Source organism: Castor canadensis, chromosome 5 (genome assembly GCF_047511655.1).
Source record: "Castor canadensis chromosome 5, mCasCan1.hap1v2, whole genome shotgun sequence".
NCBI lineage: Eukaryota > Metazoa > Chordata > Mammalia > Rodentia > Castoridae > Castor > Castor canadensis.
Genome location: NC_133390.1, coordinates 44,641,881 through 44,713,969, shown reverse-complemented (window position 1 = coordinate 44,713,969; position 72,089 = coordinate 44,641,881).

Here is a 72,089-nt window from a genome sequence, read left to right as displayed (position 1 = left end):
ATAAAATTAATAGAACAAATAAAACTCATTTACCTTAGAAAGAAAGAAGTGAAAATTTTATCAAATGTAGAAAATACTTAATAAAAATGTGAGTTCAAAAGTGTTGCAAAATGCAAGGTAAATGAAAAAATAAGTTGCATACCACTATCACCAACAAATATTTATAAATTAAGATTAAAGGAAATATTACTTGAAGTGTACAGAAACTGTTAGTGATATATTTTGACATAAAAATGCAGAATATGGATTCTACAAATGTCAAATTTTAAGAAAATTTAAAGAATATCTAAATTAATAAAGGTACAGTAGATTATAAAGCAGAAAATTGTAAAGAAGTGATTTTTCTTCAAATCAATCTAAAAATCCATTTCAATCCTTCTCAAAATTATGGTAGCTTTTTAAATACAAAGAGAGCAGATCCTTTTAATGTTTATATGGTAGAGCTGTGCATTTACAATATTCAAAATTATTTGGAAAAATCCCAAACAAGTTGTAGGATAAAAGCTAAAATGTTATAATTTTAGTGTAGCATTCAAGGAAAGTAGTTATAGCCCTATGAATAGATGAGATAATGTAGAAATAGGTTTATATAAATAAAATGATTTTTGAAAAAAACTCTGAAAAAAAGACAAACTTTTTAAAAAGTGTTACTAGTATAATTGGCTATTACACATAAAAAACATGAATTTCAATCTGTATTTCACACCACAAAAATTCTAACAGAAAAAAGAAGTCTAAATATAAGATCTAAAACTATAAAATTACTAGATGAAAATATAACAGAAACTCAATGCAACTGGGTTGTGATTTTATAAACAGGAGACAGAAAAAAATGCCTCTGTAAACCATTAGCTACTGCCAGATTGTACTTACAAAATCAACTTTAAGAAAACTTGCTTGAGACACTCTGATGCCATTGAAAAGTCAACTCAATGGCTGAGAGAAAATACTTGCTAAACATTTATCTAAAAAAGTCTTTTTATCCAGGATAAAAGTATAATGAGTTATGAATACACCGTTTCTATTATAGAAGCAATATTAGAAGACTATACTAACACTGTAAACATTTGATAATAGCAAGTACTGCAATTTGAAATAACTAAAACACTGACATACTACTAATACAGATGCAAAATGAAAACGCTTCTTTGGAAAACAGTTGTAAGTTTGAATTTGTACTTACTATTATGACATGGATCTTAAATGACCCTCAAAGACCAATATGCTAAAGGCTGTGGCATTGTTGAAATGTGGTGGAAACTTTAGGAGGTGGGTTCTAGTGGAAAGAAGTTAGGCCATTAGGGTGTGTACATGAAGGAGTTGTTGAGGCTTCAGCCTCTCTCCTCTCTCTCTCTCTCTCTCTCTCTCTCCTTGCCACCACGAGAAGAGCAGCTTCCTCTGCCACCATGGTGTAGTATGCTGCAACAGGCTCAATGGGGTTAAATGACCATGGACTGAAACCTCTGAATTTGAAGTTGTGAGCCAAAAAATGTCTTTCCTCTGTTAAGCTGGCTTTCGCAAGTATTTTGTCACAACAGAAATGTCACAAGCATACCATAAAAGCCAATGATTGTACTATCCAGTTTCATCCAAGAAAATGAAGCATATATGTGCAGATATGTTTGTACTTCTCTTTTCATAGAAGCTTGATTCATGGTTTTAAAAGCCAAAAAATAGTAAAATGCCAACAAATTTCTTTGAAATATGAAAGTATAAATAACCGGTAGTATACTCATATAAGGAAACAAAAATTATCAATTAAAAAAAACTACTCACATAGACAGCAAATTGGATGAATTTCAAACACATTATGCAGAATGCTGGAAGTTAGATACAAAAGACAATATAATCTGATTACATTTTATATGGTTCCAGAGAAAAATAACACTAGATTGATGGAAGATCAATTTTATCCAGAACTTAGTAATGGAGACATCAGACTGCAAGGAGGGAGGGAAGAACTTCAGTGGGTGATGATAAAGTTCTGTATATTCCTGTTTGTTGGACATACAATTAGTCAAGGCTTGTTCTACTGCAGATTTATAATAATGTGTAAATTACTCAATATAGTTGATTAAGTTTTTTGTTGTCTGGTAAGGGTTCTATAGCATAGAGATGGTCAAAGTTAATAGATGTTGAATTAGGAAAAGATATTTATAAAATAAGAAATGAGTAAGTGTGAAATAGCAAGAATATATTGTGTGAAATCTTATAAATCAAGATGATCTAATAGATAAATGCACAAAAGAAGTTAGCAAGTGACTGTGTCTTATGGAAAGAATAATCCAAAAGTAGCACAATTATATAAATGGCTGTCTATTATTTTATTGACATGTATAATATACATAGTAAAATAACAAGACATCATTTTATATCTATTACACCAGCAGACAACATTTTATATCTACTATACTGACAAAATTTAGAAAGCTGTGAATTTATAAGCATTGGTAAGGATGTACTTTAGTGGAGCCCTTTTGGGTATTATCTGGTAGGGCTCAGTCTAATTAAACATATGAAATTCTACCATTCCTGTGTCTTGGGTACCTACTGACTTTCAGGTTCTTTTGTCATTATGAATAGCACTTGCTTTCACTCTTCAAATATAAAATGATAACTAATTTCATTCACTTAATATATGCTAAAGAATTTCAAAAACAAAACAAAAGTTATTAACACATATTATGATTTTTATCATGTTTTGGTTGTTAGTAATTTGAAAACAAATTTATAATCTACAAACTGGATACAAAGAAAAATTTACTCTATACCCCATTTCTCTATTACATTTATAAAATTTTTTGAAGTACGATTAATATAATAAGGTAAACACACATAAAAAGAATTGATGAGTTTGGAAATACACACACAGTTGTGAAACCATCACCACAATTGTGGTAATAGAAATAAACCTTCTTGCACAAGTTTCTTGTGTCATTCTTTCTTTTCTTGGTAAGAACACTTCATATGTGATCTATACTCTTCACACTTTTGAAGTGCCTATTATGGCATCTGCTTCTAAGAGTTTGTCTGTGTGAAGCACTAATGTAAGTGAACTCATGTAATATTTTTGACTGGCTTATTTCATGCAGCATTATTTCCTCCATGATCATCATTATTGTTACAATGGTAGGATTTTATTATTTTTAAAGCATGTATAATATTGCATTGTACACATGAGCTACACATTAAATTCACTGATGGTGTGTTTGTGTTCTCCCAAAATTCATATATTGAAATTCTAACTCAAATTGATTTTATTTAGAGGGAGGGCTTTCGAGAGATGATTAGGTCATTAGGACTTGATAGTAACCTTATTACGGACCTTTGAAAGCACCCTTGTTCATTTTTCCAAGTGAGGAGACATGCATGAAACAGGAAGTAGGCCCTCACTAGGAACACCCCCACCTCCCATAAAAACACTGATCTGAATTTCTAGCCTCCAAAACTGTGGAAAATAAATCTATGGTATTGAGGCATTCATTGATCTGCAATTGAACATTTGGGTTATTTCTATAACTTGGCTATCATGAATAGTCTTGCAATGAACAGGGAGTGCAGATGTCTTTTTTTAATTTGTTTTGTGGTATTTTTTCATAGAATAATCATCTACATAATGACTACACAATACCAATTTTCTTCAATTGCTACCAATGTGAAGCATACATATCTATGATAACATGCATTATTATAACATCAGAATCTATAGACATATTTGAGTATATTTGTTCATAAATTCTTCAATAGAAAAGTTATATATTCTGCATCATAGGATATTCAGTATAATATTTTTGTATTATGAGAAACACATGAGTTATTTACTCTGGGTTTATTACATGGAGTTGAACACATCTATCCACTTCCTTTTCAGAACTATTTATTTTTATTTTTTAAATTCATTTTTTTCATTTATTCATATGTGCTTACAATGTTTGGGTCATTTCTCTCCCTTTCCCTCACCTCCTCCTCCCCCCCAGCCCCCCACACTTCTAGGCAGAACCTGTTCTGCCCTTATCTCTAATTTTGTTGAAGAGTATACATAAGCAATAATAAGAAATATGAAGCATTTTTGCTAGTTGAGATAAGGATAGCTACACAGAGAGATTCCTATCATTGCTTCCATGTACAAATGGGTTACATCCCATGTTTTGAAATTCCAAACTGCTTTCTTTTGGGTTGCAAACACAGAAGTGGGACTCTGTGTGAGATTTTTGTGTCAAAAATGTTTAATATTTCATTCCTGATCATATCATGTACTCCATATTGGGTTTTATTTTATTTTATTTCTTTTAATTTTAACTTTTTTAATTCTTGATTTTTATTGGTTTGAACTCAAATTTTCTACTTTTTTTATTCATTTATTCACATGTGCATACATTGTTTGGGTCATTTCTCCACCCTGCTCCCCTCCCCCACTCTCTCTCCCCTCCTCCTCTCAGTTCCAGGCAGGTCCTGTTCTGCCCTTATCACTAATTTTGTTGTAGAAAAGACACAAGCATAATAAGGAAGACAAAGAGTTTTTGCTAGTTGAGTTAAGGATAACTATACAGAGAGATTCTTAACATTGCTTTCATGTACCCACGTGTTATGCCCCATTCCATGTTGGTTTTTACAAAGGTGAGTACAACAGTTTATACTCTTGCACAAACATTAAGAATAACACAAATAAGTGGTGTAGCTCTCCAATGATGTGCAATTATTGTAAAGACTTCAATTATAAATCATGAAGGAGTTTGTTAAAATTAGTACATTTGTTTGCATCTTAATATTTAGATAGTGAGAAAATGGTTAGGAAATATCTATATTAAATATATTATATAGTAATAATATAACATGTTAAATAATGATATGAGTGACATCTAAATAACATCAGAATAGATATTTGGGAAATTTAAGATTGGAAAATCATTTCTAGATTATATACAGAGTTTCTTAGCTGATATCTGGCTCTTGAGAAGCCTTCATTTATATTGGCTACTCTAATTTTTCATATCATTATTTTGTTGACATTGTTGATATTGCATCTTTGAAACTTGTAAAGGTTATTCCTAAATTGTTGTAAAGATAGCCTTCCAGAAAAGATTACTTAAAGTTTATGTTGTACATATCCATGATTTGTAACAAAACATTAAACACTGGATATAAAAATAAGAAAGAGACAGAAACTTTACTGAATTAATTATTAATAAAAAAGTAGCACTCAGAAGCAAAGAAACAGATAATAAGATCTAAAAATATGGCATAACTTCTAGAAACCCAGGTGAACCCCTTCTACCTAAAATAGTAGTTAAATCAAATAAAAATATCCTATGCCATAGAAATTGACTTCAAGTTAAAATAATTAAAATAGAAAAGAATAATTTAAGAAAAGACCCAGTGAACATGTATGTCTTTCTTTACAAGTGAATCAAAAGATTTTCAGTGAATTTTCCTGATTCTGGGTACTTATCTGTGAATTTTAGTGCAGATCTTTAGACTTTTAGAAGACAATTTTGTTATTTGATGTTAAGTATTCTAAGATGACTTTTGACTGGCACTAGGCTTAGTAGAGATTAAATGCTTTATTACAGATTTTTACATTAATATGCGAGCTGAGATGTCCAACATGCATATTTTATTTAATAGACCAAGCCAGAATTTTGGATATGCTAATAGCACTGTATCATCCAATGATATTATCAGATGGATGATATATATGTGAGTTCGAGTTCAAACAATAGTTTAGAAAGCATAAGTAAGATATTTGACCATGTCAGAGCTTCTGCTTATATGCCAATACTAGGACTGTATGCTGGAGGAGTAACTCCAGAACTTAAACTAAGACTGAAATTCTCTTGTTCTTAAACATGGTGAGTTTGTGTATGTGTATGTGTTTTATTTTTCTCCAGTTTTTTTTTTTGTTGTTGTTTTCTTGCTTGTTTGTTATATTACTGTGGGTATTTTATTTTTCTTGTTATTCCTATTTTCTTTCTGTACTATCAATTTCACCATCACTGTCTTCTCATCCCTACTCTCACCCCTTCACTCTCCCTCCTTTTCCTGTGCTAAAATCCATTGCTCTCCTTCCCAACTACTCTTTCTGCCCCTTCTCATCCACTTTTTCCCCCTGCCCTCAACCCAATCTGTCACCACAATACCCTCCTTCCTACACACTCACCACCTACTGACCAAGCTACTGTACCAACTGACACAGCCCCAACCCCCCTGCAATCCCTGACACAAGTGCCCTACACTATAACAACAGAAATACACCAAAACACACACAAGGGCCATAAAACCCAGCAGCCCCAAAACTGCTTCTCCTACTCACCCACCCTACTTCCCACCTCCACTTATAGATCCATCTTAACCAATTATCCAAATTTCTATAGCTACTCTAACATTAATCCCCCAAGTCCCACAGCTTATAGATATTACCACCAGGGGGGTCTTCTATATAATATATAAATAGCTGGTCAGGTATTAAATGGGTGAACTAGTTTTTGCTAAATTACACCTCCAGACCTGGGACAGAAGTAGCACACCAACCTAGCTAACAACCAAGACAGCCACAATACAAAAATTAAATCAAGAGAAAGGAAACAGGAGTCTAAAACCACCAACTAGACTATCACAAATACAGTTACACAGTATCAAGTGGAGCAATGGGAAGAAGAAGGGATGGAAACCACTCCACTCAAAAAAATAATTTAATATATGATTCAGAGGAACTGGGTATCCATTTAACAGTTCCCGACCCCAATAAAACAATGACAAATGACACTACAGATCCCAGTGATGCCCACAAAAACACCCTCAAAGAGGAAATCTTGCAAGAAATCACTGAGAATTTCATGGAGAAGATACTGGACATGGCTAATCAAAATGTAGAAGATGCACTCAAGAAATTTCAAGACACCAAAAATAAAGAACATGAGAAGACATGTAAACAAATAAATGAACTCAGAGGTGCCCTAAATAAACACCAAAGTAAAACAGACAACACTATAAATAGAGAAATAAATGAATTAAAGATGAAAATTTAAAAAAAATTAAAGAAGAAGTGATCCAAGATATGGAAAACCTCTGCAAAAAGAATCAAACAGAAACACAAAACAGTGGAAGGCCACTCCAGTAGACTAGAACAAGTGGTTGACAGGATTTCAGAACTCGAGGATAAAATAGAAATTAAAGAAAAAAAACTGAAGAAATATTAGTCAAACAACTCAAGAACTGTGAAAGGAGTATGTAAGAACTCACTGACTCCATAAAAAGAACAAACCTGAGAATCATGGGTATTGAAAAATGAGAAGAGGTCCAAGCAAAAGGGATTTGCAATATATTCAATGAAATAATAACAGAAAATTTCCCTAATATTGAGAAAGTTTTGCACATTCAGGTATAGGAAGCCTCCAGGACAGCAAACAGACTTAACCAAAATAGACCTTCCATGGAAGATTACCATTAAAACAACAAGCACAGAGAATAGAGAAAGAATATTGAAGGCTGTAAGAGAGAAAAAAACAAATAGCATACAAAGGTAAACCAATAAAAATCACAGCAAGTTTCTCAATGGAAACCTCAAAAGAAAGAACAGCATGGAGTGACGTTTCTGAGCACTGAATGAAAATAACTTCAACCATTGTATACTCTATGCAGCAAAATTATCATTCAATAGATGGAGCAATAAAAATATTCCATGATAAGCAGAAACTAAAACAATATATGACCACCAAGCCACCACTACAAGATTCTCTAAGGAATTTGGCATACAGAAGATGAAAGCAAACAAAATCACAAGAGAATGGGCAGTATCAAACACAAGGAAGAAAAGATAAGAAATCAGAGAGTAGCATTGATTAGGCTACACACAACAAAGCCCTTACAGAACAAAAATAACTAAATGGCAGGAATCACCACATACCTCTCAATATTGACACTGAATGTCAACAGACTCAACTTCCCCATCAAAAGACACATGTGACAAACTAGTTAAAAAGGAAATTCAACAATCTGTTGTTTATGGGAGACCCATCTCATTGACAGAAACAAACACTGGCTTAGGGTGAAAGGCTGGAAGAAGACTGACTATGTGCACCCAATATCAGTGCACACAATTTCATCAAACATACTCTAAAGGACTTAAAAACACATATAGACTCCAACACAGTCATAGTGGGAGTCATTAATACCCCCCCATCACCAATAGATAGGTCATCCAAGCAAAAAATCAGTGAAGAAATTCTAGAATCAAATCACACCATAGATCAAATGGACCTAACTGATGTCTACAGAATATTTCATCCAACATCTGCACAATATACATTCTTCTCAGCAGCCCATGAAACCTTCTCCAAAATGGATCATATCTTAGGGCAAAAAGCAAGCCTCAGTAAATATAAGAAAATAGAAATAATCCCCTGAATTCCATCTGATTACAATGCATAAAAACTAGAACTGAAAAAGAAAATCAACAGCAGAAAATACACAACAAATTGGCAGCTGAATTAACACATTGCTCAATGATCAGTGTGCCATAGATGAAACAAAAGAGAAAATTAAATGGTTCCTGCAAATGTCCTTATTTGTAGAGAACATGATCCTATACCTCAAAGACCAAAAGAACTCTTCCCCAAAACTTCTAAACACTATATACAGCTTCAGCAATATAGCAGGATACAAAATAAACTTACAAAAATCAGTAGCCTTTCTATACACCAACAATGAACAAATTGAGAAAGAATACCAGAAAACAATTCAATTTACAATAACCTCAAAAGAAATTAAATACCTAGGAATAAACTTAACAAATGACATGAATGATCTCCATCAGGAGAACTATAAAACTCTAAAGAAAGAGATTGAGGAAGACTACAGAATATGTAAAGATGTCTCATGCTGATGGATTAGTACAATCAAGATAGTAAAAATACCTATACTACCTAAAGCAATCTATATGTTCAACACAATTCCCACCAAAATCCCAATGACATTCATCAGAGAGATTGAAAAATCTACCCTAAAGTTCATTTGGAAACACAAGAGACTGCGAATAGCCAAGGCAATACTCAGCAAAAAAGAACAATGATGGAGGTATCACAATACCCAACTTTAAACTATATTACAGAACTATTGCAATAAAAACAGCATGGTACTGGCACAAAAACAGATATGAAGAGCAGTGGTACAGAACAGAGGACCTGGATATGAATCCACACAGCTATGTACACCTCATTTTTGACAAAGATGCCAAAATCATACTATGGAGAATAGACAACCTCTTCAACAAATGTTGCTGGGAAAAGTGGTTATCTGCCTGCAGAAAACTGAAACTAGATCCATGCCAATCACCCACCCGGTACTACTATGAACTCAAAGTGGATTAAATACCTTAATATCATACCAGAAACTCTGAAGTTCAGGAAAGAGCAGGGAATACTCTGGAAGCAATATGTATAGGCAAGGACTTCCTCAGTAGAACCCTAGCAGCTCAGCAACTAAGAGAAAGGATGGACAAATAGGACTTCATAAAATTAAAAAGCTTCTGCACAACAAAAGAAATAGTCTCTAAACTGAAGAGACCACCCACAGAGTGGGAGAAAGTATTTGCTGGCTATACATCAGACAAAGGACTGTAACTGGAATATACAGGGAGCTCAAAAAACTAAACTCCCCCAAAATCAATGAATCAATAAAGAAGTGGGCAACTGAACTAAACAGAACATTTTCAAAGGAAGAAATCCAAATGGTAAAAAAACACATGAAAAATTGCTCACCATCACTGGCCGCAAAGGAAATGCAAATCAAAACCACACTAAGATTCCACTTCACTCCTGTTAGAAAAGCTAGCATCAAGAACACAATAATTTATCCACAATAAATGTTGGAGAGGATGTGGGGAAAAAGGAACCCTCATGCATTGCTAGTGGGACTATAAGCTAATACAACCACTTTTTTTTTTTCATTTTTCTTTTATTATTCATATGTGCATACAAGGCTTGGTTCATTTCTCCCCCCTGCCCCCACCCCCTCCCTTACCACTCACTCTGCCCCTCCCTCTCCCCCCCACCCCCTCAATACCCAGCAGGAACTATTTTGCCCTTATCTCTAATTTTGTTGTAGAGAGAGTATAAGCAATAATAGGAAGGAACAAGGGTTTTTGCTGGTTGAGATAAGGATAGCTATACAGGGCATTGACTCACATTGATTTCCTGTGCGTGGGTGTTACCTTCTAGGTTAATTCTTTTTGATCTAACCTTTTCTCTAGTACCTGTTCCCCTTTTCCTATTGGCCTCAGTTGCTTTAAGGTATCTGCTTTAGTTTCTCTGCGTTAAGGGCAACAAATGCTAGCTAGTTTTTTAGGTGTCTTACCTATCCTCACCCCTTCCTTGTGTGCTCTCGCTTTTATCATGTGCTCATAGTCCAATCCCCTTGTTGTGTTTGCCCTTGATCTAATGTCCACATATGAGGGAGAACATATGATTTTTGGTCTTTTGGGCCAGGCTAACCTCACTCAGAATGATGTTCTCCAATTCCATCCATTTGCCAGCGAATGATAACATTTCGTTCTTCTTCATGGCTGCATAAAATTCCATTGTGTAATACAACCACTTTGGAAAGCAATATGGAGGCTTCTTACAAAACTAAACACTGATCTGCCATATGATCCAGCAATACCACTCCTAGAGATATACCCAAAGGAATTTGACCCATGTTTACTGCGACACTATTTACAATAGCCAAGTTATGGAAACAACCAAGATGCCCCTCTACCAATGAATGGATTAAGAAAATGTGGTATTTATACACAATGTAATTTTACTCAGCCACAAAGAAGAATGAAATTGTGTCATTTGCAAGTAAATAGATGGAACTGGAGAACATCATCTTAAGCAAGGTCAGCCATGCTCAGAAGGCCAAAAATTTCCTGTTCTCCCTCATATGTGGATTATAGACCTAAAACAATTGCAGTAATATTATTGGACATGGGTCACATGCCCATCATTCATTTTCAATCAATGTAACATTCAGTTACTATTTTCCTATTACTGTGGTGCATTTGTCAAGACTAAGAAACTAACACTGATACATTGTTATTAACCAAAATTCAGACTTTATTTGGATTTTATCTGTTTTTCTATCAATGCATTTTTTAATTTCAGGATCCAATGTAGGAAACCACAGTGTAACCAATTCATATGTCTTAGCTAGTCTGTAACAGTTTCTCATTTTTTCCTTGAGTTTCATGAACTTGACAAACATTCATCAATTATTATTTTTAAATGTATAGAAGGTTTGTCTGATGTTGTCATGATTAGCCTGGACCTTTGGTTTCTGCAAAGATGTTACAGAAAGAAAGTACTCTTATTATTACATCATATAAGTGGGCATATGATATCCATATGACATCATTAGTGGTGCTGACATGACTCATTTAATGAGAATAGCATTTTAACCACTGTGAAGTTACTATTTTCACGTTTCCATAACTCAGCTTATGACAAGCTAACCATAAAGGAAGGGGTTAAGCAAGATTCACTTCTTAATGGAAAGAGTATATACTGACACTTGGGATTTTTCTGTAAGAAACAGTTATCTTCTCTTGTTGTTTAATCATTTATTTATTACATCATTTATTTATAACAGTAGGAAAACATGCACATTTACTTTATACTGTGGTTTATAATCCAGTACTGCATTTTCATTCTATTGTTCACATTATAACACTTCCGGCCACTGGAGGTTCTTTCATGTTGGCTCTTGGGTCCCTTTGACCTGCTCTGATCCTTTTGAATTTTGAGCACTTCCTTTCTTTTTGTACTTTCTTGAGAGTCTGGGTTCATAAACATCACTGAAAACATACCAACTATATTGATGTTCTTTGGGGAACAGAGTTACTTTGCTTTTCGCTGCGCTATAATACTGGGTAGTGTGGCTTCCCTTGTATTTTTATAAGCTAAGCACTTTTTAAAAAGAAGTATTTAGATACCACAGGAAATATAAACAGCCTGCATTTTTATTAGTAACTATATTATATGAATGAAGCAAGATGTAAAATTGTATATATAGGGAGAAATACTAAGTTTTTGCACAATTGTTGGAAAAATTATAAAATTAATCTATAAACATCTAATTAATATAGATGTAAAATATTAATTATGTTGTGAGCACAATAAATTATAACCCACTTATAGTATCATTTATTTTCCTCACTGTAGATTAAACTATAATGTTCTGAAGGAACAATGAGTGTATGCACAAGTTGTTGTATGGGTGTGTTTACATATGTGGGAGTGAAGTCGTTCCAATGAACAGATAATAACAAACCTATCTGCAGTTCAGCCTGGTTCAAGAAGTCCAAAGAAATACATCATGAAATTTCTCTTCCTCACAATCTAATAATCCTTATTGGATTATTGAGTGGTATCAGAATACCTTTCATTCTTTCTCATTATCACAGGAATTTCTGGAGAAAGACCACAGATGTTTTTACATCTGGAATATTTTGACCAGATTTTTAAAGAATATTCACTGTCCACCTTGGCTGATGGATTCCAGATCAAAATCAATTCTTGTGGATATCAAAACTCACTCTTAACCTAATAGAAAAACCTATGTCTTTAAATATTTCCAGATCTTAGCATTAGGTTCTAAGATTAGATTCCGTAGCATGGTTGTAAACAATAACTTTTGTAAGATATTTTAGTCTTTGATGTAATTTACTTTACACTATGAGGGTAGGAGTTTACACCTCATGTTTTCAACCAGTTACACCCTTTATTTTACACATAATGTTGTTTTTTTTTTTCTTCTTCAAGCTAAGTGATATTTTTAAAAAGTGAACATCAAAATAAGATTATGCATTCACGGAAGTTAGATAAGTATTCAAAAAAGGAGGTGAGGCCTGCTCTTAATTTTCTCTTCTCCAGAAAGAGAGGCTCTAGGTAACCTAGTGACATTAAGATAAATAGGTCTTTAGTTTCTGTATCTATGTTATGATAAACAACAAATTCACCATTAGAGTCTTGCAAAGGACAAACAAAATGAAAAACACCTGTCCAGGAGATGGCATACACATCCCTTTGCGATCTCTTCCTTTTCAAAATATATTAAGTGGACATGGCCTTTGATAGGCATTTAGGTTTCATATAGTTCACAGAAAAACAATAAAACCAAATCCAGCTAAACTATCTCTGAAAAAGTTCATGGTCGCAGATGATGATGATTTATTCATTGTGAACATAAGTATTTGAAATAAGAACTATAATAAATGTTATGGCTCAAAATATACAGGGAATTTTCATATGGTTTGTTAAGGGTGATTAAAGCAAAAAAGACAGGATTGTCATTCACAAAGTAGAGATAACACTGATTGTTTCCTATCAACAGCACACAACTGAGTAGACCAATTAGAAATTGACTTCATTTGGGGGAAAAGTTCTCAAAAAATTGATAGCTTCTTGGAGATGTCCCAAATGACCTTCACATCACTTTTTTACCTTCTGATACTATTGTTTTTCTCTTTTCTGGAAATTAGACATACTCTATGAAATCCTTGCTTAGAAAAATAATCATCTATTGAAATACTAAAGTTTTAAATTGACAAAGGAAGACATAAAATTGTTCTGCCTAAAAACTGTTAATTGTGTTAGAATAATTTACTTCTTCTACCAAATCAATCAACTCAGTTACAAAAACATCTAAAATGTTGATTATATGTTATGAGCATGAATTAAAAGAAAAAAATTGCATAAAGTTCCAAGGATATTTTTCATATTGTTTATGTCAAAATATTTCAGCTTTCAATAAACATATCTGTGATATATAATTTTTGGTAAAACTTTACAAATAACTGAAAATCAGGTATTCTTCATTTAAATAATGTTCACACCCTTTTTTCTACATGTCTATCACAAACAGAAAATACAACATATTATGATAGAATGTTAATGTCTACATGAAAAATCCTGACTCTTGACTCTCTTAAGAAAATGAAACACAAACTAGAAGTATAAGTCTGTTCAAAATTTTGAATTCACTATCAGTTTTTAGTGAAATAGAAATATATTTATTAAATCATAAATGAATGTATTACCTTTGGGGCATTTTATCATTCAATAAACAAGAGACAATCTGCATATTATTGATTTACTTTTAAAAGAAAGAAAATTTAATCATATACATCTTTGCACATAAGAATATACCCTTTGATGACTTCACATATATTTGCAATACAAATGTCATGAGTTTATTAGTGAGCTAAATTAATCTAATTTTAATTAGAATAAACATGAAATTTAGAGAGATTTGTCCACTTTTCTTTCATATGCATTTCCAATGTTCCTCAACTTCTATTTTTAAATTTCAAGTTTGATATGAATAAGCAGATTTCATTTCTGATTTCTATAATTACTTACTATTATCTGTACATTGTGTTTACAACAGAATAAAATAATGTTGAAAAAGTGCTTACTTTTTCCTTTCTACTCACTTCTGAGGATTCAAATTTTAATTGAAGTTTAAAGATTGCAAGATCACTTCCTTTGCCTTATTTTTTTGCACTTTCAGAATATTTTGAGACTGTTTTTAATGGAATTTCAGCATAAAGCTAACCTAGATATTTAAAAGGTAATTTAACCAAGAAGAACATTAAAAACTGTTCTGGTTGTTTACTTAAAGTTAAAAATATAAAATGATACCTCACTTACATAATTATTATGGTAATTAAAATGCACTGAATATTAAATAAATATGACATTATATTTTTCAAAATGTTTCATGTGCACATACACACACACATGCACACTCATGTTACTCATCTGTCCAAGGAGGAATATCTTCTATTCAAGCTGCCTCAGTCTTTAACTGATTGGACAATCTTTGTGCTTCATTTTGAATTTCCTTCCAGAAAAGGCAAAAATGAAAATTAAAAGTATTGTAACTTGGATCACATCCTTAAAAAAAGTAGAAGCCAACTACAGCCAATGCGTGATAAAATTAGTCAAATATTATCCATGTAAAGAATTCTGAAAATAATTAGCAGAGGAAGACTATTTTGTTATAAGGTACATAGAGAAACAATACCAAATATACAATTGTTAAAAAATAGCAAAAAATGCAAAGTATTTTAAATTACACTTGTTTTCTATATAGTTTCTTTGTGAAAATTATGCCAGTATATTAAAATAGAAAAAGAAAACCTGGGTGTCAGTGCTAGACCAGACTTAGTCTGACATTGTCCATTACTATCTGACAACATCAAAGTAATTAATTTCTCTATTCTTCCTTTGTTTTGATTTGTTATTTGCTTTCTCTTGTTTTTAACTAAAAACATAAAAAAGTTGAAATTTTCCTTATATCCCTCGCTTTCAATAAAATTTCATCCTCATGCCATATTATATGATTAATAATCTTTTTTATTTCCATAGCATGCTTTTTTAATGCTATGGTGGTAAATATTATTAGTATATGTAAATCAATATGCTATATCTTTGAGAATAATATGATTATAAAGAATATAATTCATACCTATATATTGTACAGTACATATTGATATAAAATAAATGTCAATATACAATATGGACTGCTACTTAAATATTATAATGTTAGTTTTTTAATTCTAGTTATATCTAACCTTATTGTTTTAGTTAAATATCTTAAAAATAGAAACCATTACTTGTATCAATAATATATTTGTTTAGAAAACTTTAACATATTACTTTGTTGCATGTAGAAGTTTTCTTTATAAATACCTCAATATTGAAATGCTAAAATTATATTTTTGTTTCACAATTAACAATGCATCTGTGAAAAATTAGCATAATCCTAGAATGAGATAGATTTTGTTAAAATTATATTCTTATAATAAAATTTTAAAATGTAAGTACTTGAAAACATTATTCAAATAAATAAGCAGATGGCAGAGCTATCATTTATCAACAGCATATCACTTTTTAATTCCTTCCAAGATTTTTGCCCAAATCACTTTATATTATCAGTGAATATCTTTAAAAGAAGTGTAAATTACAGATTGCAAATATTCACTGTTTTTAGTGTACAATACTGTGAGCTTTGCAAAATACACATTTTCATGTAACCACCACTAGCAGATATGGAAGAGTTCCTTCCATTTTGATTCCAAATTGTCCTATCCACTTTTGTTTATAAAACAACCCCCCCCAAGTTACAGTCTATGTTAAGCTCTAGAATATTGTCTTAAATTTTGCCTTTTCCTAAAATAGTAAATTAATCATACTGTCTACAACCATTCTTGGTGTGTCATTCACAAAATACTTCCAAGATTCAATTGTTTCACAGATCAGTAGTTTCTTGTTTCTTGTTGAGTAAGTCAACTTTATGACTAAGTATTTATTCATTAAGCAGTGGAATGGCACTTAGGATGTTTTTGGTTTTTTGACAGTTACTGCCAATGCTGGAATAAATATTCTCATACAGGCTTTTGAGTGATCATAAAGTTTCATCTCAATGGGTAATATCCAGACATAAAATTGTTGGATCACATGTTAAGTATGTGATTATTTTATATTTAAATGTCAAATTATTTTCCAAAAGATCTGTAATATTATTTCACTATTTCTCATAAAGATATGAGAATTTTCATTACTTTGTATTCATGCCAGAATTTGACAAAAATGTGAAAATTCAACATTGGTCTATTTCTAGATGCTTTATGCAGTTCTTGTGATATATGTCTATCCTTTGGACACTGTAGCTGTGCAGCATGAGGTTTACAGCTTTGTTCTTTTAAAATTTATTTGGCTGTTCTAGTTTCTTTTGAAGGAAGTTTTTGACCTCTACAAAAATAAATCCAGTCTGGATTTTAATTGGGAATGAAATGTATCATAGTTAAGATTGAAGAAGGTGATATCTTCACACTATTGAGAGTTTTATTTCGTGAACATGGTTAGCATTACTCTTTATTTTGTATATTACTTTGATTTCTTTCAACAGCATTTTGTAGTTTTCAGGACACAGATCTAGTCTCATATATTCATACCTTGTAACTCTGTTTTTCAAGATGTGAAAAATTTGAAATTTTCTAAATTTTACTTTAAAATTTAAATTTTTAATTTTTCTTTAAAATTGCTTAAAATTTTTAAGTTTAAATTATTCCTTGGCACTTTAAATTTTTAATTTTCAGCTATTCCTTATCAGTGTTGTTGAATTTGGCATGTCAATCTTTCATGCCGTCATGTTTCCACATTGTTAAATTAACATTTTAGTTCAAGTAGCTAATTTATTTTGTAGAGTATGTGTGGCAGTTTTTAACATAGACACAAATGCTGTCTGTGATTAGGAAATTTTATTTTTTGATAGATTGAACATATAATACAGTCTAGGTCTTTCAGTATTACAATATTTAAAAAACTAGATTTATTTAGTGGTGAGAGGGGATAACCTTAGCTTCTTGCAAGTTTTATGACAATCATTCTTTCAAAATTGTGATTTTTTTGTTGTTTGGGATGTTATTTACTAGGTCAAGGATATCTTCATCTATTCCTAATTTTCTTAGTCTTTTAATCTTTGATTAATGTCAGGTTTTTTGTTGTTTGTTTGTTACTTGTCATAATGAGGTTTGAACTCTGGGATTTCTGCTTGTTAAGAAGGTGCTGTACCACTTGAGCTAATTCCCAATACTGTTTTTCATGTACTGATTTTTCAAATTGAGTCTCAATTTTTCCTCTCAAGTCCTGTCTTGGATTGTGGTTATCCTATCTCTGTCTCACCCGTAGCAGCTGGGATTGCAGGTGTATACCATCACAACACATGCCTTGTTTATTGAGATGAGATCTCACAACTTTTGCCCAGGCTGACTTCAGAACATGGTTCTCTTGTTCTCTACTTGGGATTATAAGCGTGTGCTGCAATGTCTGGCTTAATGTTGAGTTTTGTTAGAGGACTTTGCTGACTTTACTAAAATATAGATTTTCATTTTTTTCTGTTATTATGGTGAAATATAATGTTAACTTTTTTTGGTCATAGTGGAGTTTGAACTTAGGGCCTTGTGCTTGCTAAGCAGGCACACTATCACTTGAGCCATGCCCCCAGCTCCTACATTGCTTGATTTTAAACTGGTTGCTATCTATTATATTGTCCTTTTTAAAGTGTTACTGAATTTAGTGTTTAATGTATTACTATGTTTTCTTGATGAATTTTATGTACGTATTTATGAAAGACATCAGTGTGTAATTTTTTCATATCTTTTTCTAATTTTGCATGAATGAAATGCTAATGTTCTGTAATCATTTAGAAAATGTCTGCTTTTATTACATTTTCTGGAGGAGTTTATTTAAATTGGTAAGTTTTCTTCTTAAAATGTTTTGTGGATTCATCATCAAGGCCATAACAAACTGGGATTTTTTTCAGTTTCAGCATTTTTAAGCCACATATTTGATATTTTTAATAAATATAGAAGTGTTTAGATTATTATTTATTCTTGAATGATAATTACTAGTTTGGATATTCCAAGGACATCTAATATTTAAACAGTCAAGTGCACAGCCATACATTTTTGTAACATTCTGTTTTTAGTATTGACAAGTTATGTGATAATCTCTCCTTTTTCGTTCATAGTACTTGTAATTTGAATTGTTTTGTGATGTCTTGGTGAGAACATTATCATTTTTAATGTTATTTTCAAACAACTAGATTTTGGTTTCCTTGAGTTTTCATCGTTAGTTTTGTGAGTCTGTTTTTATTTCAAATTTCATTGATAATTTGTAAGTGATTTTTTTATTTTTTAAAAAAATTGTTTTTTGTTTTTAAGTAGATACTTTAAGACTCAGATCAAAGATATGCAAACTTTCCTTCAAATAGGCATTTAGAGCTATCATATAAGTGAAAAACACAAATTTTACTATATTTCACTTTAATTTTTATTTAATTAAAAGATAACATTCCTTGTCATTTCCTTTTGAACTACTTAGAAGAATGTGTTGTTCAATTTCCAAATGTATGGGATTTTGAAAACATCTTTCTATGAGTAACTTGTAGCTTTGGTTTATTATTTTCAGTAGCTTAGTAACTGTAAGCTTCAGTTCTTCAGTTCTTCTGCTCCTAGCCTATGAATCAGTGGCAGGTTGGCCTATATGCATCTAGGCATGTAGACTCTGAATCTGGACTCCCCACTCTCACAGGTAGGCAAAGTTGATTGGTATAGGTGATTTGTGCAAATGCTTAGCCTTCTTTTCTCAACCTTCTACACAACCTTTGCATAACCTAAATCCAAAAAATAAATAAAAAATAAATGACAGTCACTAAGTGGCATTTTTGATGGAGAGTAGCACAACAGGAGACTTTCTGTGTATGATTTTTAGTTGTTCCTGTGTTTTATCCCCAGTGCACTAAAAGCTTCAAATTCTCTGGCTTTACTTTGTGTTTAGATCTGGGCTGGATGCTGAAGGGTTTTATCTAATATTCCCATTTCACCCTTTGTTTCAGGCCTTCCCTATGTTCTTGTTATTCAGAAAGATTTCTTTGCATTCTCTTGTCTCACTAGCAGTCATGCACTGCTCTTGTGTATTTCCTGGTGCCTCTTATCCATCAGGTTAGGAAAGAGACAGTGTTTTCTGTAGTTTTATTTAGCCTATCTTCTGTTCTGGGCCTCTGTCTCTGAGTTTTGTTATTGTAACCGGGCCCCTGACATCTCATTCAAGATGCACTGTCACAGATGGGAAAGTGCTTGCATTCAATTTCTCCTTGAAAAAAATCTGTCTTTATTTCAATTTCAGGATAGAGTTCTTCTTATGAACTTACCTCTTTAAGAAATAAAAGAAATCATTATTTTGTTCAATTCCAGCTTTTGTCCATGTGTATACATTTGTGTGTGGTAGCAGAAATACTATTCTTAGTACATAAATACTTTTAGTAACATCACAACTGACAGTTTTAGATACCCTTTCAAATCTTTTTGAAATCAATAAGTGTAAATCAATGTTGATCAGCTAGCTATTCATCTTCTCATTTATTATTGTATTCACCAATATTTTAGCATATTTTTCTGTATATCATTGTGTAATTTATGGTGAGTGACAATTTCTCTCTTCTTATTAAATAGGAGAAGGCTATTATTAAAGTGAATAAGGGAGTAAACATAAATAAAAGTTTCTTAAGGAATATCAATTTAGGGAATATTACACTTTAGTGTTATAAGCCAGGAAATTGCATTATTCAAAATTGTATAGGACATCTATTTGCTTTCAAAATCTTTCTGTATTTATAGAGATGAAATGACTCCACTTTTGAGACTCATTGAGTTAATTAATGTGAAGGTCAAGTATAAAACCTGGTACATCATCAATTTTCAGTAAATATTTGCTGTTGTATTATTAATAAAGCCAATCCAGTAATGGAATAGAAAGTCAAAGGTAGAGAAATCCAAAGCAATGAAACAGCACAATTATACAGCATACAAATAGTATAGACTAATTCAGTTTATAGTGACAGTGTTCCTATTGGAAAGTTAATTATTAAATTTTGCTGTTAATATTTCTTACTTTTCCTAAATATCTAGAACAGGCTCATGACATATAGTCATACATGATATTACCTGCACATGTCTAAATCAAAGACATTTGAGTTTGTATGCTGAAGTAATGTCAATGTGCTATGAATAGCACACATGAAGAAAAACAAATAATGCTTTCTTATGAAAGTCAAGGAATTTGGATTATATATTTGTTCTACGAAAACACTATTCCATGCATTCACAAAAATTAGACACATAGTACCTTCTAAATTCTAAAATATTATGTTATATTTTTTTGATGATACTGGAGATTGGACTGAAGACCTCATGCTTGTTAGGGCAGGTGTTCTATCACTTGAGTCATGTCTCCATCCCTCTTTGGCGCTTTACTTATTTTTCAGATAGTCTCTAACTATCCTGAGACTATGATCTTCTTACCTATGTCTCCTGTGTAGCTGGAGTTATGGTGTATACTCCTATGTCTGGGTATAAAATATTTTAGTTATTATTTATTCATTTCTGTGTTCAAAAATTCCTTAACTATATCCCTAAAATAAGAATCCATAAATGATGAAAATGTTGGTGTCTAAATAAATGACTTTGTGAAGAACCACAAAAATGCTTTCTACCTTGTTATCAATTTTGAGAAGATCTACTTCCAAATGTTCTTGAATACAGTAATTGCAAAATGCACACTCAAATTTAATATATAAACAATATAATTCCATGTAAATAAGTCTTTCAAGTCAGTGGTTGTAGCATGGACATAATATATTTCTGATCCATCTAGCTTGTTTAGCAAGGCAATTTCTGATATATCTTTGGCATTTAATAAGGTGCTTGTCTTTCCCAAACACTTATTTACTATGACACAATGGTCTTTACATAAATAATCTCCAAATGTATAACATTCTAAGTTAACAACTAGTGTACCTCCTCATCATCATAATACCGCTTTTTCACAGCAATTAGTCTCATCTACTCACTAGATACACTGTTCTTTGACAGCTACTTTCTTGGTCCATTGCATCAGGGAATCTTGACCTTACCCCTCACTATAAACACAAAACTTAGCTTGAAGTGTAGCGCAGAAAGTATCTTAAAAGCTAAAATTTAGAAACATTGAGAAAGTATTATAATTATTCCAAAGTAACATGAGTGATGATGACTTTGAGATTGAGACTTGAGAGTAAATGAAAAAACAGAAATAGGGTAAGTGCTAAAGAAATGTCTGACTGTCGTAATATGAAATGTGTGTGATTTTTCTTCTAGACCCCTGTCACTGATCTCCTAAAACCCTTAATAACAACAGAATCTGTTCTTACTTAAAATAAGTCTTTTTGATAACACGTGATTTCATGCTAATAAATTCACAGGGTAGAACCACTGGATAACTTCAGGATGGAGCCAGTATCCACAAAGATCAAGGTATTAAAAGCATTGCAGGGTTAAAACATTTTAATCTAACCAAGGAATATCCAGTAAAGAGTGAGGTAGAGGGTAAACTCTAAAGAAACTTTTTTGCAACAGATTTTATAAAGTTCTGCAGCAAACACACTCAGGTACTTGGATAGTGGTGCCACCACAAGGGCAGAGAAAGTCTGCATCCACTCCCCACAACCATTGATAAACTTTGTGAGAACTCATCATCCCTGGGTCAAGAGGAGAAAGCAGAACTTTTTCTGAGAGATCACTGGGAAATATTTGGATGGCAAGAGCTTTCTCTATCAGGATGGCTGTGGTGAATTCAAGGAGGTATACTTTTATCAAAATCCATTCAATACCATATTACAAATGGTGCAAATTCATTGTATATAAATTATAACTCATTAGAGTTAGTCTAAAAGTCTACAAATACTATATAAATAGGGACACAATGATCAGAGAGGAGAAATCTTTAATAATGTAGATGATAGATGATGAGGAATTGAATAAGTACAGCAACTACAAGCAAATAGAGAAGAGTAAGTTTTTGTAAAAGTACAACTTTTCAAGTGGAAGGGTCTTGTTTGTGTGTGTGTGTGTGTGTGTGTGTGTGTGTGTGTTTGTGTAATCCAGAATGATACTCTTTAACTTTTTTTAGCTTTTGGAGCATGTGAGTGTACCTGTGTACACACAAAAAACTACACAAATGCACAGCATATGCTTTAAGGTTTACAGTCTTACACATTGTAGACTAAGTTGTAGATTCACGTTTCTTTGGAAACATTTTAGCCTTTGCTCTATTAACATCCAGTTATTTCTTCATGAAAGTAGTCACAAACAGGTTCTCTTTAAAGTTAGTTTTTAATTCAGATTACCTGTCAGTTATTCATCAATTTCCAGTATTAGACTTGTCATACTTGCCCTCAATTTAATTGTCACCACCTTTAATTTCTCTAATACAGTAAGTATTGTTTCAAAGGAAGCACTTTACATGCAAGTTTACTGCTTTGTCTAGTTCAAATTTCTTTATGAAAGAAATTAAGAGAGATTTGTATCCTTTTTTCTCCCAGAGGCGATTCTTCAGAGTCAGATAAAATTGTTTGTCTTCATTATTTCTTGAAAGGCTTTGATAAACTTTCATTTACCATACAGCCAAATCAGTTTCCACACTTTCCTGAGTCAGTTAAACTCTTTCCAGAGTGCATGTTGGCATGCAGACATTCTTTTAATCTGCAATAGGTGATAGTTTTGACAATATGTTGCAATAGCAAAACCGAAGTCATCAATGGTCAAAGTTCAATGTTGGAAGCAGAAACTGGGTTTGATATTAATTGAAGGAATAAACCTAAAAGAGATTAAGAGCTTACAAAATTGTTGAAAGTTCTGGAAATCACCCAATAAGAAAAGGAATGTGCAGACTATTAATTATATATCTTCCTTTCTCTACATAGAATACAAACAAAATAGCACATTGTCCACATATATGTGTATAAATATGAAATGGTATTTTCATTAACATGTCCATTTATCCTTCTCCCAAGTTGTCCTTTCTTTATACATAGTGTTCAAAAAACACAGCTATTTAGACAAGTTACATTCTGAGGTAAATATCACACTGAATTAAATCTCTAATTAAACATAGAGATAATGCATGCATAGCTTTCATTTTTAAAGAGAAAGTTACAAAATATATAAAGGTACAATATCTAAATCACAGAAAAAATTTTATTTCAGTGCTTAGAACACATTTTAAGGTTAAATTAAAAAAATGATTAAGTCTTAAAAAGTGCAATGAATAAAATTTGTGTTTGCGTCAACATAATGATTTTTTTCTGGTAATTTTCTTTTTAGAAAACTCAATTGTGTGTGCAAATGGCTCTGTCACATCCTGGAGTACATTCCTTTAGGTACATGCACAGAAGGGTATCACTGGATCATATGGCAGTTCTAGTTTTAGTTTTTTGAGGGAACTTCCTGTTGCTTTCCATAGCAGTTGTACTAATTTACATTCTCAGAAACAGCGTAGAAGTGTTCTTTCCCCCCCAGATCATCGCCAGCCTTTGTTGTTGTTTGTGTTATTGATGATAGCCATTCTGACTGGGGTGAGGTTGAATCTCAGGGTAGTTTTGATTTTTATTCCCTTTATGAACAAGGATATTGATCACTTCTTCATATGTTTATTGGCCATTTATACTTCTTTTGAGAATTGTCTGTTCAGTTCATTTGTCATTTGTTCAGTGGGTTGTTGATTCTTTGAGAGGTTAGTATTTGAGCTCCCTGTGTATTCTATTCATTTATCCTTTGTCAAATGTATAGCTGGCTAAGATTTTCTCCCATTGTATAGGCTGTCTTTTCAGTCTGGTAACTGTTTCCTTTGCTGAGCAGCAGGTTTTTAGTTTTGTCATCTCATTTGTCAATCTTTTCTTAATTGTTTAGCTATTGGAGTTCTATTTATAAAGTCATTACTTACTATGTGTTCCCTGTTTTTTCCTGGATTAATTTCACTATTTCAGATCTTACATTAAGATTTTTCATCTATTTGAATTGATTGTACAAGGTGAGAGACTAGGATCTAGTTTCAGTCTTCTGCAAGTGAAAACCTAGTTTTCTCAGCACCATTTATTGAAGAGGCTATCTTTTCTCCAGAGCATATTTTAGGAACTTTTTTTTGAAAATCAGATGCTGTAGTTGTGTGGGTTTGTGTTAGAGCCTTCTATTCAATTACATTGGTATTCATGCCTGATTTTATGCCAGTACCATGCTGTTTTTATTACTATGACTTTGTAGTATAGTTTGAAGTCAAGTATTGTGATACTTCTAACATTGCTCTTTTGCATCAGGATTGCTTTGGCTTTCAAGGCCTTTTGTGCTTCCATATGAACTTTAAGATTAACATTAATTTTTCTATTTTGGTGAAGAATGTCTTTGGAATTTTAATAGAGATTGCATTGAATATATAGATTTATTTTGTTATATAGACATTTTCATAATATTGATTCTGCTGATCGATCCAAGAGCATGGACTGTCATTCCATATTCTGATGTCTTCATTGATTTCTTTCTTTATTGACTTATAGTTGGCATTGTATAGGTTGGTCAGCGCCTATCTAAAATTTAGTCCTAGGTAGTTTAATTTTTTTAAGCTATTGTAAGTGGTATTGTTTTCCTGATTTCTTTCTCAGACTGTTCATTGTTTTCATATTGAATTGCTACTGATTTTGATTTTTGTATATTGATTTTGTGTCCTGCTACTTTGCTGAAAGTGTTTATGACATTAAAGAGCTTTTTGTTGAGTTTTTAGGGTCTTTCTGTTATAGGATCATAGATATATTATCTGCAATAGAGATCCTTCCCTGTCTGAACCCCTTGTATTTCTTTCTCCTGTCTTATTCCTCTGGCCAGGATATGATAGAACTACTTACACACCCATGTTTATTGCAGCACTATTTACAAAAGCCACACTTAGGAAGCAGCTCAGATGCCCCTCAAATGATGAATGGTTTAAGAAAATGTGGTATATGTACACAATGGAGTTTTTTGTTCAGCCATAAGGAAGATTGAAATTATTTTGCTTGCAGTTAAGTAGATGGAACTGAAGAACTTCATGGGTTTTTTGTTTGTTTGTCTGTTTTTTTCTTTATTGTTTTGTTGTGTGCAGGTACACTGTGGCATTTACAAAGTTTCTTACAATGTATCAACTATATCATACTTGGAATTCATCCCCTCCACTGCTCCCCTTTATCTCCCCTCCCCCAATTCATGGAACAGTTTCAACAGGTATCATTGCATTTACAGGCATGTGTACATATATTTGCACTGCATTCACCTTCCTACCTCCTTTCCCTGCCACCACCCCCTCTCCACTGGTGCCAATGCTACCCACTGAGCAGGGTGTGTTCCACCCTCCTGTTTTCAGATTTTGTAGAAGAGAAAATATAAAAAGAAAAACATGACATTTTTGTTTGCTTGAGAGAAAGGTAGCTATACAGAGAGTTTCCTTGTGGTATTTCCATGTCTATATGCATCATAACCCCAATTGATTTATCTTTTCTAATTATCTACAGTCTGCTTTAGTTCCTTTCTTATAGTGGTTCCAGCTGGCTTAAGATTTCTATATTCATTCTTGTATAGAGAGTATATCAACCTTACTCAAGTTCTAAGTTTCCTTCTTTTACCCTACCAACCCTGTGCATGACCTTCCCTTAGTGTGACCAGTGTTTCATAATATTGCTGTGTTTGTATTAAATCTATATTCCACATATGAAAGAGAATGTACAGCTTTTGGCCTTCTGAGTCTGGTTAATTTCTCTTAAGATGATGTTCTCCAGTTATAACCATTTACTGTAAATAACAAAATTTCATCTTCTTTGTGGCTGAGTAGAATTTTATTGGATATAAATATTAAATTTTCTTATCCATTAAGAAAAGTGTGGCATCTTGGTTATTTCCACAGTTTAGTTATTGTGAACAGTGCTGCAGTAAATATGGATGTGCAGGTGTCTTTCTTGTAAGCTGACTCACATTCCTTTGGGTGCAACCCTAGAAGTGGTATTGCTGGGTCATATGGCAGATTTATTTTTAGATTTTTAAGGCATCTCCATACTGTTTTCCATAGTGGTGTACTAGTTTATATTCCCACCAGCAGTATATGAGGATTCTTTTTCCCTTGCATCCTCTCCACTATTTGTTGTTGTTTGTATTCTAATATGGTTGAGGTGGAATCTTAATGTGGTTTTGATTTGCATTTATGGCCAGTGATGGTGAGCATTTTTTCATGTATTTTTAGCCATTTTGACTTATTGGCCAGTTTATTTGTCCATTTCTTCATTTGGTCATTGATTTTTTTGGGAGAGTTTAGTTTTTTGAGCTCCCTGTATATTCTGGTTATCAGTCCCTTGTCTGCTGTACAGCTGCTAAAGATTCTCTTCCATTCTGCCTGCAGCTTCTTCAATTTAGAGACCATTTCTTTTGTTGTGCAGAAGCCTTTTAATTTCACATAGTCCAATTTGTCAATCCTTTCTCTTCATTGCTGAGTCAATTGAGTTTGGAGAGCTTCATGTTAAACAAGGCAAGCCAAGCTCTAAAACTTACTCTCTCATATATGGAAGCTAGACCTGTAATTTAAATGTTTATATAGAAATATAAATAATCACATACATATATACACACACACACACATGTTCATATATAGTGGCAGAGAGAACAAAATTATATTACTGAGTTCGTTTGAAGGGCTATGGCAGGTGGGAAAAAGAAAATGTTAGAGGATGAAAAATATTGAAACAACCAATTTATATATGAATGTAACATAATGCACTGTACAGTAAGCTATTGAATATTAAGGGAGCATGGTGATTAAGAATGAATAAAGGATGGAAGGGGTTAATTTAATAAAAGCACAATATATATAGTCCTGAAGTACCAAGGCAAAACCCTCTTGGACTATCAATATACACTTAATTAAAAAATGTAGGGCAGGAGGGAAAATACATCTTTTTCCAAACGTGGATACCAGTGGGAGGGTGGTGGGCATAAGCAACAGGGCAATGACGGTGAATATGGTGGATTAATTTTGTAATAACATATGAAAACAAATGAATGATACCTGTTGAATTTGTCCTAGGAATTGGGGGAGGGGGAAGAAGGAGAACAATGGAGGCAATAAATCTAAGATTTATTGTGAGCACATGTATAAATATTATAATGTGTTCCCCTGTCCAACTTTTATATGCTAATAAAATAATTTTAAAAGGAGAATTCAACTGGAAATATTTTTAGTAAAGATTTTCAGTGAGTGTAAAGGTAATGTTTGTATACCAGAGTCAATTCTAAATTCTTAGAATTCAGTTTCTAATAAGAATAGATTTATTATGCCTGCTTACTTTAATGTATTAGGAGGGATACTTAAATTTTACACCTTAAACTTGTGAAATTATTAACAAAAAATGTAAAAATTTTCATATATTAAATCAGAGCTGACAAACTATAATCTATAGGCTAAATTCATCTTAGTTTCTGTTTTTGTAAATAAAGTTTCATTGGAATACAATCAAAGTACTTACATGGTACAAAGTTGTGTGGATGGAAAAGAGACAATCTGATACACAAAGCCTAAAAGTATTTACTACTTGCCTTTTTCTAGAAAATGTGTATTGACCCTTGCTTTAAAATCTTGCTCAGGGGAGAACACAGGCAACAAAACTCCTGGGTCATTCTTTGAAAAAATGCTATAGGTTTCTTGTTTTTCATTTGCAATGTTGGATAATTATAAAAAGAAGCTTTTTTATGGTAACCTCCTTACAATCTACTTCAATTAGGCTTTCCAGGAAAGGCAGAAATATATTAAACTCCAGTTTAGGTTGGTTTGTTTTAGCAGAAATTAAATGGCCCAAATTGACCCTCAATATACTGAAGTGATCCCAAAGAGGACACTGTATCCTGTATCTCAACCCATATCATTGCAGTGGTCAAACTGATTTCTACAGAGTGACAACTATATGGACATACACAAACACAATCATATATGAACTCATATATGCACTTGTGTGAATTTTCCCCTTTCAGCAATCAACCATAAAATGTGAACACTGTATTCTTGCTCTTTATGCATTTATTCATGACATACTATGAAAATGCAACATCCCAGAAAAAATGAAATCACACTGGATGCAAAATCAATTATTTCCATCCATGGTGCTTTAATTTTCAAGGCAGAAAACAATGTTTATAATATCTGCATGAGACTCAGAGACCCACAATATGAATTTAACACCAGTCTTATAAGTTTAGTATAAATGTGGGCATCTCAAACACTGTGGATTTAAATGGATTTGAGTTCTGTAATGAAAAGTTTGAACACTGTTCTCAGAGGAAACACTTCCTGGCAGAGCTTCAAGGAAAGACTATGTGATTGCTGTGAGATTAGAAATTCCGATTGCATTAGGTTTTCATCATTCTGTGGGATAAGCTTGTTGTCTGCTATGTCAAAAAGAGTGACAGATCCATATCTACAGCCCTTGGAAAGCCTACAATGGATGAGGCTGTATACTTTTAACACACTGATGCTATTTTTTAGTCATCAGATACAACAAAAATATTTAAACCAGTGTTTTTCATCCATTTTGTATTCTATTACAGTAAAAATACATGGTGCTTTTATTTATTGTCATTTAAATGCATATCGACTATTTTCAATTTTAGTACACAAATTGGCAAATTTAAACAAAACACCAAACTTTTTATGTCTACCTTGGGAAAAAGGTTACTCCTGGTTTTTACAAAAGAAGCACTTTCAATTGACCAATCAGAACCCAGAGGAATATAGAGAGTGTAGTCCTGTGACTTCTTAAGTTGAGGAAGCCAGCAACTAAAACCATATATTTCACATATCTTCATAACATATAGAATATTGACATTTATAAAGAAAGATGGTTCTTTGTCATGTAACTCATTAAATAGTAATTCAATTTATTTCCATTTATGGGAGTCATATAAGAGAAATTATGCTTACTTTTGGGGATTTCATTGTCTGCATAATTTCTAATTAACTTGATTCCTCTATCTCAGATTACATTCCGTTCGATAAAGGCTGCTATTATGTAAAAGAAAGAGAGTAGGAGATGTAAATAGGCTGTATTTGTTTAACTTATGATAAGGAATCTATATACATTTGAATTAGTACATCCTTTTATACTGTTGTCTGATTAGCATCAGAATTCCTGAGACAAGGTTACTCATTAAGAAAAAAAAATATTCATTTTAACTCAAGTACACATGGCAAGGACTGCTTGAATCTTCAGCTTGTAGTAGAAAGCAGAAAGGTAGGCAGGCAGGTGCAAGAGGAGGACACAACTGAGGGGAGGTGCTGGGCTCACTTTGTAACATCGCACTATCATGGTAACTAATTCAGCTCCAAATAGCATGAACTAGACTGGTTTAATTCATTCAAAAGGATGGAACCCCATAACCTAATGACTTCTTAAAAGTTAAACCTTCCAAACATGCAATATTGGGAGTTAAATTTCAACAGGAGTTTTGGTGAGGAAACACCAAATTCAAACCACAGCCACAAAAGAGTTATATGAGAGTGTGATAAAAGCAAATGTTGCATTAATAGCAGTAGATCCACTGAGTTTATCCAAGATAGTTTTGATAAATCAGTGGGCTTAAATCTGAGGGAAACAGATCATTGAGTTATGCTTGTACAATGATGTACCTATATAAAATGAAATAGCAAAAAAAAGAAATCCTTTAATAATTGGAAAAATAAACGATGGAGTTTGAATTGCTAGCATAGTATTTTCTGTTTTTGAATGGATTTAATCTATATTACCAAAATCTCCTGCAGAAATCTTATACTCACCCACATTGAAGTGTGTGGCATTATCACTGTAGGTGATAATTTCCAAAACATGGCATGTACTGTCTCTTGTAATTTCTTCTTGTGTTACATACTAGTGCTTTAAAATTACTTTAAAATTTTATATATCTGTTGTAATTTCCTTTAAACTTTCTTTAGATCATTTCTTCCATTTGGAATATTCATATTTGATCACTGATTTGCAATAAATTTGTGCTACAATAATTCCTTAAAATTAGCTATGCTTATTTTATTATATTATGAAGTAAAGTAAGTAAATTTACTAAAACTAAATTCTATGATATGGAAATAAATTAGGAAGCAATGAAGACTGCATTTGTCAGAAATAACTGCAAGTAAAAATGGTGCTGAAGTGGAAAGAGTGTAGGAGGGTGAACAAAGTGGAAATATTATGTACTCATCTATAAAAATGAAAAAATGAAAACTGCTGATATTATTCCAGGAATGGGGGAAGGTGTGATGAAGGAGAATGATGGAAATGGTGAATTCAGCTATGAGGTATTGTAAGAACTTTTAAAAGTTGTCACAATGTACCCCTAGTAGAACAATAACATGATAATAAATAAATTAATTAATAAATAAATAATATAATATAATAATATAATAAAATTTGCAGCAGTATGAAAGTATGCTGATGTAGATATGAAAGCATTACAGCTGCGCATTTGTAAGAGATGTGGGCTAAAACCAGTTGTCAGTTGTCCACTTTGCAATTTAAGGAGTGTGATCCTTGTCTTGTTTGCTCCAGATGTCTTTGGAAAGTTTTAATTACTATGTCTAAACGTCTGAGTGCATTTAGAAGAAAGTAACTTTAATGAGCCCCCATCTTTAGTAGAAAGTTTTCCAAGCATTCTGATGATACTTTTCATACATTTCATAGACCAAATAGAGGTGTGAAAGAGGTGAGGATTTTTGTTTCTCTAGGTACTGGTTTATATATGCTCAGCAAAATACTGGGAATATTTTAGTAAGGACAAAGGAGCAGAGGTCTGTTGGAGTAGGAATATAGCACTTTCTGTCATATGAGCTAAAAGTGTAGACAACACAAAGAGTATGAAATATGGATAGTGTGAGATCAGGAGTATAGTTGCTTCGTTTTTAATACATAGGTAAATCAAAATGTATTATTAAAGGGTATATATTGTTAAATTAATATAATTGGTATAAATGTTTTTATAAGGAGAAGGGAGATAAGAGTCAAAGGGAGTGAATTTGATCAAAGTGTATTATGTACAAAGGGGTTTCACAGTGAAACCCCTTCGAAACATTTATACCCACTAATAAAAAAACAAGGTGAACAGGATAAAAATAAAGGGGTTTGTAAGAGTGAGAATCCATAGAAAAATATGCAAAAAAATAAAAGTAGTAAAAAACATCATAAAGGTTATGACTTGATAAATAATTTGAAATAAAACAAAGCATCCAAATTATGCTAAAATAAAAGCATTTGAAGTTATTTATGGTATATGTAAAATAGATAGTGTTTCTAAATGTAAAAATATAGAGATGCATCAAAATATGTTATAAGTGAACACCTACATAAATAAACACAGAATAAACAATGAGTCAACTAATCTTAGTTAAATTAGAATTGAAAGCCAAAAGATGACTTGAGGCAGAAGTGTTGATTTATGTGAATAAAAGTACTATTATATGGTGTTATTCCATTCATAACTGTGAGTTACATGGCATAAAATTTCCAAGCAAAACTGAAGCAAATGCTAGAAGTAGGTCAAGATTACAGTATATGTAAATAAATGCAGCACTCTTAAAAGTGTAAGGTTATCTAAATAACAGTATCAGTCAATAAAAATTGACCTTAGCACAGTTATTACATTTTACTAAACATCACATATTTGGCCATTAAATGGGTCATAGATTTTACTTTAACGTTCATAGAAAATTAACAAAGTATTTCTAGCAAAAGTAAAATTTACCTGTAAAGTTAATAAAGACATTGTCATTATCCTAAACCAAAATAAAATCTTTAGTGTTTTCTAAATATGCTCTATTGTGTTATTTGTGAATAATGAAGACTGTATCTCTTTCTTCTAATTTATATATGTTTATTTCTTTGTCTAGTGTTAGTAAACTGATAACTCTAATACAAGATTGAATAATTTTAAGGAGAATCAAGTGTCTGGCCTAATATCCAAATACAGTTGCATGCAGTAAGTTATCTTTAAGAATCATCAGTATTCTTAATGGGGGAAAGAAAATGTAGAATTATTTATATATACATATAGAAAATTTAGGATATAACAATATTTTCATTTGCTAATAATATTGTAAAAAGAAATCATTTTATATTTTATGCTTTTATAAATAAATAAGGATACTGAAATTAAGATATTAATTATATAAGGAAATATTTTATATTTGTATTTCCTTTTTAAAACTTACATTTCTTGAAATTAATTCTAGAGTTTTTATAATGGACCTTTGTATTGATTATGCACAGAAAATAAAACATGAGTTTCTGTAACAGCTAGGATGTGATGGGATCTTTTTTATTTTATTTCATTAACATTTAATTTTTTAAATTATTCATTTATTCACATGTGCATACATTGTTTGGGTCATTTCTCCCTCCTGCACCCCTCCCCCATCCTTTCTCCCCCTCCACCCCTCAGTTCCAGGCATGTCTTGTTCTGCCTTTATCACTAATTTTGTTGAAGAAAAGACACAAGCCTAATAAGGAAGACAAAGTGTTTTTGCTAGTTGAGTTAAAGACAGCTATGCAGAGAGATTCCTACTATTGCTTTCATGTACCCATGTGTTACAACCCATGTTAATTCATCTCTAACTGATCCTTAACCTGGTTACTGATCCTTTCTCATGATAACCTCTGTAGCTTTAAGGTTTCTGTATTAGCTCCTCTGGAGTGGGGACATCAAATGCTTTCATGTTTTGGGTTTTCTACTTATTTTTATATCACCCATATGTGCTCTCCCCTTGTCATGTGATCCCAGTTCAACCACATTGCTGCATTTGCCCTAGATCTAAAGTCTGCATATGAAGGAGAACATACGATTTTTTGTCTTCTGAGTCTTGCTGACCTCTCTCAGAATGATGTTCTCCAGTTCCATCCATTTACCTGCAAATGATAAGACTTCATTCTTCTTCATGGCTGAGTAAAACTCCATTGTGTACAAGTACCACATTTTCTTGATCCATTCATCAGTAGTGGGGCATCTTGGCTGTTTCTATAACTTGCCTATTGCGAATAGTGCTGCAATAAACATGGGTGTGCAGGTGCCTCTGGAGTAACCTGTGTCACATTTGTTTGGGTATATCCCCAGGAGTGGGATTGCTGGATCATATGGCAGGTGTATGTTTAGATTTTTAAGAAGCCCTCAATTTTTTTTCCAGAGTAGTTGTACCAGCTTGCATTCCCACCAGGAGTGGAGTATGGTTCCTTTTTCCTACATCCTCACCAACACATGTTGTTGGTGGTGTTTTTGATAATGGCTATTCTAACAGGAGTAAGGTAGTGTGGTTTTGATTTGCATTTCCTTTATGGTGAGCATTTTTTCATGTGCTTTTTTGCCATTTGAATTTCTTCTTTAGAGAAAGTTAGGTTTAGTTCAGTTGCCCATTTTTTAATTGATTCATTGATTTTAGGAGTGTTTTGTGTCTTAAGTTTCCTGTATATTCTGGTTATCAGTCCCTTGTCTGATGTATAGTTGGCAAATATTTTCTCCCACTCTGTGGGTGGTCTTTTCAGTTTGGAGACCATTCCTTTTGTTGTGGAGAAGCTTTTTAATTTTATGAAATCCCATTTGTCCATCCTTTCTCTTAGTTGCTGGGCTGCTGGGGTTCTACTGAAGAAGTCCTTTCCTATACCTATTAGTTCCAGAGTGTTTCCTGCTCCTTCCTATAGAAACTTTAGAGTTTTGGGTCTGATATTTAGTTCCTTGATCCATTTCGAATTGATAATGGTACAGGATGATAAACATGGATCTAGTTTCAGTTTCTTGCAGACGGGTAACCACTTTTCCCAGCAACATTTCTTAAAGAGGCTGTCTTTTCTCCATCGTATATTTTTGGCACCTTTGTCAAAAATGAGGTGGGTATAGTTGTGTGGATTCATATCTGGGTCCTCTATTCTGTTCCACTGGTCTTCATGTCATGTCTTTTTTTGTGTCAGTGCCATGCTGTTTCTATTGTTATTGCTTTGTAATAAACTTTGAAGTCAGGTATTGTGATACCTCCAGCATTGCTCTTTTTGCTGAGAATTGCCTTGGCTATTTGTAGTCTCTTGCGTTTCCAAATGAATTTTAGGGTACATTTTTCAATCTCTGTGATGAATGTCATTGGGATTTTGTTGGGAATTTCCTTAAACATGTAGATTGCCTTTGGTAGTATAGCCATTTTTACTATGTTGATTCTACTGATCCATGAACACAGGAGATCTTTCTACTTTCTGTAGTCTTCCTTGATCTCTTTCTTCAGGGGTTTGTAATTCTCCTTGTAGAGGTCATTCACATCCTTTGTTAGGTTTACTTCTAGGTATTTGATTTTTTGGGGGGCTCCTGTGAATGGAATTGTTTCCATATATTCCTTTTCAGTTTGTTCATTGCTGTTGTATAGAAAAACTAATGATTTTTGTAAGTTGATTTTGTATCCTGTCACCTTACTGTAGCTTCTTGCCTAATTGCTCTGGCTACAAATTCCAGTACTATGTTGAATAGGAGTGGGGATCTGAGCACCCTTGTCTCATTCCTGATTTTAGATTGAATGGTTTCAGTTTTTCACCATTAAGTATGATGTCGTCTGTAGGTTTGTCATATATATGTTTTACAATGTTGAGGTACATTCCTCCTATTCCTAGTTTTCTTAGACTTTTTATTATGAAGTGGTGTTTGGTCTTGTCAAGGGCTTTTTCTGCATCTATTGAGATGATCAAGTTGTTTTTGTCTTTGCTTCTATTAATGTGCTGTATTACATTTCTAGATTTGCATATGTTGAACCACCCCTGCATTCCTGGAATGAAGCCGACTTGGTCATGATATACGGTCTTTCTGACATGTTGTTGGATTTGGTTTGCCATTATTTTATTAAGAATTTTTCCATTGATATTCAGTGAAGAAATTGGCCTGTACTTCTCCTTTTTGGAGGTGTCTTTGTCTGGTTTTCTCTGGGATGAGAGTAATATTGGCTTTATAAAATGAGTTAGGCAGTGTTCCTTCCCTTTCTATTTCATGGAACGGTTGAAGGAGAGTTGGTATTAGTTCTTCTTTAAATGTCTGTTAGAATTCAGCAATGAATCCATCAGGTCCTGGACTTTTTTTTTGGGGAGGCTCTTGATGGCAGCTTCAATTTCTTTTTGTGTTATAGATCTATTCAGGTTATTAATATCTTCTTGGTTCACTTTTGGGTGGTTGTAAGTTTTTTGAACATCAAAACATTTAAATCACTTTCAAAGATGCTCTGGAGTGGACTAGTGTAAAGAAGTAAATATATTGCAATCTTATAATTTTATGCTAATATGGGATTATTTACATTGCCTTTCTTTATACAGAAGACAATCAAAATGAGAGACTCATTGCCTGTGACAAAAAGAACACAGAAAAAAATTAGAAAAGTTAGATAAATCTTCTGTGAGTTTTTATAAGTCTCACAAGATTTTGTATTTTATGAATACGTCACTCAGTGTGGTTCATAGTTCTTGGTCTTGATATGCCATGTCATATAAAAATGAGTGTGTTATTTTTTGTCTATCTTCACAGAAAACTAAATTTGTCATTTTAACCCAAAATCCTATTTTTTGTCATTTATGTTTTAATAATATAATATTGCTCATGTAGAATTAAACTCCAAATTAAGACTATATTTTAAGCTGCCTCATCTTTTTTAACCCTAGTTATTAATTTAGATTCCTTCCAACTACCACTCCTTGTACATAACTATTTTTGGTTGTTTTGCTCTTTATATTACAATCTACTGGGGAGATTCTCACCCTTCCGTCATTTTAGTAAAGTCCATTTTTTCTTTTATAAATATAAAGTTCTATATTTCTGGATTTCACATTATCTCTATATCTAATTATTGTTTCCTGTTACATTCAACACACCACTGACCTCTCCCTACAACCACATACTTCTTTTCTATCAGACTCTCAGAGACACAAGAAGTTCCTAGGTACCTTTAATCTGCCATATTTATATACCACCTCTTAAAAATTCTTAATCTCTACTTATTCATAAATCTCTTCCTTGCCCAGTTCTCTTACAGTTCTTTGGGCCCAAATTCTAGCATAGATTGTCAGTGTTGCATTTTTTGAGGGTCTGAGGAGAGTATGTTTCTTTGATTTTTCTAGGTTTTTGAGAGTGTCTGCATGCCTTAGTGCCTGGTTCCCCACCTTCCATCTTTAAAGCCATCAGTATAACAATTTTACCATTTTCCAAGTTCTCTCTCTCTCTTTCTTATACCATCTGTGAGTCTCTATTTCTGGCTATTCTACTTTCTCTTAAAAACATCCTTGAAATTACATTAGGTCCATACTCATATTCTATTTAATTTTCTTTTAATTTTTGTTATTGGTGATACTGGGGTTTGAACTCAGTGCCTCATAATTGCTATGCAGGTGCTTTGCCACTTGAACTATACCTCTAGCTCCATACTCCACTCTTAACAGTCTCTCTGTCTCAAAAATATTAATCAAATCTTCAAAGTCCTTTTTGTCATGTAAGGCAATATATTCACAGGTTCTCAGGATTGAGACATTGGCCTTTTTCAGAGGTGGCAGCCTTATAATAACCACCCTGAGTCACTCCTTGCCTATAGAATAATAAGTAAACTCTTTATTACGCTACCATAGGATTATTTCTTCTTATGTTCACTAAGTGGTTCTATGTTTATTTTGCTGTCCTGATTCTTTTTTATCTTTATAATGAGAAGTATTCTTTTTTCTCAAAAAATTAAGGATTCAAAGAAACTACCAATCAAAATGCCAGAACAATACTCTTCAGAAAATTTTCTACATTTTAGAGTTGAAATAAGACTTTAGAAAAGAGGATAAATAAATCATAAGGGCCACCAGAAACACTTGCAAAATATAGGATATGAACACAAACCTCAGTTTCAGAAAGATAAGGGCAATGAGGGATGAAATTCAGTTGACAACTTCTTCGTTAGTTTTGCCTCACATTACTCCATCAACTCCTTATCCTTCGAAACCACTTGATCCAGAACTCTAGATAATTGCTGATACTCCTAAAACAAAGCAAAGTTTCCTGGATATCTTGTGTGTATGTGGGTGTCTAAAGGGTTACATTAATTATAGATCATGGTGTGATTACTTGGGGAATTTCCTGTGAATAGGACCAATGATAAGCAAAGTATTGTGATTCAGAATTCTTCAAGTCTTATCAGATCAATATACTCAATATGTACCAAATCTTTCCCTATAGAAATATTATAGTTTATCAACCTTCTTTTAAGTATGCCTGTCTTCTTTTATCAAATATTGCTTAAAATTTTTATTAATATGTTATTGCTGTAATAGGGGTACATTGTGACACTTACAAAAGTGCTTACAATGTATCTTAGTTAGATTTACCTCTTCTAGCATTCTCCTTTATCCCATCCCCCCTTCTTAGGATAGCTTCAACAGGTTTCACTTTTCCATTTTTATACACAAATACATGTTTCCATCATATTTGCCCTTCTTCACCCTTCCCTTGTACCTTCCTCCTTTCCTTGTATCTTCCCCCTCCCATTGGTACTAACCCCAGACAAGACCTGTTTGACATTCCTGCCCATCATTTTTTAAGAGAGCTACACGGGGATTTTCATTATGACATTTTCACAAATATAGGTATTATATCCTGAACTGGTTCATACCTTCCATTTTTTTCCTTTCCATCATAGTCCCTTTCTTATAGTGATTTTGATTGGTTTGATATTCTATATTCATTCTTGTATACAAAGTATATCAACCATATTCATCTTCTTTACTTCCTTATTTTACCCTCCCTCTCCTGTTAGTACTCTCCGTAGCAAGACTTGTTTTTCATTCTCGTCCTTCATTGTTTGGTTTTCTCTTTATTGTTCAGTGGGATGTTTGCTGTGGTACTAGTACATTTATGGCGCTTAAGGCAATCTAACACCTCCACTGCACTTCCTCATGCTTTTCTCCCTATCCTGTATTGTTTGCCAGTTTTCAGCATGCTTCCTTGTGTCTTGCTCATACACAGATGTGGTGTCTTTCATTATTATTTACTATCTTTCTTTTCTTTTCTTCCTCCTTGATATCTACCAGTCCCATTTTTTGAGTTCACGTTCTGTATATATTTGTATTTATGTATAGTATTTCTTGCATTTGCTTTGAGCCTATTTTCCACAAACAAAAGATAACATGCAGCCTTTGCACATGTCCTATCTGAATTGTTCTTTGTCCTTCTGTTTACCTGTGTCCACCCTCATGCAAGAACTATGTTAAGTTTGACTTGTTTTTTGGAGATTTTCCTAACATTATAGTTTGTATTTGGTTATTTCTGAACTGGTTTCTCAGCTCATCTGTTCCCAATCCAACCATCTCATGGATTAGAGTGGATAGGGTGGAATATCTCTCAACACAACTATCAATTTATCTCATCTTTATTTCTACCTGAATAACCATAAAATATCATTAGTAAGATTATTTATATATGTCAATACCATTATTTCTAATAATATTTACCTTCATGATAAAATGAACTTTATTGGAGATATAAGTTCATAATCTTGTAGTCTAAAATTTATGTATGTTTAAGATTAATTGCAATAATAATAAAACAACTATTCGTAGCATTCACTTGCTTAATTACAGCTGAAATAATTAAAAGAAATCCAAGTATGATAAAATATTAAAGTTAAAATAATAAGGTTGGAGGTGTAACTCAGTTGCAGGCCACAAGGCCCAGGGTTTAATTCCTAGCATTGAAAAAAATAATGAATAAGCAATGAATTAAAATGGTGGAGCTAAAATAGCTAATAAATTCTAAGTAATAAAAATATTGGCACAGTTTGCCCTTTATTATAATTTTAATTATATTGATATTTGAAAGGGTAAATTTTAATTCTATTTTAAAATTCTATGTATGGAAAATTGTTTTCACTTTATTTCCAAGAAGATAAATATATCTAAATGTTTAAAAATTATCTGGATGATAACAATACTAGAAAACTAGCATCTAGAATCTTTACATTAGAAGCATATGTGCACAAAATAAGCTACCTTTACTTTGTTATCAATGAAAAATGCAATTTATAAATTTTATGTGCCAAATAAGTAGGTAAAAAAATGACACAGCGCAATTTCCCTGCTTATGAATAAGATGTTAACCAAAGACTGATGCAAAATATATTATTTCAAAGACAAATAGATGAGTGACATTTGTAAGCTTTTAAAATAACTAGATATGGACAATTTCACATTGCTAAGATTATCTTTTAACACACATACAAACAAGCTTGAAATTATACAATTTTTCTCCTTTCTCACAGAATGTTAGGGACATCTATTTATGAAAGAGTGAAGTTAAGAAATACACATTTAAAACCTTATTAGTTAGGGCAGCACATTTAATAAAAAGAAAGAAAGTTGATAATGTACTTATATAAATTCTATTCCTTGGAATAAAATAACCTTATTTTTATTAGCTTGAAAATGATATCAATATAAGACATAAGTGGAAAGTTACTATTTATTGTTTTTTGGTTTGAACTTAGGGCCTTGTACTTGTTAGGCAAGTGGTCTATCACTTGAGCCATTCCTTCCAACCAGTTTTGTTTCAGGTTATTTCTCAGATAGCATATTGCACTTTTTGCTTGGCGTCAGCTTCAGACCACAATCCTCATGCCTATACCTCCTGCATAGATGGGATTCGAGAAATGTACCATCACAGTTTGTTGAGATATTATCTCTCTTTTTTCCTGTGCAGGCTTCAACTGCAATCCTTTTGATACCTACCTCCTGAGTAGCTGGGATTAAAAAAATGAGCCACTTTGCTCAGTCCAAGTTTTATTGTTTTTTATAGTACTGGGGCTTGAACTCAGGGCCTTCATCTTGATCCACTCCACCAACCATATTTTTGTGAAGGGTTTTTCGAGATAGGGTCTTGCAAACTATTTACCTGGGCTGGTTTTGAACCACAATCCTCTTGATCTCCATTTCTTGAGTAGCTAGGATTCCAAGTTTTATCTTAAGTGCATATTGAACCCTTAATTTTTAGAGGAAGTAAAGTTTCAGGATGTTATACTATTTTTGAATAGGGATAACATATATTTTGTTTATATAAATATTAGCATAGTTATGTTTAAATACATGTCCTTATAAACTCATCTGCATAATTTTTGATAGGCTTTACTAATATTTATTTTAATCTAAAATTTATCTAGAGATGATGAATGAAAAGTATATGTTAATCTATCTAGACTGATCTTTTTGTCTACTAACATATATTTATGACAGTCATCACTAGTTCTCAGTATTTCAGTAATAGCCACATCTAAGCAAAGTCTGGTGGGCTAAATAAGTGTTTCTTCAAGGTCACATAGGATGCATTTTTCATTCAAATTAATGATGATTTGTCCACATAGTTTACAAGGTTTTCTTTACCCAAGTTGAGGCTAGCTGGGAAGAGACAGGGAAGAAATACTGATGGCTCTGTACAAGACGTGCTCAGACATGTAAATCCATATCACATTAGACAATCAGAGGCTTGAGTATCCCATTACCTCTTTGGGTGCTGAAGGGACATCAGTGCTGAGTGGCACTATAAGTACTCTTGAATGTCAATGACAGCTTTGCTGAGAGGAAGAGAAGAATGAAGTCTGCAGTTGAATGTGTACTCATTCTCAGGGAATGTAGGAGAATTTGAGCAGCTTCTATAGGCTGTATGAGTGAAGTGAATGTATAGCTAGTGCAATGACTTGTATGTTTTTTCTGCTTCACATTCACGTGATTGACATTTAATCACCAGGCCAACAGCGTTGGAGGTTCAACCTAACAGAGTGTATTGTGGTCATGAGGACTTCACACTCATGAAAGGTTTTTGCTCCCATGGAAAGGGCTTGCAGGAGTGGGTTCCTTCTCTTCCACCATGTACATATGTGGAACCTGTCCTCTTGTCATCTTTCCATCTTTTGCTATGTGTGGATTCAGCAAAAACCCTCACAAGATGATGGCCTTAGTTATCCTGAGAGCAACACAAAAACAGATTAAGATGGCTAGTTTGCCATTAGAATTTCTGTTTCAAATGGCAAAGTAATGTTGCCACACATGTGAAGGAGAAGGGAGGAGCCAGGTGGAGAAAACAGATGAGGTTTAAGAAGAGTCTACAGAATTAAGTGTGATTGAAGCATTTCAGTTGGGAAGGGCAAGTAAACACTGAACATAGAGAAAATAAAGCTTCTACCATTCACAAATACAGGAGCAAACCTCCAACCTTGTGATGTTTAAAAGATCCAGAAAAGACTACCAAGAATTCAGAGGATTTAAAACTTAAGCCCCAGTAGTAACAATGTTAAAAAATCATCACTGGCTTAACCTTCCTGTGTAAACAAACTTTCTATAGATGGTTGTAACAGCTTTCCTGATTACTCCAAAATGTGAAGCATGGAATCAGAGAAGTTAGTATAATTCATTTATACAGAGTAAGGAAGTTATATTTCTTTGTAAAGTTGAGTGTGATTCATCAAAATTGAGGCTTCATTTCTGTGTCAAAGAGCAAAGTGATTGCATATAGGACAAAGGCAATGGTAACAATAAAAAATAGATATGTGAGCAAGGAAAGCATCAAAAAGGGTAAATGTGTAAGATCTGTATGTGTTTTCAAGTGTGTATGTTGTAGTGAGTCAGAAATTTCTGGAAACTTACAAATTTATGACTTTGTTACTAGTGTATATTAATTGTACAAAATGCTGCTTCACTATAAAATTTTCTTACATGTGTATGTTACTTTGTATTTATTCTCACACTAATCTCCTCTCCCCACTCCTGCTGTTTCTTTTCCTATTCCCTAAGTCTTTCTTCTCCCTTGTAACTTTCTTTCTTTGTTGTTTGTTTTTTAATATACCACTTGTGAGAAAAAACATGATACTTGTCCTTCTGAGGCTGGCTTAGTTCACTTCACAAGATCATTTGCAGGTCTGTTCATTTTTCTATAGCAACATGTTTCATTCTTCTTAATGGCCTAACAATATTCCATTGTGAATAGATACCACATTTTCTTTATTCATTGGTCAATGAACATCAAAGTTAATTCCATTTCTCAGCTATTGTGAATTTGCTACAATGAACACAGATGTGTACATATTTCTACTGGATGCTACCTTTGATTCTTTTAGGCATAGACTCAGAAGTGATATAGTTAGACCAGATTTCAGTTTTTTTAAACATTTTTTGAGTAACTGTCATTCTGATTTCCAAAATGGAGCAAAGTTCTTAAATAAAAATTTGAAACTATTAGAGAAAAACAGGGGGGAAACACTTCACAAGGTAGGCATAGGCAAAGACTTCTGGATAGGACTATGGTAGCTCAGGAAATAATACAAAGAATTGAAAAATGGATCATAACAAATTAAGAAGCTTCTGAATAGAAAATGAACCAAGAGAGTGAAGAGATAGCCAACATAATGGGAGAAAATCTTTGTGAGCCATTCATCCAACAGAGGATTCACATGAAGAATATACAGAAAACTTAAAAGAGTAAACATTAAAATTATAATCTAATCAATAAATTTTTCCACTACATAAATCAAATGACTTTTTTTTAAATGAAAAAATACATTTGGCAATTTATTTGGCAAATAAATACATGAAAAATTGTTCAACATATTTTAGTCATGAGGGAAATGTAAATCCAACTACACTGAGATTCCATTTCACAGCAATCAAAATGGCTATCATCAAGAAAGCCAACAAATGTTGGTGAGGATGTGAGGACAAAGGATCCCTTAAACACTATTGGTGTGAGTGTATGTTAATGTTAATGTAAAAAAGCCAGTATGTCTTTTTTTTGGTGAGACTGCGATTTGAGCAAGTGGTCTACCACTTGAGCCACACCTCCAGTCCCAACTATGGCTTTTTTACCTACCCAGAGATTTCACTGGAACAGGAGAGCAGCAGAAAGATGATTTTCTCCTGTCAAAAACCACAATAGCAACCTAAATCTCTTTAAAGAGTTAAAGGTCTGTTACTGACAATTTTCTCAGAAAGTCACTGACAACAATATTCAGTTATTGACTCATTTATCAAAGAATGCTAATAAGCTCAGAGTCCCATGTCTGCTCCAATTAACTTTTTAAAAACAATGAATCCATACATGGTGAATGGAAAGTCTATCACCACAAAAGAGTAAGTGTTCCTTGATAGCAGAGAAAAAATAATCCAGTTTAGTACAAGTTTCTATAGCAGTATTTCTAAAAAACAAACTATATTATCAGTTACTAGGAAACAGCAAATGTTAGAATCTCGGATTTGTATCTAATAACTGAATTATTTTAACATTGCCATAAAGATACTGCTTTACATGTTTGATTTTCTATCTAGTTATTTATCATCTAGCTAGCTAACTAGCTATCATTACCTACCTATCTATGTTTGGTGAGAAGGAGACAAAAACAAGTGTAAGTTTTACTTATTTTTGTTACCCTAATGTTCTCTTTAAAAAAATTCAATGGCAGAATGGGTGAATTAAAATATGATATATATGATATATTGTGAGAACTTTTATAAATGCCACTGTGTTCCCCCACTCAGAACAATAATAAAATAGTCAAAAATTTGCTTCTTGGAATGTGCTCCTATTATTTAAAGATCTTTAAATGGTCATATTGTATATTATGTTCATGTGATTATATTAGCCATTTAAAATTAATGCAAAACTTAGATTGTTTGATCATCTGTGCTAAATTTGCTATAAAGTCTGTATTCAAATAGACAAGGCATGGAATCTTCAACTGAATTTTGAATGTAAGTTGGACCATTCTAAAAAAGAGAAAAAATAGTATTCAAAAGCCCAGGCTGCTCACAAGATTTCATTTATTTAAAGATTAATGATATGATTACATTACAGAAATCAACCAGGTGAATTTAAGTTTATTAAGTGTACAAAAGGGAAAAATAAAACCAGGAGAAAATTCACTAAGAAATTACATTCTGAAGGATCATTAGGCACCTTATGATTAGGGTTTGTAGCCAGTTGATGAAGTCTACAATAAAATCTTTAATAGGCTAAGGGCCTTAGGGTTTAGTTTAGAGTTTGAGATCATTTCCATAGTTCTACTTCCCTCTGTAATTTATAAAAACTAATGACTGCTTTTTAAAGATTAAGTGATTTTAAATCCCCATTTCTTGTGTTTTCTACTTGGAAGCACCTAGAGGTTTTAAATAGGATAAAATGTTGTATATTCTATCTTCCATATAAATAAATCTAAAATTTTTATCATCATCTAGAATGGAATTATGTTCTTCAAAAGGAAAAGGAATTGACCTTATTGCTAGCTAAGTTGGTAATTTCAGTTATTATTTGTTATACAGACAAAAGGGACTAGTACTTCTAGATAAATATACATTTTTATTCCTTAAGCCTTCTAAAAATTTCATATCACTATTTATGCATTACACAGTAAAGCTACATTGGAAATGTAGTGTTTTTCGGAAGAAAAAAAAAGTACTTGGGTTTTGGGTGTCAGATAATTTGAAAATATTCAAAAGAAAAAATCAATACAAATAATTTTAGATATTGTCTCTACTATACAATGTTATATTTTCATAATTATTTCATGGTTTCAATCAATAATCTTTTTTACTTTTGTTCAGGTTTTAAAAAGTAACCATTCTTTAGTTTATTTCCACCCTGATTGGAAGCTTAAATAAATGGACACATTTTCAACTATTGAAACCATGTGGCGAAATAAATCCTTCTTTAAATTGTTTCCCTCCAGTAAACAAAATAAATAAAACTAAAGTAACTATCATATTAAAAAGTATACTCCCTCTCTGTACAAATCCCTTGCCTCTTTTTTCCAATAGTATTCATTTCACTTCAAAATTGCAAGTGAAATACTACTTATATTTATTGTCTGTATTATCCAGCTGGAATTCCTATATGTTTTGGATCTAAATGCACTATGCACTATCCCAAAGAATTTCTAGTACTTTCAACACCTTAATATGTATTTATTCAGTTGAATAAATAGTTTCAAGGATTAGTATGAATCAATAAATACAGACTATAGGCACAAATGCAGTTAGGTTCACAGTTTACAATGGTGGATGCCAGGGGAAATAGGTTGCTTACTCTGTTTTTCCCTCAATAAAATTGAAAATAAGATGTGGAGGATGGAAAAAAGGGTTAAGGTGCAGAAATTTGAGAGTATGAAATGATCATGAAGAGCTGTTAAAGAGTAAATGTGTTGCTCAGTCCTCTTGTAAACATTTCAAAGGCTTCATTTCATATTTGTGTGAATTTTTGAGAACAAATTTTTATCAACTCATCTTTATAAATTTTCACTATAATAGTTACTAACTTTGTGGATTCTTATAGTCAGATAAATAAATGTAAACTAACTCATTACTCATAATTTTTCTTCCTGTTTTGGATATTAGTGTTTTCTGATTAACATTAAACATGCTTCTCAATTCTTTCATCGCAATGAGTTTTGCTTGTGTAAAATTTATAGAAATGAGGTCTATAGCATATTCTCTTAAAATATGTTTTTTGTTCAATATTTTGATCGTGACATTTCCCATGTAGACTAAATAAAAAATTCCCTGATGCATTGGCATTGTTCATGTAAAATATTACCCCCACTGCAAGCATTGTTCTTTAAGAATGCACCATTTAATTTCTCAAAAAAAAATCATATCCTAGCCAGATACAGGTGCTCATGTGTATAATCCTAGCTATTTGGGGGCTGAGATTGGAAGAATCATTGTTCCAGGCCAGTCCAGACATAAAAAAAAAAAAAACTTGAATCCCTGAGTTCAAATTTTAGTAGTGCCAAAAAAGGTTAATATCCTCAATAGCATCTTTCTTTTGCTGTGCATTCCTATATTCACTGTTTTTCTGACATTAGTTACATTATAACATCTGATGTGTTCTAATTGTCTTGTAGTTCTGCTGGTAAGTGTATTTACTAATACAATGGAATTGATCAGTGATAATTCAAGTTCAAGTGAGGAAATGCTGATTTTGTTCATTCCATGGAATACTACGACGATTCAGATAATCATCAGACTGCTTTGGTGTCCAGGTTTCATGAAGTTTGTGAAAATAGCTATTGAAGTCCTATCACAATCATTTTCTCTCTGGGTCTTAGTCACCAGTCAACACGCACCTAGGGAAATGTTCTGCTTCTGTCCATTTTCTCTTCTGTCTGAAATGAAGATACAGAGCTCCTTCATGAATCTGTGGATAAAGTCAAGTCTTTATATAAATGAAATAGGACTTGGAGAATCAACATCCGGGGGCCTGTTCACTATTGTTCAACTACAATTTTCATCGTCTCTTAGTGCTGACACTATATACTTGTTCCATACAGAAGAATGTATTTTTCGTGAAAATATCCCAACAAAATTTTTTTGTGTCATGATAATATTGAATTTTATTAAAGCTGTCTTTTTCAAAATCCCCTGTGGAATAATTATTATAGTAAATTATTGCGAGATATTGATGCAAGAAATGAAAAAAATATTTCCCTTGAAATACTCACAAAATACTTTTATCAGATAGTGGCTATTTTATAATATAATTAATTTCCCTGTTACCTTATTTTACAGAAATGTTAGAACAAAACTCTTTGAGAAATTTATGCTGTTTTTTTGGTACGATATCCCCCCAATACATCTATCTTCTCCATTAGTTTTGACATACTCTCCAGCTTAATAAACCTATAGTTTTAGTTCTTGAAAAGTGAAACTCTGTTTGGAAGTATTTACAGCATAAATAAATTCTCTAGATTAGAATTTTTTAAACAGCACTTTGAAGCCCTCATTCCTCTTCTGTGACAATATTTATCATTTCTCCTTCTTCCCATTTCATCCACACCATTTTCTTCTTTTCATTAGGATGTGAGGATGGCTCTCTGCACTTTTGAAGGCCATTTTCCCTACTTGTGACTGTTGTCATCTTAATCCTGCATTATCTATTACTTCATGACATACATGGACCTGTCTTTGCTCCTGTGTTCTCTTTACACAGGTCTCTTTCAAAAATTATTAGTGTATATAAATTGTAAAAAGTAATGGATTTCATTGTGAAATTTTGGCACATAGATATAACATATTTGATTACATTTGCTCCTTCCTTCACCCTGTTCTATCCCTAACCCCCATTATTCCCTTACATATACATGATTCTCCCTCTTCTATTTTCATGTCAAGTTTCTCCTTTAAATTCAGCATAGGAAAGAGAACATGTTACTTTACTTTCTAAGCCTGCCTTATATCACTTAACCTGCTAATCTCTAGTTTCATCCATTTTCCTGAAAATGACATTATTTCATTCCCCTTTACAACTAGATAATATTCCATTGTGTATATCTACCATATTTTCTTTTTTTAAAAATTATTGTTGTACTGTGGGTAGACTGTGACATTTACAAAACTTCTTACAATATATCATAGTTGAATTTATCCCCTCCATAATTCTTCCTTATTGCTCCTTCCCCTTTTCTTGGAATAATTTCAGCAGATCTCATTTTTCCATTTACATACATGTGTACATAACTTTTCTACAATATTCACCCTCCCACACCCTTTTCTTATATCCTCTTCTTTCCTAATGTTCCCAACCTCCCCCACACCCAGACAGGACCTGCTTTGCCCTCCTGTTCTCTGTTTTTATCTATGACTTTTTTTTTTATCTATTCATCTGTTGATGGACATCTATGATGACTCCATAACTTGGCTCCAGTGTACAGTGTCATGATAGCATGAACATGCAGCTATCTCTATAGAAAGCTGACTTGACTTGGTATGGCTGGATCATATGGTTGCTCTACATTTAATGTTTTGAGAAACTTCCATGCTGATTTCCATAGTGACTGAACTGATTTACATTCCTACTAACAGTGTATGAGTGAGTGTTCCTTTCTACCCCCTCATTCTTACCAGTATTTGCAGATTTTTATTATGTTGAGATAGCCAAACCATTCAAATGGGGTAAGATGGATAGATTTCAATGTAATTTTATTTTTAGTGTATCTTGATTATGCAAAATGGTTTCATTGTGGTATTTCCATATATTAATGTATTATGCTTTGATCAAATTAACCCCATCAATTATTCCTTCTTATCCCTCTCTATCCCCTTTTAAAATAATTTCAATGTTTTTCATTATGCTATATTCATATATAAATATAATGTAATTTAATCATATTCATCCTTCATCACAGTCCTTTGTCCCATTTTCCTTCCATTGCCTCTACAATAGTCTCCTTTTATGGTCATGTCATTTTTGTGTGATTTTTTAGATTTAAATTTCACATGTAGGAGAAAATATGATTTTTGTCTTTGCTGACTTACATTCTTTCAGGTATATATCTAGGTGTGGTATTACTGAATTACATAGTAATCTATTTTAAGTTTTTTGAGATAATTCACAGCATTTCCACAGGTTCTGTACTAGTCTAAATGCCCATCAACTGTTTTTATGGGATTGTTTTCCACCACATCCTCAGCAGCACTTTTTGTTGTTTGTTTCTTTGATGATAACCATTCTGACTGAGGTGGGGTGGAATCTAAATTTAGATTTGATTTATATTTCCCTCATGACTAAAGATGTTTAATACTTTTTCATGTATTTATTAGCCATTTGCATTTCTTTACTTGAAAAGTATGTGTTAGGTTCATTTGCTCATATATTCATCAGAGTACAAAAGTCTCTTTTAATCTTCTTTTCCCCTTCTGCTTATAAAACTTATTTTATTTAAACATTTTTTTCAAATTGCTATAAATATCAAAATGCTTGTTTGAAATATAAACACTAACTTATCTTCCACAGTGAAACCTACTTATGAACATTATTTCATCCTTATGATAAATATAACAGTTTTAAGAATCCAACACTGATATTTTGCCAGTGATCCTCTAGCTTGTACTTTTTATATATTATTTATTTTCTACATTCTTAACTTACTATAGCCTTTTGGTCTCACTTTTATTTCCATTTTTATGTACTTGCATTCACACAGCTATTGGTTGGTATATGACAAAGGAACCAATAACAAACAAACAAACCATCAAAAACACAAGAAACTACACAATTTAACTTGAATGTTGATTATCATCTACTTACCTGTTTTTTTTTTTTTTTTAAGGGACTCCCTGACTCTGTTAATGTGCTTTTGAGTTCCTGAATTTTGAGGTTCTTATGTTTGGCTCATTTACTCACCTCCAGGAATCAAATCCTTCTCAGTCTGTTGCAATAACAACCATGTAGCCTGCTTTTTTTCATTCCAACTCTTCTCTTAAAGCAAATCTCTATTAGTATTGGCTTATTATTTCCATACTCAAGTGATTAAATTCACAATTGTTAAATATCAATCCAATTTAAATATTGATCCAAATTCTGGTATTAGTGCATTAGATTTTCTTTCCTAATAGCAAATCAATCATAAATTTGCCATTCTAAACTATTCTGTCATTACAAGTTTTTGTGTTAAAAATCCAAAATTCTACAACTGATACTGAGGATCTTTATGATCTTTTTTTATAAGCCTTAGCTAAAATATCTTGTTAATCCTTACTCCACTCATGTCACTTACAACTGTATTGCAGTTGATATTTATTAAGTGTTCATGCCCATCAGACATGGTATAGACATTTAACATTATAAATCTTCATTCATATCTATGATTGATGATTAAAGTTTGGAGCAGGACATTAAAATTATTTGCTTAATGTCATATAGTGAGTCAATAGTGAAATCTGAATTTGATTCCTGGCATTTGACTTGAAATCTCCTTCCCTTAACCACAAGAGCATCTCTATAACAATGTTGGTAGATGTGAATTGTATTGAGACTATAGAATAAAGATACTTCATTAAAAAAATCATAATACATAATATTCTGTGCTTACTGAAGCACCTTGTTTCAGTAGGTACACAATTTTGCCTATTATATTACATGATAAAGATGTAACAATGGTTTATTATACTTTTCTAAGAAAGGAATTTTTGGTTGATGTTAAGTTTAAAGCATATGCTCTTGCTAAATTTATGTATTTATAGTGCTTTGGGACACCTGGGCTAATTCAGTAAAATAACTCAAAGAAATCAAAGCTGTTTTAATATATACACATACATACTATCTTAGACTACTGAAGTGTAATAGTATTTCAGTTTTCATATAATCATAAGTGTGTATAGTATCTTGTCATTTTGTGATTAGGTTTAATGATATGAACACAAAGAATTTGATATTTATAGAACTATCATGTTATTTCTTAGCATCTTAATATTGATCAAGGTGCTTCAATTTCGGTTCCTTTCTCATCACATAGAGTGAGAATTAAACAGCTGTTGCCAATTCATGGCATATGGACTTATCATTTTTTTTACAATGTATTTTCATTTGAGAACATTGGAAGCCCTTAAAATGGGTACTTCTCTGCATTTATTAAATAAAAAGCACACATAGGCAAAAAAAAAAAGATCTACTAATACAGATGAAAACTTTGTCAGTTGCATTGATTTTATGTTTTTTCATGTTTATTAATGTATATTCATTGTACAGGGGGGTGTTAATTGCACCAATTCAGAATAGCCTTACACTATACATTGGTTAGACTGCCTCCTCACAATTGACCTCCCTTATTCCCTCCCCATCCCATTTAAAGCAATTGCATGAGGTTTCATGGTTCTCTTTCATACATGTATAAGAAGCCCATCAACAATATTCGCTCACCTTCATCTCCTTCATTTACCCTCAACCCCAACTCCTACAGGTATCCTCTGACACAGCGGCTATTTTATAGTCTTGTCTTTGCTTGGCCACCCTGCAGTCTGTGCATTAGGAACATTTTCTTCTCCCTTAGATACTTTAGCTTAGAGGTAATGGTGGCTTCCTACCATTGCCAGTTTTTTTTTCCTGTAATTTCTAAAAGCTTAAAAATATATACTAGCTATTGCTATGTTTTACCTTGACAATTTATGGAGAAAAGTTAATTATATGTTTATATGACATAGCCATATATTTCCTTACTGACTTTTGAAACTAAAAGAAATTCATTTGATATTAATAATTGTTTTGTAGAGATTGTGAGAAACCTTGGTCTAAAACTGACAAAGGAAATCAATAATAAACTCTTCATAATGAAAATTATTTTTCTCCAATTTTAGTTTGTCAAAGCATTTTTTACAATGGAAGAGTGACAAAGCTTTTATTTCTGTTTGCTGAGCAATATATTTTCATAATGATTCTGCTTATTTTGAGTTCTCTTTCAATGTAAAATCTAAATGCAATATTCTCTTAAATTTTAAGTAATTTGTGTGTAATAATTGCTAGTCAAAAGAATGTTAGTGATACATAACATTTTTTGGTTACATATAAAAGTTCTTTGTCATTAACAGAAAATGATAAAATATGCTACTTATATTTTCCAAATTAAGTACTTAAATAATATTTGAAACTAGAATATGAACTTCACAAAAGCAACCGTGTATGCTTATTTACTATTATAACCTTAAACTTAGCATGCACGTGGAATTTTTCAAACACAAACAGTAGGTGAATGATTTTGAGGGGTAAAAAGAATACTATTATCAAAAGTTTTATTTCAATTGAAGAATGATATGTATATTTTTATACTCATAACAGTTTTCTATTTTAAAATTAATATGCAAATAAACATAGACTGCCATGTCTCACCATATACAAAAATCAATTCTAAATGAACTAAACACTAAAATGTAAGACCCGAAACTATGTTACTACTGAAGAAAAACAGAGGAATGCTTTTGGAAACTGGACTTGAAAAAGATTTTCAGGGTAAAACTTCAAAAGCACAGATAACAAAAGCCAAAATAGACAAATGGGGTTTCCAAAGTAAAAACCCTACATACAGCCTCGGTGAAATCTATTCAACATTGCTTCTCTTTCCATGAAAATGACCTTATTAGGATGATCTCTGTGGTCACTCTATCAAAACCCTCAACCCAAGTCTATGGTTTCTGTCACTGGTCTTCATACTGCAGCAACTAAGCATTGTCTTGAACATGATGAATGCTCAATAAATATTTGATGAGGGGAAGATCATTTAAGATGTAATGACATACTATCATATACTGATTATTTGTATGCTACTAATTCATCTACTCAAACTCTAATCTTCAATGTGGTGGTATTTGGAGGGGCAATCTTTGGGTAGTAATTGAGCTATGAGTGCTGAGACCTCATGAATGGGATCAGTGCCCTGATAGAAGACATAGGAGAGAGTATTCTTCCCACCATGTGAAATGTGAGGTGGAAATATAGAAGTCAGAATGGGAAGTCTTATCAGAGCTCTACAATGCAGAACTGCTCATCTTGAATTTAAGGCTCCCAAATGGTGAGAAATAAATATTTGTTATTTAAACCGATGAGTCTCTGGTATTTCTCATAACAACTTGAATTCACCAAGACAATTTTCAACGTTTGGATATAAACAATGAAAGGGTTTTTGTTTGTTTATTTTGTTTTGTTTTGTTTTGTTTGTTGTTGCTAGCTTTGAAAGCATTATTTCCAACAGTTTTAAAATAGCACAATTTTGGAGTTTTCTTAATGACTTTATTGTTCCATTTCAAATTTCAAAAGCCAACTTAGGTTTAGTAAGTGTTCATTCAGTCCATGTCCTCTACTTGCAATAGATGGATGCCACGAACAATTTCTAAGACATATCTGCCCTGTTAATACATTTTTTCCATCTTTGATATGATACATCAAAGGCTCCAGATAATTTAGATGTGAGTTACGGAACATTTAATAGTCATTAGACATTTCTTTTTCTGTATTCTCTTAAAAGCATGTATTCTAATATTAGTTTTATTAGTTTTATTGTTTATTCCAGAAAGCTAAACTAAATGGCCTTTATATATAAATACAAATTAAGAAGTTGAAAAAAGAGAAAATATTCGTTAACAGTTATACTTAAGAAATACTTTATTAAAACCCTTCCTCAGAGCAGACAGTAAGGAGAAAGTCACTTTTTTTCAAGGCACTGTCCTTTGAAGTATTATTGTTGATCAGAGATTTTTCAAAAATTTTTGTAGTGATTTGTTATATTTTTAATAATACTTATGCTGTTTTTTATAAAAAGTATTTTTCATGAAAAATTATAGGCAACCTTAAAATGGTTTTATGTTTGAGATACTAATTTTATTCCTTTGGAATTTCAAAAGAGAGAGACAGGAAGAAGAATTTCAGATTTTTTTTCTTGGGTACCAGGATTGAATTCAGAGCATTATACCACTTAATCTACCCTCCTAGACCTTTCATTTTTATTTTGTTTCTGAGAGAGAGTCTGGCTAACTTGCCTGGCCTGTGTTTAAACTTACACTCCTCCTGCCTTGACCTCCAGAGTAGCTGGAATTACAGGCAACCTCTGCCATATCTGGTCAGGCAAGTTTGTTTTTTTGTAAAGAAAGCATGGAAAAAAAATATTGAACTGTCAATATTCTCTATTGACTGCTTTGGTGAATATGAAAAAAATGAATTAATTTTATAGAACTTGTTTAAATTCTGCTTATACTCACTTGTCAGGATTTTAAATTAAAGTGATTTATTTGTATTATAACTTAAAATTTTTGAGCTATATTACCTTTTTCCTATTTTTATTTCTATTACACTAGTTAATGAATAAATTATTGTTATTATTTCTTTTATGATTATACACAAATTCTAACTTGCTTTTGTGTGAAACAATGCTGTAGTGCATTCTTGTAATAATTTATTTAATTGTATCTAGTCCTAATTCCAATGGACAATAATACTTAATTCCTCAAAATTTAATTATTGTGTGGAAAATAACTCCAGGTTAAAACAATAAAAATAATCTCCTCTAAGTTATTCACTGATGTAAAATTGTAAAATGTGAATTCTTATCCATGTTTAATACTTTCTGATTAATTTCAAATATTTAAGTGTTTTTCTTTTTTGCTTCCATAAAATCATTTGTGTCAGTGATCAGGGAATTAAGGGTACACACCACTGCTTCTCCTTGTTGCCACAGTAGCAACACAGGTATTTTCTCAAGCAGCATTCTTAATAAAAAATGATGTTCTAATCTCTTTAAATTTTACTCTTACTAATTGGTGAACAAAGTATTTTTTCTACTGAATCAATTTCTTCTTCAAAGAATGGTAATGTTTTCCTTTCTACAAACATTAACCAATATATATTAACATATCCATGATTTTAGTAATTCTGTAGGGATGAGGGGATCATATATAATTTGTGGAAATGGAACAATGGACATTGAAAATGACCATTTGTTTGAGTTTTTCTATGAATCCAAGGAAGACTAATTTAAAAATAAGGTCTAAATATGTATTTTCTTTTCTTTTTCTTTAAAACAGTTGATGCTAAGAGAGAGTAAACAGATTATATATACATAGTCCTTAGAGGGAGTTGAGAAATTTTACCCACAAATTTTCTTAATATTGATGAGAAAAGCTGTCACCTTGAAAGGTATATAATGGACAGTGTTTAGTTATTCTTATCAGAAATTGAATAAATATCAGTATAAATAAATATGTAACTGACAGTATAATTGGCTCAGGAATTACCTAATTAGAAATGAAGTAGAAATTAATTTGCAGGAGTTACTTAATCTCCTTTACGTACATTGAAAATGTTAAGTACCTAATAATGTCTTATCTCACCTAGCTTTCTGAGTGCTTTTAGAATAAAGGCAACAGTGTCTGTAGAATGGCATTGACCTATTTATGGGGAAAATGTTAATTTGTACTTGCTTTGTTGATCTCCAGAAACAGAGCATGAGGTAGGTAATTGGGTGTTAGTGATTTATTGAACAAATGCCCTCAAGACAACAGGTTAAAAAAAAGTGAAAGAAGCAAGATGGAGAAGGCAACAGAACTTTGCCAGAAAGTTGAAGTCCAGCTGATCCCCCAGGGAGCTCTGGAGTGCAATGTGTGCTGCAGAGTCTGCTCATTCCTGAGCCAGGGCAGTGAGCATACACACATACTTCCATCACAGTCAGTTACTGTCCATGGGGTTTTGAAACCAGTGTGGTGGGATGCAACATAAGTCCCAGGACCACAGGTAAGACAGTTTTAATCACCAAAGATAGACTCTGGAGGGTTGCACTCCCTCCATGAGTCTCTGCTCAGGGTACCAGGGGTTATAATCTACAGTGATCTGGGGAAGAGCACTGATTAGTTTCTTCCTGGTGTTGTAACAGATTACTAAAAATGCAACTTAAATAATACAAATTTATTATTTTACAGTTTGGGGTGTCAAAAGTACAAATGAGTTTCACTGAGGTAAAATAAAAGTGTTGGTGGTCTAACACCTTGTCGTTTTAGCTTCTAGAGACTTCCTGGATTTGTTGGTTTGTGGCCACTTCTTCCATCATCAAAGCCAATAGAGAAACATATTTCAACATTTGTGTCTATATTAGTTCTGCATGGGTAATTCAAAATTATCTTCCATCTCAAAATACTTAATCACATTTATACAGCCTCTTTTACCATGTAAGGTAACATAGAAGTTCCAGGATTAGGAGGTTATTTTTCTGGCTTTCATAACCACCAAGAGACTTTGTGTTACAATTTGTCACATAGAATTCTAGTCTTCAGAGTTGAAAAAAATTTAGAAAATTTAAGCAATAGAGCAACATGTCTAAAGGCAGAAGAATGGACCTGTTTTATGGTTGTTTAATTCTTAACAGTCTGATCTCCTCTGAATCTGAGCACCCTGAGTTGTCTGGAACTCTGTAGCATCAATTCACGCATTCTATATTTAGTAAACAAAACATGTTGGTGTTCTCCGGTTGTTTCTGAGTGTTAAGATTTTAACATAAATGACATGTATTGAACTATATTTGTTTCATTTCTAAATATTTTGGTAGATTATTAATGAGAGAAAAATGGGAGAGCAAGGCAATCCTTTTAATTATTTATGCTTTGGATGGATGTATGTGGCTATAACATTATTTCTGTGTTACATTCAGTAGAAAATAAATATGTCAATTTTCAGAACATAAAGACTTAGAAGGTTTGTCTGTGAATAAGGAAGTAGTAATGACATGGCTATATTTAAATTCCAAACTTACTTAATAAAGCAATAGCAGCATCTGGACCAGCAAAACTAGGAATTTAGGGATTATCCTCCCAGAAAGTCCAAAAAGCAGTCAGTCTTTGCTTCAAACATGGCATGGGATCTAAAATGATATTGCCAGGACTTTTTCTTTCCTCTTCATTATTTATTATATGGATTGCTTCTACTTTCAGACTACCTCTTAGAAGTGGCATTTGGATTTTAATAGTACAAACTTTTTAAATCCTCCAACCATCCTAAGTACACGCCTTAAAATAATTGCACTAACTATCCCTACCCTTTCTTCGTATTTTGTGCAGGGAAGAATTAACCCTAATCTGAAGTGAGAGAAATATTCATAATGCCAAGGCCAATGAATACATTCAAAACAGTACTTATGTTTTCTTCTTATTTTATGGAATTTAATTTTGACCTTGCTTTTAATTCTACTAGCTTTCCAAACTGCAGCAATGAGTGCAAATTTTTCTGTTTCTTTACTATTACTCCAGAAGGCACATGAAAAATATAGGTTATATAAATACACAAGCCTTTAAAAATACTTGTTTATAATCTGATGTGCCCTGGGAATCCAGACAACAAGTTAGATGAAAAAAGTCATATAAAACTTGTATGCATAGTCAACTAAAAGAACTGATGTGGGTTTTCTCTGAAAACTACATGAATTTAAATATCTGGATACTAAAAATCTGTTAGGAGTCTTCAGAAGATTTGTTCAACTTGTATTTTCTCTCTTTTGTGTGTATGAGATTTAACTTGGCATTGGACTAATTTTCCTATTTAAATATTATAAATTCTACCATATATAGGATTCAGTATTAGTAACCAATAACTCATTGGATAAATGTTTCTATAAGCATTCAACCTTACCTACAAATGATAAGATATATATTCACACATTTGATAGACTATCCAAAATACATGAAAGGTAAACAAATTTCAAAAGTCATAAAGGCAGTAGGTGACATATACTCTGTAGCACATTGTTTACACAGTTCATAAATTCACAAACAGTGAATGGGTAGCCTTCATAAACATGACCACCCACCCAGAAAAGGATTATTTTTCAGGAAATTGAGGATAATAATAGAAAGTTTTGATAATTTTTATAAGATATTTAAGTTTATGAATACCTGTCTGAAAGAGTACAACTTGCATAGTTCTCTATGTATTGATACAATATGAAACATGTTTAAAAGGTTCTTAAATGAAAGATAAGATAATAGTTCTAGCCCAATGCAAGGGCATGGATCCTTTCCTAAGTGATAATGTTTTCTGAATATGATTTATTTTCAAACTACCTTAAAATATTATGATATTTCACTGAATATTCAATGCACGAGAAGAAAAATTTCTTTCTTTGTATGAAGTGCATATGTCAGTGTATAAATCACTCTCTTAGGGAGAACATATAAATTCTAAGGAAACACAGCACACATAAATGTAACTTTGAATATAGATACACAATAATAATCCACATTTTAGCTATAAACCTTTTTTATTCAAAATTATGTACAATGATATTGTAGTATTTGTGCATCAACATGTTTCTACATAACTGAATTGAAATAATGATTCAAATAGGTAAGAATTACCCCAATCAGTACTGAATATGTTACTCTTTTCACATGCCAGGATTTAAATCACACACATTAGAAAAGAAAATATACATAAAAATGATGTATGTTAATCAAATTTCCATTTTTGGCTAGTTTGCAACATAGTCCTGTTTTTTCAATGCAGATTGTATTGGGAAAGGTTTTCCAGACAAACAGGACTAATAGATATGTACATAAAAGAGGGAATATACTGATTGTCCTACATGATCCGAGGGTGGACAGTTCCACAACTGCAATTTTCAGGTTGAAGATCTGGAAAAAACAGTAGTTGCTTGGGCCAACTTCCTGGGATCCTGAGAACAACAGGGACTAATGCTGCCCCAAAGTCCATGGCTGAAGACATGGAAGCTTTCTGGAAAGCTGCTGTTCTGATTCCACATTCAAAGGCTGAAGAAGCTTGAGTCTGATGTCTGCTGAAGATGGCAACAGAAGACAAAACAAAACAGAGAAGCACCCATGCAAGAAGTGAGCCTGATGCACAAACTTCACACTTCTATATATTTTTCTTTCAGGCCATCAATCTACTAGGCAGGACTGCCCACATTCAGGGAAGTTCTTCCCCCTCAATTTTCTCTGAAAACGCACTCATAGACACACCCAGAAAAGTGCTTTAGCAATTTCCTAGCTGTTTCTCAATTTTGTCAAGTAAACAATCAAAATTAATCCTTGCAAAGATTTACAATTAAAGTCACTGCCAACTTACTAAAAACATGGCTGAAGTAACATATCGCTACCATTACTGGTGAAATGAAAAGTATCTACAAAAAAGTAATAAGGTTTTACGAAATTAAAATGAGTTTAAATTAGCATTATTAGTCACTAAATTAACTGCCATTGGTACTTTGTAGTGTTTTTAATGGTAATGTAATTTTTGGCTCCAGTCACAAACATGATACATTACTCAAGTAAAAGTGCACACTAATTTATGTTCATAAATAAAGGGAGATAGTGCAGAGTAATGCAATTTTTTTGAGTCTAAATCTTTATTTTCAGCCAAATTATTGTTGAAGACTTGCCCACAAAGGTTTCTAGCTTCAGTGATACAAATAGATGAGAAAGGCATCTTAAAATGCAAGTTTCAAAAAACACTGAAAATTTTTCTTGTTCTTGCAGAATTATTGTATTTCTTTTACTTAAGACTCATTTGGTTTAATTTTTATCATAACAATAAGATTTTAAAATATTTGCTTTTACTTCAAATTTTCTTACTTCAAACATTAAATTTATAGAATATACTTTTAAAAATATATTTTACTTTATTTTTTGTGATACTCAGGATTCAACTCAGGGCCTTGTGCATACTAGGCAAACACCAAACCACTAAGCTACATCCCAGCTAAAATAAACTTATTATAATAAATTAAACTCTCTATATTTTTTAAAAAGGAATTTGAGAAATGTACAAGTTAATTCAAATTAAATAATAAATAAAATTAATGAAAACTACCTATTTGAAATATTTGACAAATCAATTATACATTTGAGCAGCCAGTGGACAATATATGCCTGTACCATTAGGCACACATTTCATATAAAAATGATTGCATTCATCATTTTCAATTGCAGAAAATATTCTTTTGTGAACATGTGTTTTCTCTTCTCCTAACATAAAAATAAATATTGTATTGAAAAATAGTACTTTCAGAGAAGAATGAAAACTGATTTGTCCCATCAGGAAAAGTAGATAAAATGTCTGTTTTCATTTTAATGAAAAGAACACTGAGATTAACAGTAGAAGAAAAACACATTGATGTTTTCACATTTATTAAAGATCTGGGTGTGTGATAAAAACCTCTGCTTAAATACATTCCAAAAACCGTGATTAATTTCACACAGAAATAAAAATCATTGCACCAGGATCTCATAACCTGCAATGAGGAAACAGAATTAATGGATGCGTCTTTCATCATATTTTGCTGTTGGAGAGAATAACAGCGAATAGTACATTCCAATCAGCGTTAGCAACTTCCAGAGAGACTGGGAAGGCAGAGCAGCCCACAAAGTTGCTATTTGATAAGGGTCATTGGTGAGTATATGGAGATCTTTCTCTGGGATTTCAGAGGAACAATTTACCAAATGTTACAGCTCTTCATTTGCTGTTGAGAGAGACTGAGCTGGAGGTTTCATTTATGGGCATGTTAGAAGCTCAGATTGTTGAATGGGAAATGATATAACATATTTTAAATTTTAAGGAAGAAATGGCAAGATATAAACCCTATTCTACCCAGGGGAGGACTACCTATTGTGAGGTTCATTACCTGAGTGAATAACAGCAAAACGTTCAGTTTCTGTGTTAGAAATGATAAGCCAACCCATTTTATTTTATTAGAAGTAGGTGTAGTGAAATTACACTACACTACCTTTTTTCTAAATACTTGACTAGGGTTTATTAATAACACCACACAAAACACTCCGAATAAAAAAGATTGAAGGAAACATATATTCAACTGATACTAAAAAATCACCTTTGCAATTCTGTTCTGAATTCTATATATTTTAGGCAGCATTTTATGTCTAGAATCATACACTTGCAAACAAATACACAAACTCCTCAAACTCAAAAGACTTTTTATGATCTCTGATACTACAATAAGAAAAAATATGATTTACCTTAAGGCTATTGCAAAAACTTTGGAAGTGCATCAAAACTATGCATAGTAGATCCATTTAATGCTGAGAATCTAGAGTCTATTACATGCTGCTTTAATGACGGAAATGCTAAAATATCATAAATTGTTCTGCTATTAATACACCTTTGATGTGGGTAGTTTGGAAGAAAGCTTTTCAACAAAGAAATCAATATTTATTGATACTATTATTACTAACATGTATCAAATGGAAGTAAGTTTTCTTAGTTCATTTTACAAATATGCCAATTATTGGTTACTTACAACCTTCTTACTTGAAGCCTGGAAGTTTTAGTATGATAATAATTTATCTGCTTCTATATTATCATGGAAAATAAACAGTAAATATGAAACAGATTAGTTTTGCCTTTATTGTTCCAGAAATTGGATGGTATCTAAAAGTATTTCATTAATTTAATTATTTGTTATTCATTCAGAAAACATTGTTTGAACTTCTGTTTTACTTGGAATATTGTTACAAAATACAAGATATGCAATTGTAAAGTGTTGTGAGTATAGTTCAAACAAAAGATTGGAAATTGATCTTTAATTTAAATATACTTCATCACTGTTTCTTTTAATCAAATTTAATTTGTTACGCTAAAGAATATGACAAGGGGAGAGAGGGTAGAGGAGGGACGGGGGGAGAAATGACCCAAACAATGTACTCACCTGTGAATAAATGAATAATAAAAAGAAAAGAATGTGACAACAGGGAAGGTTTGTTAATCTGAAATTATAGAGGTCTCGCAGGATATCCATATCTGCTTTGGCTTTGACGAATAACTTGAAGTAGTTTATAAAACGGAGTTTATGAATAAGCTCTTGATGTTTCTTTCAGTGAGGAGAGTCCATAGTCTCTACATGAAATCTCTAATAGCCTAATCCTCATCCAACTCTATTTTTTTCTGCACATTGCTTTTATTGTTATTACCTTTGAACCACTGACACTAATATCCACAGAAATGAGGTAATGGTGAGAAGAAAAGTCTCCTTTGAGAAAATTATAGAGAATGATATTGAGATAATGAAACAAAAATGCTTTGCTTTGGGACCCTATACAGTTTGTGGACAGCTTCTGAACTAGGCGAACATGTAAAGTGTCCATTTTCTAAACTGACTGACACTTGTGATTGTTTGTTATGCCTATGTATTTGATCATTGTTATTTTTAGAATTTCACTGGAATAGATATGATTGGAAACATTATAGGAGAAGTATTTCAAAAGATGAAGAATGAAATATTATTAAGTATATTGTTAAAAGTTGCACTTTAGAGCTCAAATGCACCCTGACTATGTACAGGATAATTAAATCCTTAAGTATAAGAAAAAAGATTAGGTGACCAGTGAAGGTTTTATTATAAATGTTTGATATACTGTTGGAGTAATTAGCAAAGAAGACTGGTTGAATTTGAGTACTAGTGATTGGCTTCCAAGCTTAAAGATTTTGTTACAGATACTACATATAAAATTACTTTATAAAAATTATAACATTACTAACTTTCTAAAATTATTATTTTTAAATTGTTTCTGTCAATATGTGGTATTACCAACAAGAAGGCATATATTGTATAATTCAGAAATAAGAAACAGTATGAATTTTGAAAATGTAAATTACCTTCAGCTACAAATTTGAAGTCTAACTGCACAAGTACACTAGTGCACTGAAGCTGAAATTTCTGAGATATATGTTTCAGTTACAATTTTAATCAGTCAATGAATATTTAGCTGTTTGTAAGCCTAAGACAAAGTTTTGATCTTATTATGGTTTTCCTTCATAATAAATGAATTTACCTTCAACTTCAAAACATTTTATACTCCTGCTCTTGTAGTCAAGGTACAAGGTTTACTTACATTCTCATATGTCTTGTTGCAAAAGCACTCATTTCTCTATTCTTCTTGACTCCCACATTTTGATGGCTCTGTTTGGGCATCAAAGTATTATCTCCTTTACTGAAGCAGTGCTTATTAAGTAGTCAGTAACACACTGCTTATTTAGAAACAGTATCAGCTCTTACAGGACACCAGGATAGGTTACAGAAGTTGCAGCTTCAATGCACTAGTCCTTGTGTACTTAGAGTGGACCTCTTTTATGACTTGGGATGAGAATGCAAATAACATGAATCTAGTTCATCTAAGGAAAGTACATGTCAGATGCAAAACTTGATAGACAGGGTGTTTGAGCCTTAAAGGCATTTTAGTAAGTGAATAATATGGTTTCTTGTTTACAGAGAAACTTTAAAACATGACCATTTGAGACTCAAACTTTTCTTTTTACCTAGTTTTCCTCTTCTAGCAGTTAAAATTTTAAAAATTTTCTTCAGTACTTTTAGCATTGATAGAATTTACATGTTTCCATCTATATTTTAGTCATAGAAAAGAATTATTAAATTACTGAAATCATGTGGCAGAATTTGACCTAACTAAAATTAAGGTCTGAAGTGGAGGTTTTAGTAGTATTTCACTTTTATGAGTTTGCACCTTTCCAACTGTGCAGTATATAATTAATTATTACCTGTATTTGTATGATATTCCCAAATAGTGGTATTAAAAGAAACATAGTAGGAGGAAAATTGTCTCTTGGCAACACTATTTCAATGAATTTTTAAGAGTTTATGTATAAATGAGTTTCTTTCTTTAAATACCATAGGAAACTGGCCACACATTTTAGAGTTTCTGAGTAGAAATTGACTATCGTCTTTCTCATTCTCAATTTGCTTTTTAAAAATAACAATACATAAGTAGATGATTTTTATTTATTGCTAATAAAATTTAATTTAAACACCTTTCAGAGATTAGATACAGAAACAGAATTTTGCGTCTACTTATTCTTATTATATAAGATGTATCTGTCTAAATTGTATGACTTTCTAAATTGTTCTACAGATTATTATTGCATAGGTTAGCCTGAGTGAAATATTTACCTTTATTACTTACATATTGTAGATAATTAATGAATGTCAGGATATTGATATAATTATTGTGCCTAAACACTAATGGAAATGTTTCAAATCCAAAGTAACACTTATGTTAGATACGCCTACTACTTAAGGTAAACTGTGGGGTAAACTATGATTCTCTGATGCCATGGTGTACCACAAAATAGTCTAACAAAGGTAAATTGTCCTGATATCTTTATTTACTTAATATAAATGAAAACACTTCATGTCTGACTATGAAATGATACTGGATTAGCCAGTTAAAATGTTAGATCCCAGATTTATTACAAATGTAAAGTGCTGTATTTTTAATATAATAAATTTGGGAATAGCTGTAGGAAATAGGTTTTTTGAATGGCATTTTGAAGGCAGCCTTCAAACATGAAACATAAGACATTCCTTCCCTTCATGTAAGTACTAATTTATCAATAAAATATGATTTTGATAAATATACCATTTTCACAATATTAATTCTGCCAATGCATGTGTCTGGGAGGTCTTTCAATCCTCTGCAGTCTTCTTTGTCTTTCTTCAATAGTTTAGTTTTCCTTGTAGAGGTCTTTCACATCCTTTGTTAAGTTTATTCCTAATTATTTTTTGAAGCTATTGTAAATGGAATTGTTTTCCTGTATTCTTTCTCAGTCTGTTTACCATTATATAGAAAAGTTGCTGATTTTTGTAAGTTGATTTTGTATCCTATTACTTTCCTGAAGTTATTTATGACGTCTAGGAGTTTTTTGGTGGAGTTTTCATGTCTTTTAGGCATAAGATCATATCATCTTCAAATAGGGATACTTTGACTTTTAAATATGATTCCCATCAAAATTCCAATGGCATTCATCACCATTGGAGATTGAAAAATCTGACCCAAATTTAATTTGGAAACACAAAAGATGGTGAATAGCCTAGAGCTGAGCAAAAAGAACAATGCTGGAGATATCAAAATACTCGACTTCAAACTATGCTATAGAACTATAGCATAAAAAGAGCATGGTACTGGCACAAAAACAAACAGAAAGACCAATGGAATAAAATAGAAGACCCAGATACAAATCCACACAGCTCTGCTAACTGATTTCTGACAAAAGCACCAAAAACATATGATAGAGAAAAATAGAGCAGATGAACCAATTGGGGTTATAATACATACATATATATATATATATATAAAGATATCATGAGGAAACTCCCTGTGTAGCTACCTTTATATCAAACAAGAAAAACTGACCTTTTCTTTTTTCTTCTACAAAATTGGAGAACAGGAGGATAGAACAAGTCCTGCGGGGGAGTTGGTACCAGTGCAAAAATGGAGGTGGCAGGGAAAGGAGTAGGAGGATGAATACAGTACAAAAAATGTGTACATGTGTATGTAAATGCAAAAAAGATAACTATTGAAACCATTTCAGGAATGGGGGTGGGGGGCACAAGGAGAGCAGTGTTGGGGGTATTATCAGTATGATAATATTTGATACATTGTAAGAATTTTCATAAATGTTACAATGTACCCCCACCTAGGGGTACAATAAGAAAAAAGGGTAATAAAGGGAGTAAATATGATCAAAGTGAAAAAAAAACTGTAGAAATCACCATAAGAAAAGGAGTAAGACAGAAAAAAGTAGAGGAGATGAACCAATTCAGGTTATAATACATATACACAAGAAAACTTTCTATGTAGTTATTTAAACAAACAAAAATGTCATGCTTTTTTCTTTTACAATATTGGCTAACAGGTGGGTGGAACAGGTCCTATCTGGAGTTTTGTTAACAATGGAAAGGGAGAGGACAGGGGAAAGGATATAGGAAAGTGAACTGTGAAATACACATGTGTGCAAATTAAAAAATGGCACATACTGAAACTATTCCAGGAATGGGGGAGGACAGAAGAGAGGAGAATGATGGATGGGGTGAATTCAAGTATGATGTATTTAATATATAGTAAGAACTTTTGTAAATGCCACAATGTACCCCCAAAACAACAATAAGAAATGTTCATCCACTACATAATTTATGGCTATTAAAGGAAAATCAGATAAAATGATTTCCTGTATTAGAGGCTGTGAAGATACAGGCAGTTATGAACTGCATCAGCTTTGATATCACACAAAAACAGTCTCACTGGCTGCTTGCCTGAAGATTCTTAATGCTTTATTCTGTTCATAGAAGATACATTCCTTTAATTCTATAAATTTATTTGGCAAGCATAAGAATTAAGTAAAACTTTCATTTAACAGTTTCAAAGATGCAGAAGATCTTTTAAAGGAGGTGGTGAATATTTTAATTTAATTAAATTGAGTATGCCAACCAGAATGAAAGTAAATATTTTCTGGAGGGAAGTTTCTGATAAAATGATAAATCAACTCCTCTTTCAGAAAATGACAGCAACTTATCTTTCTTATAATAAAAAATTCAGACTTATGTCAGGTCCTTTCTTCCAAGTTTCCAACATAAAATAATTTAAAATTTTCTACTTCTACAAATTGAATTCTGAAAAATCATCTGTAAATCTAGCACTAAAAAGACTTATATGACATTTACAATATAATTTAAAACTCTTAATTATAAAATGTAATATACTTCATGAAATATTAATTCTCTTTGGTCTCTTGAAGACCTCTGATTTTGAGAAGGTATTAAAGAGAAAAAAACTTGATGTGCTTTTGAGGGGTTGAAATATATCAGCTTCTAGCACTTGTGAATGTGACCTTGTGTAGAAATGGCCTTTGCAAATGTTAAAATGAGGTCATGCTCCATCAGGATGCACACGAATAATATGACAGGCTGGTATTCTCATGAGCAGAGAGACTCTTTCTTGCAAATCTTTAGTTCCAGATTCTGCAGAAGATTCCTTCTTCATAGCAGCAGCTCCCCCCTAATATCACAAAATTTTGTCCTTGGTACTGAAGGTGCTTACTGGACTTTGTTCTTCTAGCAGAAAACTAATTACCATTTCTGTTGTATTTTACTCACCTTTTCTTTTTCACCTCTCACTCCCAAACTTAAAATTAGTTTCCCATTTTAAATTTTCTTTATCTGCCCAAGGTTCTATGTTTCTGCATGTATAATACGCTAGATATCAACTTGTTATACTGAATGGCTCAATTTTAGTAATTCTTTCGGGGCATGCAGTTTTCAAAAATGTCCTTTAAGACTCTTGTCCCTTGGTACACATCTTGTATAAATGTGTCTGATTGTGGGTGGATTTTGTGTATGTAATGAGATAGCATATCTGTGAACAGATTATGTTAAATGGCAAAAGGTGTTTTGCAGATGTAATTCAGGTCCCTACTCAGTTGATTTTGGAATATTCAAAATGAAATTATTCCATATAGACTTGTCTTAATCAAGTGAAATCTTAAGAGATTGGAAGCAGAGAGTCTTGAAGAGGATGTAGCTAGCTCCTTTGCATGTACAGAGTGGCAGAACTTTGTAGATGATGTTTTTAATCCTACAACCACAGATTCTGAATTCTGCCAACAGCTTAATTAAGACTGGAAAAGACTGAGCTCCCAATGAAGGCTGCAACCAAACTGATACCAGGACTGCAGCCCTAAAACCCCTAACAAATGACCCCACTACACCAGGATCTAATTCCTAACCCACTGAAACTGTGATAAAATATATTCTGCTCTTCCAGGGTTAAAATCTTGTTAATATGTAATGTATCAGTTCCCCAGTAATCTACTCACTGTGTCACATTTCCCTGTAGACATTTGCATGCATTTATCTAATATTATACTTCATCTTTTACCCAATTTTTAAATATGGCTAGCATGTTTTAATTTTACTGTGATATTTTCTGAAATGCTTTCCTCTTACAAATATGTCCAAGTTCCTGTAAAATATCCTGAGTGTGTGGATTTTGAGTTCAAATGCTCTTTTTGTGGACTGTCTAAATAAAACATTGATTTGCTAGTTGCAATCTCTGGAATAGTCATTTTAGCCTACTCTTAAGAAACTGACTCAAATCCTATTTTTAAGTCATTTGCCTTTACTCACCATTTCTGGCATACAATACTGATTATTTTTCTGTTTATGAGTATGGTCTTTAAGATCAAATGCTTGAGAATGTCCCTTCTCTTTTTCATTGATATGCATCTTGATTTTAAATGTCTGTTTTATTTTAATCACTCACGTTCTATTAATTCAAATACTTTTTACATTCTATTGTAATCATCTGTTTTATTTTTTAATTTCATTTGTTATTTGATTTATCGCTTATAGTCCATTTTCAAAATGAAGTTTTTCTGGGTATACTGTCTTCCTTCCCTTTCTTCTCTCCCTTCCCTTCCTCCACCTTTCTCTCTCCCTCTCCCTTTTTCTTCCTATATTTTGACAAGTCCCTATTACTGTGGCTCAAGTACATCTCTGTCACAATAATCTAGGAGAAGGAGAATGGGATGACCCAAGATCTTTCTTCTAAACAGGTGAATCAGATAAATCCCACTGACCATGAATAAGAAATGTGCAATAGTTAGAGCAGAAGCAAGAAATTTTCTGTAGACAATTCTCTACATGAAAATTCTGGTATGCAAAATAAGTATCATAAAATATGTAAAAATATTTAAATAGATTATGGTTTTTAGTGTATGCAGTTATGATATAAAATATAAGCTATTTATTTAGGAATGAAGACAGGAACATCATTAGTGGTCCCTCAAAATAGAAGAAATGGAGATGAAGTTATTTTTCAGTAGATTATATTGATTACAAAGAATGTAAAAGAAGAAGCCTCCCAACCAGAGATCGCATACTGTAAATTACACATCACATTTGATGAGAAGTGTATGTACTTGGATATACTATGTCATCACTTACAAATTATACTGTGAAACCCCCTGCATTTTTTCCAACTTTATACATTTAGGGAACTAGCCTCCTCATTTCTTAGATCTTATTTTACATGTTTATGTTCTTCTCATCTATCACAATGTCTTCCAGAATTTTAGAGTCTGCAATAAATGTTCTCAATTTAAGAATTTGAAGAAATTTTATGACATCCCATGGTACTAAAATAAGAAAATAATTAATTTATGACATTTGGGGAGGTTGACTCAATTTTCAAGGATGTAAAGAATGGGGTACTCTAAAGAACAAAAAGCTTAATAAAGCAACAAGAAAAGAAAAGAAACCTGAAACAAAACATTGAGTGAGGACTTTTGCTTCCAGCCAAGGTGTCCTTAGAGGAATTGGAGTTACATTGTTGGTTCATAAATAAAATATGCAAAGCAATAGTTTTCATGCATGTGTGCTTGCCACAGGTTGTGGCTTCTGAGAGAAGAAGAAGCCCAAATAGGTTAGCCTTACTTATTGGACTTCTGATATCTGGGAAAAGTATCCTGATTTCAGCAAAAGGAAGGCAAATCCAAATATAGCCCACCAATTTAGTGAATTGGAGACACAGTGGAAGGAATTCAGGGAGGCCAAACCTTCTAGAATTTATGGGGCAGAGTATCAGAAATAGAAATATGAATAAATATCTGGAATTTTGGAGATTTGCAATGGAACCCACTCAAACACTTGGTTAAATACTGAAGTGCACATTTTCCTGAGACAAGGGGAAGTGCAATTAAAAGTGAATAGCAGAAGTCAATCCATACCTATTCGCAGATGACATGATCTTACACCTAAATGACCTGAAAATCTCCACCAAAAAACTCTTAGACACCATAAACAACTTCAGCAAATTATTAGGATACAAAATCAATTTACAAAAATTAGTAACCTTTCTATACAGCAACAATGAACAGATTGAAAAAGAATATAAAAAATTTTCATTTACAATAGCCTCAAAAAATCAAAAATCTAGGAATAAAATTAACAAAGGATGTGAATGACCTATACAAGGAAGACTGAGACTCATTGAAGAAATAAATCAAAGAAGACTACAGAAGATGGAAAGATCTTCCATGCTCATGGATTGATAGAATCAACATGGTGAAAATGGCTATACTACCAAAAGCAATCTACATGTTCAATACAATTCTCATCAAAATCCTAATGACATTCATCACAGACATTAAAAAATCAACCCTAAGTTCATTTGGAAGCATAAAATACTGTGAATACCCAAAGCAATATTGCAAAAAAAGAGCAAAGCTAGAGGTATCACATTAACTGACTTTGAATTATACTACAGTGCCACAGCACAGCACTGGCACCAAAACAGGTATGAAGTCTAGTGGAACAGAATAGAAGATCAATATATGAATCCATATAGCTAATTTTTGACAGAGGCACCAAAAACCTTAGATGGAGAAATGACAGCCTTTTCAACAAATGTGGCTGGATAAACAGGATGTCTGCTTGCATAAAACTGAAATTAGATCCATGTTATTCACCCTATACAAGTACCAAATCAAAGCCAAGATTAAGGACTTTAATATAAGACCTGAAACTTTGATGTAGTGCAGGAAAAAGCAGGGAATACACTAGAAGCGATAGGCATAGGCAAGGGCTTTCTCAGTCAAACTCAACTGGCTCAGCAACTAAGAGAAAGGATTGACAAATGGGACTACATGAAATTAAAATGCTTCTGTACAACAAAAGAAATGATTTCTGAATTAAAAAAACTGCACCCAGAATGGGAGAAAATCGTTGCTAGTTATACATCAGAAAAGGGACTGACAACCAGAACATATAGGGAGGTCAATAACTAAACTCACAAAAACTCAATGACCCAATGAAGAAATGGGCAAAGGAACTGAGCAAAGCCTCTTCAAAGTAAGAAGTCCAAATGGCTAAAAAACACATGAAAAAATTCTCACCATCCCTGGCCATAAAGGAAATGCAAATCAAAACCACATTAAGATTCTACCTCACTCATGTTAGAATGGGTACAATCAAGAACACAACAACAAATGTTAGTAAGGATGTGTAGAAAAAGGAACCCTCATATACTGCTGGCAGGAATGTAAATTAGTACAACTACTACGGAAAACATTAGAGGGGCTCCTCAAAAAGCTAAATATAGAACTGCCATAAGATAAACAAAACTACACTTCGGGATATACCTGAAGGAATGTGACTCAGGTTACAACAAAGACAACTGCACATAGTGCAGTGCTGCAATAGACATGGGTGTGTAGCTAAGCTGTGAAAACAGGCAAGATGCCCCACTACTGACAAATGAATTAAGCAAATGTGGTATTTATATTCAATGGAATTTTACTCAACCACAAAGAAGAATATATTTTTTTCAATTGCAGGTAAATGGATGTAACTGGAGAACATCATCTTAAGGGAATTTAGCCAGGATTAAATGGCCAAAAGCCACATGTTCTTTCTAAAATAATATTATGAAAAACTAACCACACTAAGGAGAGGTCACATGCAAAAGGTGTAGGGTAAAAAATGAAGTTGAGAAGATGAATATTATGGTTGATGTACTTCGTAGAAGAATGAATATAGAATGAATATAGATTTCTTAAACCTGCTGAAAATACCATAAGAGAGGGAGTAAAGTAGAATGAAGAAAAATAGATGAGATGAATCAATTGAGGTTATAATGCATATATGCATGAAGATATCACAAGGAAACTCCCCGTGTAGGTATCTTTATCTCAAATAAGCAAAAAATGTCATTATTTTTCTTTTTTCATTTCTTTTTTCTTCTACAAAATTGGAGACCCGGAGGGCAGAATAAGTCCTGCCCATGGGGGTTTGGTAGCAGTGGGATGGGGGAGGTGCTTCAGAAAGGCGTAGGAGGGTTAATATTATCCAAAAATGTGTACAAATGCATATAAATGCAAAAATATTTGTTGAAACTATCCCAGGAATGGGGAGTGATGGTATAGAGAAGAGAGGTGTTGGGATGAATTAATATATGATATATTTGATACATTGTGACAACTTTTGTAAGTGAAACAATGTACTCACACAATAATAAAAGAGTAGTGAATAGGCAGAAGGTTTCCAGAATGTCATATAGGTATAGTAGTTTCAGTTTCTCCCTGATAGTGTAAAAGGCTTTATAAAATATGGAACACTAGGTAAAATATCCAAAATTCTTTGGCCTTAGTTAGGAATATAAGTTATTTATACCTCAAGACTAATTTGGACTAACTCTCTAAAAGTTTAAAAATCAAACCTTCATTCAAAGGATCATGTAACTCCAAGGAAATGAAATGAACAAAACTGCTACACTATTTAGAGAATAAGAAAACATAGCAGATAATCAAATAAATTTACAATGTCTGAAAGTGAGCTAAAAAACACTACACATTGAATAATGTAGTGTTTTTAACCTGGTTAAAAAATCAATCGATACCTAACCAGGTTAACCAGGTTAAAAAAATCAATCGATAGAAGCAGACACAGAAATTTCACAAGTGAAGACACTTGCACATAAGATTATGAAGACCA